General features: G+C 38.0%; 1 protein-coding gene and 1 long non-coding RNA gene across 6 annotated transcripts; one reads left to right on the top strand and one right to left on the bottom strand.

Annotated features, from left to right (window-relative positions):
- Positions 1-13,787: 13,787 nt before the first annotated feature.
- LOC111519201 lies at positions 13,788-16,455 on the bottom strand. 2 transcript variants are annotated; one of them, XR_002724282.2, is made up of 3 exons: positions 15,205-16,455; positions 14,900-15,145; positions 13,788-13,903 (listed from the first exon to the last, which is right to left on the bottom strand). It is a non-coding gene; the product is annotated as an uncharacterized LOC111519201 (long non-coding RNA). The 2 variants fall into 2 exon arrangements; XR_002724281.2 differs by lacking the exon at positions 13,788-13,903 and adding an exon at positions 14,037-14,368.
- Positions 16,456-19,180: 2,725 nt separating this feature from the next.
- LOC6647025 (DNA-binding protein D-ETS-4) lies at positions 19,181-33,593 on the top strand. Of its 4 annotated transcripts, none has more exons than XM_002069867.4 (5): positions 19,181-19,805; positions 29,266-30,055; positions 30,396-30,556; positions 31,858-32,014; positions 32,332-33,593. In XM_002069867.4, exons 1-5 carry the CDS (start codon positions 19,767-19,769, stop codon positions 32,742-32,744), a joined length of 1,560 nt encoding a protein of 519 aa, XP_002069903.1. In that variant the 5' UTR covers positions 19,181-19,766; the 3' UTR covers positions 32,745-33,593. The 4 variants fall into 4 exon arrangements, with proteins under 4 accessions (XP_002069903.1, XP_023034224.1, XP_023034223.1 ...); XM_023178456.2 differs by lacking the exon at positions 19,181-19,805 and adding an exon at positions 28,923-28,928; XM_023178455.2 differs by lacking the exon at positions 19,181-19,805 and adding an exon at positions 29,026-29,047.
- The last annotated feature ends 18,694 nt before the right edge of the window (positions 33,594-52,287 follow it).

Raw genomic sequence — 52,287 nt, 5'->3', positions numbered from 1 at the left:
TGCCTCACTAGGCAGCGACTACAAATACATATGTATGTACATATGAGCACCCACACTCACTCACACACATACACAGTGTGTATTAACTTGTCCATGTTGTAAAAGGCATTCCGAGTGTCGCTGTCCGAGTACATAGTAATAAGAGTAAGATGGCCAGCGGGAGCGGGGCGGCGCGGGGTAGGGTCGCTGCTCCGTGTGGTGTCGTGAGTTTATGACTCCTCCAAGTGCACATGTCAGCGGAAATACACACGTAGTGCTTTTATTTTGTACTTTGCCATGCAATTTATATACCCTTTGCACGAAAGTTAACACAACTATGACCAAATGATTGCAATGCCTTTTGAATATATGCGAAATATATGCGAAATTAGGTCGTCTTATTTGACATTTAGTGTCCAATTAGCAAGGATTCTTACAAATCCAATAAAAAAAAAGGAAACAAAATGTATTGAGTTAGAGGTTTGAGTTGGGTTATCTTTGAGGAAGCAAAGACTATAAAATTTTCTCCCACAAAGACAGAATAGTTTTTCTTTTATACTTCTAAAATCTGGATATCCAAGTCAGATTTCTCTTGTTTTGTTAGTTCTCTTATATAGTTTGTAATATATACGAAATTTGTTGACGTTCCTGAATCGGATATATATTGATCTTTTCTTAAGGATGCTTACTGCAGCGTACTCAATATATTCAATTTATGTTTGTTAACACATTTTAAATTCAAAACTGAATGAAAAATTATTATTTGCTTTGAGCAACTTGAATAAATAGCCATTGTAATAGAATTCTATCTTTAAAGATATAAAGTATTTAAAAATTAAACTGTTGGTTTCCATTTTATGTTGCTAAAGAGCTCTGTATTGTTCGATTAGAAGCTTATATGGCTAAATTGCTAAATCTTTACAAAATTAGTTGTTGAGGTCAAGCATCAAGCCTGAAGTTGGCTTTTATGGCTGAATGATTCGACCCATGAAATTAGCTGACTGCTTGACAAATAATTAGGACAAAAACTATCAAGTTGTCAATGGATGAGCTACACACACACACACTTGATGACTGATGGTCGACCATAAGAAGGCGTCCACTCATGGTTAACGATGATGGGAGTGGCACACACACGCACAAACACACACACACAGATAACATAGAGAGGACACAAATTGACATTGCTTAACATGCCAGTCAAGTGGGCGACAGACAAAGTTCAAGTAAAAAAAGCGCCAAAAGATTTGTCGCGGCTGGGCAACTAAAAAAAAAAAAAGTTAATTGCAGTTAATGACGACATTAATCACAAGAAAATGAAGCTGAAGCCAAGCCGGGCGCAATGACAATAAGCACAAAGCGACAAATGAAGACCGGCTGCTGCTGCTGCTGCTGCTGCTGCTGTTGGTTGCAGACCAGGACCAAAGCGTCTATTAACACGGATCCGGCGACTTTGTGCTCGACAAAAGGACAGCGAAAACAATGGGGAAAAAGTTGCGTCTGCGTCAGCGTCAGGCGAGAGCGCAACAAGCAACAGCAACAGCAGCAGCGGCAGCAGGAAGCGAACGCGTAGTAGGAAAAGCAATTTTACTGCGAGTTTCCTCAAGACAAATAAGTCTGCTGGATCAAAAAGGACTTTCCAGGCATGACACAATAGAAATGAATTATAAGCGACAAAGCGGGGAGTGAGTGAGTGAGTGGGGTGAGGGCTGGGGGGAGATGATAGTATAAAGCAATGGAGCCAGTGTCAGTGATAATAATGAAGTAGCATGACTGATGATGCTGCTATAGTGCAACAGCAAAAAACAAAGAAAGAGAGAGAGACAGGATTCTCTTTGTTAAGATTAAGCAACGACTTTGAGATAACCTATATAATGCTTAAGTTATTATTATAACAGAGCAGCAATCAAGAGTTAATATTCTATTAATATTAGGCATATAAATCGGTTCGTTCTTATATTAGACAAAGCTGGGTCTGAGGAAAGCTGCTCTCAGAGTGGGGACAACTCCCCATATTGATCTCTGGGGACCTGTTGACCTTTTTGTCTGTAGGGTATTTCGAAATGAAGAAAGAAGGAAGAATTTTTGGGAGCATGGACCTTTTAGGCGGCAATAAAAGAAAAACAGCAGCTGGAAAACATTTTCTTTCCTATTTTTGTTTTCTGTTTATGGAAATCAAACTAGTTAATGAAAAATTGAGTTAAAGAAATGTTGGCATTAATTAAACGAAAGGTTCTTAATGAACTTTTATTGATTGTCCTGACGATGGTCGACCGATGTAATGAGTTTCACGTTTCTTGCCAATTGACGCACGACCGCACATAGTGCCATGGCACAACATCAACCTAGAAAGAGAGAGAGATGGGGCAGAGAGAGATGGGGGAGAGAGGGCAATGGGTACACAGGTGCACCACCTGGCTTTCGGTTGTGTAGTGTCAAAACAAAGGCGTTTGTGGAATTTATGCAACATGAGCATCTATAACTTATCCAATTAAAACTCAATAAACGCGGCCCCTTCTAAGCCAGGCAAATAAATGAAGATGCCAGCCAGAATGCCAAAGGCAGGAAATGCCAAAGCCAATGGGTATAGTTGGGCCAGGGGCGGGACGAGGAGAGAGGATGGATGGAGGATGGCTGTGTTCAATAACAGCCAAGTTCATCCTGCTCTGCTTTTGCTGGCTTAACACAGCGATTACAAGTGCCTTCAGCTTGTAATCCACTTTTGGAAATGCAGTGAACGTTACCTCCGTTTTCCTTCCACATCGTCCGTCTCTCTCTCTCTCTCTCTTTCGCTCTGCCTTCAATTTCTCAGGGCATGACAGCCACAAATTGAAGATGACAAAATGTCTAAACAAGTAGATGGGGGAGGCTGCTATTGCCTTCTTGTATGTTGGTGTGCGTGTGTGTGTGTGGGGGGAGGGGAGGCGTGGCAGGCAGCATATCTAGCGGAATAATCAATAAATTACACACCTGTCTGGCCACAGTAAATTTCATATGTATGTATGAATGTTTGTATATGTATACTCTGGCAGAGTTATGGCTATGACTTGGAGCAATGATGACGCCCAGGACAACAACCAGCAGAACATAGAAATATTCTTCGTTTTGCACAAAGATTCCTGGGCAGCGCATTCCGCAGGTGCCAAAGTAATACAGCAGACTACTACCTGACTGCTGGCCCAGCCCTATGGCTTCCAAGTCATGGTCATTATGTGAGCCTTTAGCTTCCAAAACGCACACTGGGCGAAAAAAAAAGAAATAAGAAAACAAGCTAAAGAAATAATCATAGCAAATGAAACCATTAACTATTTGATGTTGATTTGTAAATTGAAATAATTTGATCTCTAGTATGTTCTTAGATATCCCTGGAAATATTAGTGACTAATTACTTTCAACCTCAGCAAATAAAATCCAATCAATCAGTTCTATATGCCTAATAGGACCAATCGAAATGATTTGAGGCTACTTTATACTTCGAAATAACATGAATGTACATATAACATGGATTTGGTTCATTTGTTAAGTTTAGTATCAAATTTTTAAAAGACCATTAACAAATTTGACTGAAATTAGCAGAAGAAATACAAATTGATTCTTAATTGAATCTAGCCAGTCCCTTTAGACTGGTTTGAGATTTAAAATTACTTCCTAGATCTAAAATAGTGGTTAGCTATATGTATTATTCTATATGTTTATATGTCTAGCACAAACTTGAAACAAAGTCTCGATTAGTTTATATAAAACATATGCACAACTTTAGTTCAAATTGTTTTTCATTATTTTTATCTGTGTAGAAAAAGTTTCGTCTGTCTGTCTGACTTTTTGCCTGCCTTCCTGCCTGCCTGTTTGTCTGTTTAGGTATGCGGCTACAGCTTTAATATTTCATGGTAGCTGAGTTTTCGATTGTATGCTCCTTGGACTTGTCTAATAATTGCACTACCAAGCGCTGGACTTGCACATTGTTAAGGAATTTTTACGCGCCCAAGTGTGAGAAGGACTACGAATTGAAGTTGATGTTGGATGGTGGAATGGTACGAGGGTCGATGGTGGAGTTGTGTGTGGGTGTGAGCAGGAGGTTATGCTAGCTGGATGGCTGGCTGGCTGACTGGCTGACTGGCTGGCACTGAGCGAGTATTTGTGCGTGCCATTCTGACAGGCCGAGGAGCAAAGGCAATGTTGGCGGCACTGAATTTTTGATTTATGTGCCTTACTTATGCTTTTAGTTAGTAGCTTGGTCCTCTCTCTTGGCACACCGGCTATACATGTATGGCATGGCTATGGCTCAGTCTTATATGGACGAGCCACCAAATTGATGCTAAGTGCTTGGGTGCGCGTGCAAAATGGGTTGGCGTTGGCAAGTACTAAGTATGTATGTAGTAGTAGTTCCCCTTTTGTCCCGCTGAGCCTTTCATACTTCAACACACACACACACATATACGCATATTAAATACCATCCTTGGAGACTCATCAGCATTCCTCGAGCGGTTTTTATTTCCGTTTTCATTAGTTGCTTTTACACAAGTGCCGCCCACACACACACACACATACATACTGGCACTCGCATAATAGCATTAATGTCTCGTTTACTTCTTCCCAGGACTCTCAGTACTCTTAGCTTTTGTATTTGTGTTTGGGTGTATGTGTGTGTCCTGCTTTCGAGTTTGTCAATGGCAGCCATTTCTATGTTTGCTCACGTATTCAGCTGTTGACATTCCAGTGCCTGGACGACCAACGGACCACCAACGGACCTCCAATGGGCGGTAAGTAAGAATATATAAAAATGAAAAATCTTTCATCTCTAATTTACACAGCAGCAGCGGCAGCACCAGAAGCATCAACAGGCGACATGCATTCTCTTTCTCGCTTTTCTCTTCTTAAAGTTTTCAATGAATTTTGCCCTGTGCAATGCTGCGTATGGTTTGATAAGTACCCAGCTTAAATAATAACAACAACAACAACAACAATAACAGCAACATGAGTGGGAAATAGAAGAAGCTTGGATTTTTAGGGAACGCTAATCAAATCACGTACTTAGCCAAGTAAAATACATGTATGCGCACAAGCCGAAAAAGAAGCAGCTGAAAAGTATGCTTCTTATACCATTTTCTACACGGGGACCGACATTCGACAGCAACGACAACAACAACGCTACAGGAGGCCCTATAGCCCAGGCACACAGAAGTGAGCCTTAATAGCTTACAAAACACACTCACACACTCACACACACACACATGCGTTCAGAGCACCACAAACTGTTGCTACACTGCGTGAAATAATATAAAATTCTATAAATAAATACGCCAACAAAAATGATCTTCACTATTTTGTTTAATACCAAAAATTGACAATAAAAAATGCCTAAGGACTTGAGATTTTGCTTTTGGCTTTCGTTTAAATGGAAACTGATTAAATTGCAGTCCTAAAAAAGGATAGATTGTCATATTTTTATCATAAAACTCTTTGGAAAACTAAGTTCCATATTGTTACTAGAAAAGGACTATTTAAGTATTGATGAGCTCTTAAAATTGGTAAATTTCTAGACCTAAATAATCTACAATCAATTATTTTTACTTTTCATCATAAGAAAAAAGGAAGTTTAATATTTCAGAACTTCATAAAAAAAGAAAAAGAAATAGTTACCAAATGTTTATATTTCTTTCGGCTTATTCCAAGAGCAATCATGTTGTGATAATGAAGGCAGGCAGATCCTGATCCAGATCATCGGAGCTCTATTGGCTAGATGTTTTCTTGGCAAGTAAAAGGGTAATTCATTTTAAATTAACAACCTACCGACACTTGACGATGTTCATAGTGTTTGTTTTTTTGCCGTGTATGTTTTATATGCCAAAGTGTGGATATGTGTGTACTTGTTGTATACATATATTTCTATGCCAGCCACAGAAACGGAAAACTTTGACGGCACAAAGGCAAATTACGAGCGCACATTTAAACTGGGGCGCGAGTGCTACTTAAATAACTCATTTAGGTTGGCTTGATCCCCACCAGAGAGACCTTAGAAAAGCGTGTGTGTCTCTGGCTGGCTCTGTGTGCATGTGTGTGTGTGTATGTATAAGTATACATAAAATCAACAATAAACTTTGTCATCTCAATTTGCTTATTACCAGCAGGCAGGCAGGCAGCTACCAAAAACTTTCTTATTAATGGCAGGCGATTGCAACGTGTTCACCTCCCACTTTCTCCCTATATCTTACTTTATGCGGGTAGAGGGGGGAAGAGGCACGTATGTAGTTGTAAAAGTTGACATCAGTCTCAATTTTTGGTCTCAAACCCCTCAAACCTGACCAACACGACTCCCTTCGAGAAACCGCAATGTGACAGTGAGTTGAGTAGGTAAGTGTCCTGTATCCTTGTGGCGTATATCCTTTGCAATGTCGCTGCCATGCCTTGCGGTTAGCAGTGGAGTCAAGTCACAAATTGCACAATCCATAATTAGTGTCTGTCACGGCGATATCCACCGCAAAGTCCCTTCCCACTGCACACAAAAAAAGAAAAGAAGGAGAAAACTAAACTGCACTTGAGTTGCTTGGAAGCTGTTGCTGTTGCTGCTGCTCCTAATTGCAAGTAAATATTTTATGCGCCAAGCTAGTTTTAATTGCCAGCTTAAATAAATACAAAATCATTAAAAAAAAAGAAGAAGGAAGAAAATTATAAATATGCGCAAAATATGTATACACAGTTCATATAGAAAATTATATGCCTGTTGAGTGGCAAGCAAAATGGTTTGGGGCAGCATCTCATGGCCCATATTTGTAGTGGCAGCAAGTTTTAATGATGCACCGACGCCATTTCCCAGCACATGCACCACTTGGGTCCGCCACTGCTCGCCTTTTTCCATACGGATAAAATGCAAAAATCACGCAAATTATCGAAACATGCGCAAGCACACTTAAACTCCTGGCGACTTTGCCGCATAAATCTTGCCAAAGTCAAAAAGCATCAAAAAAACGAAGAGAAACTCGGGTAGAAACTACATAAAGAAACGAAAAATTATAGAAATCTTCAGGTACACACACACACACACACATAGGTACCTCTACACACTGTCTAGAGTCAGGCATAAAGGCAAACTTTACCATGCCGCAAATTGCAAAACTTTAACGTTATCGTATGAAGTGCGAACATGGCCCAATCGATTGGAAATCGCAGCAGCAGCAGCAGCAACAGCAGCAGACGGTACATCCAGCCATCGAAAAGCTGGAGCGGAGAGTGGTAAATGGAGGATGTCTGCAACAGCCATAGAAAGTTTGGAAATAACTCTCCACAGTCCGAACATCTACCTTAACTGGCAAACAGATTACAAAAAACGAAATAAAATGAGAATAAAAAAAAATAAATCATTAACTTATGGTCAGAGAAATGCAGCGGACAAGGAAAATATCAACAAGGAGTAATCATATAATGGCTTTAAATTGTTGAAAATATTTGTAAATGCTACAAAATCATATAATTTTTATGTGTATTAAATTTATTTCAATTTCAATTTATGATCTCTCTCTCTCTCTCTACAGCCTTTTTCATATTTAAATTCCTATTAATTTGAGCTCAAAATGGTTATATAAATTCAATCATATATGTTTGCTTATCTTTCGATTTAGGCTCTCCAATCTATTAGTCATTTGATTTTGCAAGTTAAATGAACCATGACATTAGATGAAAACATTGGCTTTCATATTCGAATGTGAGTCATTGTGCTCTTCCATTATTTTGCCTGTGTGAGCAGAAACTATGGTAAAGTTTTTGCACAAACTGCCAAATGCAATTTAGTTGATAGGATCAAATTCTTAGAGCTATATCCATGATTTTTCTTGGGTATTTTTTTTTTTTTTGCGAAGTGGGGGGTGTTGGTGGTGACTCCAACAGCGCGCTGCACTTTGCGTTCTATCTGACTGGCTGGCTGTCTGAGTCTTGGTCTATGCAAAGTGCCTTGCTGGCTGCTGGCTGCAAGAATTTTACGATTTAAATGCGATTTACGGCGCTAATTCGTTGTGGCAATGGCAGACAGACAGAGCGAGCGAGTAAGCGAGCGGATAGGGAGGGGGTGGGAACGGGTTCAGTAGTGAATGGCAATTGAATGGCCGTTGCCATTGTCGGTTTGCCTTATAAACCATAGCATACTTTTCAGCTTCATTTGAGAGCAAAAGCATATATCAAAGAAAAAAAAAAGAAGGAAAAATGAAAATGTTGTCGCACAATGGGCAAGAGATCAATGAAATTTGTACTTTCAACATTTTAACAAAATGGAAAATTACGTAATTAATGAAACATAAAACATTTCATTAAACACTCGAGTACTTATTGTATGAAATCTTTTAATAATAGTAAAATGAGTAATGATACAAAAATGAGAGAGAGAAAAAGAAATTTAATTCTTTGCAGTTGTCTTTTGAAAAGGCTTTTGGCCATTGTGCATATTGAAAAGAGCCATTGTGCTGGGGCTTTACACCGTCTCTCTCACTCTCTCTTAGTCTCTCTTATGCTTACCTTCTCGCTTTCTTAACAAACCTTTTTGATTTCTCTCAACTATTTCTAATGCGATTGCTGCCGTGCATTATGCCCGGTTCTAACAATTGGTTTTGTCGTGCTTCTCCACTTTTGCTCCTTGTCATCAGCATCGTCATCATCATAATCATCTTCATCATGGTCTTTACTTTCACGTTGTCTGCCGACCCAAGAGTGCACTCATCGAGTGCCTCCTCCTTTTGAATTCAACCCCTCAACCACTCTTCGTCTTTCTCTTCATCTCCTTTGGATCCAATGCACTGCCTGCTTATAATGGTAAGCAAATTTTGTTATCAGCAAACGGCGGCTGCTATTAATGCGAGTGGCTGCACCACTGAATCCGCCTTGATGGCTGATGAGTGCCTATATCTATATCCAAATCTATATATATGTATATGTGTGTGTGTGTGTGTATGTGTCTATGTGTGTGCTTGTGTGCACGATTATTCGTCTCTAATGGCTTGATAAATGTGATTTCGAAAATGGAGTTGGCGCAGAGCATTTAATTGAATAAGCACGACAACAGTTATCAGCGTTATATATATATAAAATAACAGATCTAGAGCCAAACTAATTGCCAACTAATTGAGCGCGTGTTTAATATAAACTCTCGTACTTTCTCACTCTATATATATATATGTTTCTTTCTTTATTGGTATTTCTTTTTTGGTCCTGTTGCTGTATTAACTTGGCCGCAAATAATAAAAACACAAAAACAACAGCACAACAACAAAAAGTCATGGCTTGATTTATAGAAGCGACTTTTGTGGCTTATATTTTGTGGGGCTGACAGCAAACTAAGTGCGAATCATTTATGGACTGGTGGCCAGCACCAAAACGGCAGGAGGTACATAGAAGTGGTCGGCAACGGGAAGGGTAGTGGAAACAGGAAGAGCAACGAGACGATGCCAGTCGAGGCAAAAAGTTTTAATAATAATTTGCAAATAAATTACAACCAACTTGTGCGGCCATTAGAGTGTGCGGCAGCAATTTTTAATACACTTCAAATGCAAAGGCAACTGCAAAATCATAAACTAAATGAATATATTAAGTATCGACATGCATATTAAATACATATATATATGGACAGGAACAGGAATATGTCATGGAACATAATATAAAATTGTAATTTACTGGCTTAAAGCTTTGATTTCTTCTTTTTGATTAACTTCATTTCATTAAATGCCTCAATACTAAGTTTGGATTAGATTCCTTGGTTTGAAAAGAAGAAAATATAAGTGCAAACGCTTTAACTGCTTTAAAAATATAAAAAAATGTGTTGAAAGTTTGTGCATAGAATAAACTTTTTAAATTTTGAGACCCTCATCTAGCTGCATTCCTTTCAAGGGTATAAAATAGTCGTTATCATAGAACTCCCTTATGGTATTCTCTTTTTTTTGTATTTTTATTGTTCGCATTGTTGTTGGGCGTACATTAAGAACTCATTGGCATAAATTGCAATTTAATGTTGGCTGGCTGGATGGTTGGCGTAAACATCTTTTAAATTTTTGCCTTCTGCCAAATAGTTGAAGCATATTTATGGCTGCTCTGAATGTCTGACTGTCTGTCTGTCTATTTGGTTGTAGATCCTTTCCATTCTGTTGGGTGTGAGCCGTGGTGTGTGTGTGTGTGTGTGTGCATTGATGCTGTAGCTGTAGCTGTTGCTGAAACATGAAACTCGAAACTGGAACTGAAACTGAGGCCCAGCTCAATTTTATGGTCTTCTCACTTGTGTGTTTATGGATTCGCACCTTAATTTGCCCAGTGTTGTCTGATTTCCTGTGAATTAATGTGCTTATATATCACTGAAAATGTTTCGTTCGCTTTTCACTTTATCATTTTGGTCTTTCTCTGCCATTTTGCCATACTTCATTTGTTTTGTTTCCCATTTTTTTTTGCATGTTTTTTGCTTGTTTTTCGGTTGTTGCCAGTTTAAATTCCATTTGATTGTTCTGGTGCGCACTTTAATTAAGGAACCAAGAGAGTTAATTACACTCAGTGTAATATTTCTGGCCATTAATATGGTTGGCGAGGCCAAGTCCGAATGAAAGCGAGGAGAAAATTTGTTAAAGTCAATGGCGAAAAGTGCATAAAAATGGCAGCCAGCCAAGTGCAGCAAAAGTGCAGGCAAGCATCCAGGATCCACGAGATGGGACAGGGGCGGGGACCGGGCCACGGGCCAGTTGCTGTAGTGAAGGTAATGAGCGAGCAAGTGTCCTGCCATCTACCTCGCACTCTCTCTCTGGCTTGTTTTTTCTTTCTTTCTTTCTGTTCGCTCTCTGTCTGTCTCTTTTACACCATAATTGTGTATGTAATTGTAAACGCTGAATTAAACAAGCGTCATTAAAATGTAATTAATTGTAATTTACGTTTACGTTCCACTGCCCTCACGTTGCGAAAGGTGTTGGCGTCTCCTTTAGCTGCTTCTGCCTTCTTTTGCCTTAGTTGTTCGTTACGTTTTAAGATCAGCAACGAGAGCAGAGTGCGTGCAATAAAATTTGTTATATGACAGCAGGACCAGCATAATACATACTGCTACTCCATGCCCCCCTCTCCCTCTCTCTCTCCACCCTCACTCATTCACTTATCAGTCCAGTCAAGCTTAATGACTTTTTCATTGCGTGGATTTTGGTTTTGTGTGTGTGTATCTGTCTTTTTCTCTGTTTAAAAAGCATGTTTCCTGGGAAAATTAATTGAATTGCAATTGATATGGAAAGTTAATTTACATCTGTATTGGTTAATTTAATCAAGGTCATGACTTGTGGGCGGATCTGTGTCCGCAATTTGGCTTACCTATAAATGAAACAGTGTACAATACGCTGGCACACGCTGCGTATACGTAACCAATTGAGCAGAAAAATACTTTGCAGCCAAAACTCAATTAAATATTGTGGCCAACAGAAAAAAAAGAGAGAGAGAGAGAGGCACAGACATATTTTGCATTTTGGAAGAAAAACAAAATAATTAAATATGCCATACAAGACGACTACGACGACGACGACACTGACTGAATGACGACACCAAGAAAAATGGCGCGTTTACATGCAAATTATGGCCAACTTCGACTGCAATACAGCTTTGACTTCAACTTGCTCTCACTCCTCTCGCTCCTCCATTCCTCTTTTTGTGCAATAAAATGTGCTGTGTGGAGTCTAGCGGTTGCATAAATATTTACATGTGGCAACACTGCCACTGACATACCGGGCAACATTTGCATATTTTAATTATAAGTGCAGCAGCAGCAGCGGCAACGGCAACAGCAACAGAGCATTTGTCATTTTCATAACGGACAAGCGCGCCACAAGGAGCTATGAGGCAGGCAGCGAGGCCATCCAACTGCTCGCTTACTTACTGGCCCTCATACTCATACTTACTCAGTCTTACTCACACTCTTACATACTTAGCCATAGTTCAATGAGCAGTGCAATGTCCCTTTGCCTTTGCAAGGACCTTCGCTGCAGCCCAAGCCAAGCCAAGCAACCAACTAACCAAGCAGTCAGCCAGTCAGCCAGTCAGCCAGTCAGCCAGTGGGAGCCAGGAACACTAGCACATGCTTAACTATGCGCACACACACACATACACATAGGGATATATATATATATGTATCAAATTGTATATATATTCACATTTATCTATATACAAGTTTGATAGTCCTTAAGACAAATAGAGTATTTGGATTTTTTCACTTATCCAGATTATCAGTTAAGCAGATGGAAGGAAAAGTAATTTTTAACTAAATAATTAAATTATATTTTTGAAAATTCGAGTGGAACTGAAAACATTAATTAAATTGTTCCTAAGTTAATAGTACAAGCATCTCATTCTACCAAGTAGTTCCTGATTTCCTTTCGGTTAGAGTATTTAGTTGCCATTATTATGAAAATGGCTCCATTTTCTTTAGTTTTCTATTTAATTTTGTTATGTGCTTGCAGCTGCTGCTGCTGCTGTTGCTCCTCCAGCTTGTGGTGCTTCTGGTTCTTCTGATTCTTCTGTTCCTTTTGGCTTGAAGGATAACGCGTGCAATGACATGGAGCCGAGCGCTAAAGAATGAGGGGCAAATCTATCCTTTTTTCTCCCTATTCCTCTCTCTCTTTCTCTCTCTCTCTCTCTCTCTCTCTGCAGTAAAAGGCAATTCCCTTGCGTGCGTACACATCCTTTGTATTAGTTTCATTTTGAGCTGTTACTTTTGCTATTTATTTAGATTTCATTTTATTTGCTTGCGGGCGCAGTTTTTTCCCGCTTCAAGTTTAATTGACTGGAGCTAAGTTGAATGGCTAGAACTAAAAGAATTCACACGCTTACATACAAATTCTCAGAGTTTCCTGCTGCTATTCCCCTGCCTCTTCCCCTGTCTCCCCTGCCTGTTTAAGTTGAAAGAGCTATAAACTTTGTTCAACTTGTGTGCACAGTTGTTCATCAGTGGGAGGAGAGAATTGCTGTTCGTCTTTAAGGAATCAATGGCATAATCTCTTTAAATGGTTTTATTTTGCTGCCCACGTTGAAAAGATGCAATCATGCATTTTCATAATCGTATAAAGTATTGATGTGTATATACATACGTATGTCAAACATTATATTCCAACACAACCCAACTGACTCCAACCTTCTGCCTTCTGTGCAAATATCAAACAATTGAATTTCTGTGCGGAATAAGGGATTTAAAGTGGAGGCAGAGTTCGTTCAAGCATATGGGCATATCGTCGAATGCAAATACACTAGGACAGATAATAAGGAAACGCAGCAGCAGCAGCAGCAGCCGTACGTTATGAAAAGGGGACAAAACTAAGGAGCTTATACCGTATGACTGAAGATGGCGGCTCCACAGCAGACACACTATTACCCCCCATTCCCTTCTACGTTCATCGTATTACTTTTGAGAATTTCTACTTGGGCAAAGACAATCGACCAGCCAGTTAGCTAGCTGAGACAATCCTATTGGCATACCTTTTTGAAGCTACACAATTTGCTGCTCAATTGTCTTGTTCGAGGTCGCAGATACTCAACAGATACGTGCTCTCCTGCCGTCTCTCATAATTCAATAGACTCTTGTGCAACATTATACACAAATCGTTGCAAATCATCATCATCATTATTATCATCATCATCATCAGCTATATTATCATCATTTCAAGTCTGGCTCTCATCTTGTTAGCCATTTCTCAAGTTTCAAGCATTTGTAATTCGAGAGGACTCACACACCCACACACACACCCAGACACACACACACATACAATTGTATGTCATATTGATTGGGATTTGTTTAATTTTATAAGTATTAAGAAAATTCCAGCATTAAGATACTTTCAATAAGACAATTTTCTATTAATTGCCACCAGAAACTATCAATTGAGTATATATATTTAAGTGTTTATCCTTAAGTCTGTTTATATTGGTCCTTGAAGAGCTGTAAATAAGTTATATAAAGAAAGAAAACTTTATATTCCCATGCAATTTATAGTGTATTATTTATTTATGTTAAAATTTTTGTATTAAGATGACATTTTCAGGTCCGATTTTAGTTTAATTTTTCGAGGTGATGAGAAGTTTGACAGACGTAAATTTATTAATTAATTAAAAAATTTAAAGAAAAGGATACGAATTGACAGTAAATATGTATGTAGTTCATTCCCTTAATAACAACCTTGTTAGTCCTTTCTGGAAATTCCTTGACTTGCCATTATACTAATTAATATATTTTCCTTGTTTTCCCTTTTTTTGGGCATTGAAATTAATATGCAAAAAGTTGTGTTCAAACTTTTTCATTAGGCGAATGCAAATTTTGGAAAAATAAATACAAAATAGAATTGCAACAAATTAAATAGCTTTCTTTTAGTTGTCGGTCAAGGGTCCAGCCATATAAATTAAAAACCTACAGAGAAAAACTTTATTGGCTTAGAGAGATATTGGCGTAATGGGAAAAATCTTGATTTCTGTCAGTGTATTGTGTATCTAATAGCATTGATTTAAAAGGATTCATCCTTTTTAGATTTGTAATTTGCATATTGCATTATGGGTTTTGTTTACACAAAAATTCTTTTAAATTGTTTAACTTTAATAAACAAGAAATATGAAAACAAAAGGGTCTTTTGACCTTTGACTTTTTGGCATCGAAAACTAAGTCAAAAGTCTGTGTAAATATAATCCATGTAAAGTTTCCATCAAAGAATTATTATTATTTGCTTTATTTATTATGCATTGAAAATCTATGTCAAATGCATGCTTGTATGTGTGTGTGTGTGTGTGTGTGTGTGTGTGTGTGTGTGTGTGTGTGTGTGTGTGTACGTGTGCGTGTGTCAAAGGAAGTCATAATTGTTAGTTTCAAAATTTGACTTTGGGGTAAAAACACAAAACAGGAATTTGTTGTTGTGGATTTGCCAGGATGTGTAATTAAGAATCTTACCACGGAAATAACACTTTTGAGTGGACAGTTGTGGCTATAGCTTTGGCATTGGCATTCCCTTTGACTGCGTAAAAATAGCTGGGAATCGGCACGTGATTTGCCTACCAGAGCACTCTATACTAAACCCCCAAGTAGGTTTTGTTGTCGTCCTTTTTTTTTGCTTTGCTTTGCTTTGCTTTGCGTGTGATTTAAAAATAATTAAACACGTACAACGAATAACTGTAATTTTCAAGGGACATACACAAACTGATGGCAGAATTTTAAAATTAACATTTTTATTTATTTGAAATCAACGCTCGACTCACCATCACAATCACCATTCCCATCACCTGGAGCTGGTCTTGCTCCTGGTGCTTGGCTCATTGAGCCGACAGCCGTTGCGTGCGAGTCAACCATGGCTCGTTTCCGTCTCCTGTTTATATTTTTTTTTTCCAGATTTTTTTTTTGGGGCCGGGAGAATGAGGTTGGGGCTTGAAGGTTGACGATTTGCCGCTAGCATGGTCAGGTCGTTGCTTCTGGCTCTGGCATTCCAGATGATTACCATGGCTGGCACGAAATCGCTCAAAATATCCTTGTGGGTATTGAACAAATCGCTGACACTGACACACACACACACGCACACATTCATTGGAAAATCGGCTGAATGGCAATTATTGTGTATATATCACACTGTTGATCCCTACTGTGGCCAATGGCCACTCGGATTACATTTGTGAATGGGGGCTTTCTGCGGACTTTTATGTAAATGGGCTCGCTTGAATTGTCACCGCAATGCAATCCGCCGTTATATATCGTAAAATTAAGACTTAAGTTCCCTTTACTGAATCGGACAAATAGAAGTTTATTACTCATTGCATTGGCAATGGATGCAACAGTTTGCCTCACGCACAGTCTATTGACTGCGGTAGACAGACGGACGAACAGACAGACAGACAAACAGGAACTCAACCACGAATCAGAATTCAGATTCCAAGCTGGAGCCAAAGTCAAAATAAGCAATCGTTCTCGACGATTTGGTCATCGTTCTCAATGGAGCATTTCCGGAGTGAACTCTGGGAATTGAGAATCGGTTAAACGTAACTGCATTCATTTACATCAATACTGTGGTCTTCCTACACCGGAAGTCTCTCGTTGCTCTCGTTGGCCGGCAATCCGGTTGCATACGCTGTCACGCCTCATGCCTCATTCCTCATGCCTCATGCCTTTACCTTGTGCTCCACCTTCTCCGCCTTCGCATTCTCCTCGCTCGTTGTGGGACACATCCTTCTAAATAGTGTGTGGAGAATTGTGTGATGCATGTTTTTGCCGACATCCTGCATTGCGAGTGTAAATGTGTGTGTGTATTGGGTGTGCGTGTGCAGTCAGAGGAGTCTGGTATCGGTTCGACTAAAGCATTAATCCTTGCTTTGAATTAAGTTCAATTTGTGTGATGCCCGAGTGCCAATGAGTACATTGTGGTAAATTCACAGTGTCCTTAAAAATACTTTGTATGGAATTTTCTAATGAAACTCTAAATATTTTTGTTGTTTTTAACTTAAGTCAAATTTAACATAACTAGCAAAGCATAAAACTAAAGTTAACTAAGATTTAATCAAGTCATTGATTTTTAACCACTGTGCTTTGCTTGGGCTTATACACACTCTGGTTGCACCCCAAACTCTTGACCATGATTGATTCCTGATTTATCAGGCATCAGGCTGATTAAATGATCTTTAGTGGTTGCTGCCTCTGCCATCAAATAAGCAGTCCAATCACACTACATAGACATTTGAGGACCTCTTTCTTGCCTTTAACGTCTCCTTCGTTTCATTTACAATGTATTGGGAGTGTCAATGCGTTGTTCCTGATACCAAGACCAAAGCTAACCTGATATTTATACTCTGCCATTGTGTTTTGACCAACAGTTTTTGTATGCACCTGCTATGCACTATGAATAAGAACGAATGACACGAATGGAGGCAGCTTTAAAATGCTTAAAGACGAGTTATCGATTGTTTAATAACTTTATAGTAGATTCTTAATAGTAAATTGTTTGTTTTTCGAGCTAGCTTTTTCTTTCATTGGTCGAAAAAGAGAGTAGATTAGTTTGCTTGTACATTTCTATGGATCTTCTGATATAAGGTTTTCTCAAAAATGGTGATTAACGGTCAGCCATCAGGGGGTAGAGACCTCATCCTAGTTCAATACATGACAATCTTTGTCATTCAAGAGTCTTTTAGCGTTTTGGTGAATTGGCTGCTGAGCTGGAACACCGCTTGGTTAACATTATTTACTTCTCAATGTACTGCCCACCAATTTGTTTCAACAGTCTACCTCTGAATTTGACCGCCTGCCGGGTTGTGGCCCTGTGGCCCTGACTGGACCACTGGCTGGCTGCCTGCCTGCCCGCCTGAGCTGCTGCTGCTGCTGGGGGGGGAAAAACACGCCTGTCACAGCGGGACATCTTTGGCCATAGGGAAATACAGCTTTTCATTAATCACGGTTGGCCTGATCGGCTAGCACGGGGCTGTCTCTCAATGGGTTGGCATCTGCTGCTGTTGCTATTGGTTTCTATGGCCTCGTTGGCCAAATGTGGACAAGCTGCTTGCGTTGATGGCCAGGGCTAGTTGCCAGCAGCGATGAAAGTTTAGCGAGAATACTCTCAATGGCGCTATTTCCGAGATGTTCTGTATAATGGTGCCTATCGGCAGGAGACGCGGTAATTATCCAAAACACACACTCACAGAGAGAAGACCCACTCACATCTACACAAGAGCACGCTGAGTGCGATTCGCTGTTGACATGCCGTCCATTTTCGATTTCCCCATCCTCATTCCAATCCCAATCCGCTGGAGCCATTCATCGGTTGAATATCTTGGATGCAATTTGTCACTTACCATGAAAAGGCTCCCGGCAGGTGGACGAAATATTTCAAATTTCAAATGTACAAGTGCATTTTATTTGTAGCTGACATTTACATTAGATATTGCAGCCATAAACAAAAACCTTTCACTTTGATCGGCCTTCGGTTAACTTTGGCAACAGGCAAGAAGTTTACTAAGCAAAGTTAGAAGTAAATCTTTTCAAATATAATTGTAGTGAATACGATGAACCAAATTTATAATCCTTAAGAACATGATTTTCGCCGTGCTTTAGTTTACAGAATACATTAAATATGACGGACAATTCGTTTCCTGTTTTATAAACATTTTACCCATTCTATAAAAATCCAGAAAACTCGCCGCATTGTCTTCAGATTAGCATAAAGCAAGAATTGGCAAGTTGTTTTATTCAGATATGCATCCTGAAATATTACGTATACGCAAAAAAAAACTATAAGTTACGTATACGCATTAATGCTTAAGTCTACAGAGTATAAGCTTGGCTTACGATTCAAATGGTCAAGCAGATTTATATGCATTTGTTGGCACTTGTCCTGCAGAAGGGGGAGGGGGGAGGACGAATGCATACAGGAATAAAATTTCGAGTTGTCAGTTTCAGTTTCATTGTCATAAGCTTTTATGAGTTGTCAAACGGATTGCAACACAAAACAAAAACGAAACAAAATCAACAACAACAAAAAAAAAAAGAGACAAAAAGCCAAAACTGTCATTGTGCAATGAAATATAAATGTCAAAAGGACTTTTTGAAATCGTATTTTGTTGTTACCGTTGCAGCTACTGATTCTGCTGTTGGCATTGTCTTTGAGTTGGTCTTATACAGCGGAAACGGAAATGATAATGCAGTTGACGACACACACACATGAAAATATGTAACATAGTCTGCGGGGAGGAGATAAGTGGAAGGAGAGTGTGGTTAGACTATCCGCCATGTCGGTGCATGTCATCCCTGGGCGTGGTCTATGTGGGCAATTCAATCAAAGTTGCATGCAGCAATAAATTTTCAGCATGAAAAATTGATGGACTTTTATTGCCAGCGATAACTGTGGGGCAGCTCGGCTTCATGCTATGTATTATGGTTATTTATTTTTTTCTTTTTTAATTTTTTGTTGCTGTTGTTTTCCACTTGATTGTCTTGTTGTTTTTTGCTAGCTTGAAAGCTTTAAGCAAACCAGTTTGGCAGCTCAAAAGCTTTGCCGCCAAGCCGAAAGCATGAGGTAAGCCTAGTGATCGTAGTGGAGCCAGCTCACAGAATTGAGCGTGAAGACTTTGTGAACGGTTCATTGTGACGGACTACCACGACGACGACGACGACGCAGACGGCCAACCGACGAGAGAGCCATCGAGAGCATCGAGAAAGAGAGAGAGAATAACAGAAAGAAGAAAGAAAGAAAAAAAAAGAAAGAAAGAGAGCAGCTACAAGTTTGCAAGTGGAAATTTTAATAACGAAATGCAGTGAATTAAAAAGAAATACAAGCAAATGCAATAAACTCAAGGCAACAATTAAGTGTTAAAACAACAACAACCGAAATTATCGAAACATTATGAACACAAAAGCAATGTTAAACAACTAAATCAACAACAACAACGTGAATCTAGTTTAACATATTGAAAAGTCAAAAACAAGTGAAAGACACACACAGAGTGATAGAGTGAGTGAGAGCGAGAAAGAGCAAAAGCAAGAAAGAGTGCAAGAGAGAAAGAGAGAGAGAGCGAGAGAGAGGCGGGAAGTGGCCACAGAACGAGACAACGAGACAACCAATGACAGCAGCCACTTTTAGACTTTCGCAGCAGACATTGATTTTTGCATGACGAGAAGTTACCTCGATATACACAAGATATCATCCACATATATACATACATATAAAAAAGAAAGACATAGTGATAAAATCAAATCTTGCTAACAATAATAATACAATTGAATCTGAAAAAGGAATCCCCTTACCCCCTCGCCAAAAACCAACACACACACACACACAATCACCAAAATGGAGTATGAGAAAATGCTTTACATGGCAAACAGTGAGGTAAGTGAGATCTACAGAAATCTAAAACTACAAATTCGCAAATTTATATTTACATGACATCTTCATCATTTGCTTTGCACAAAATATTGTCACATTTTCTCTGTCTGTATGGGGCAAGTAAAGCAGCCGATTATAGCTGACAATTGATAACCTTTGACTGCCTTTGGCAAAACTTATCTCTCTCTCGGCGATTATATACATACCCACATACATACATACAAACACATGTGTACACAAACATACATACATATATATAAATATCTCCCCAATATAAATAGTATGCTGAAAATATTATGTCGCAATTCGCTCTTAATTAGTATTCATTTTTGGAATGGTCTTTTCTTTAGTTATAATATTATAAAGCGTAAACTTTGGTTTTTTATGGTCTACCACTTGACCTTGAGCAGCTTCAAAATGATTGTTAATGGTTAATAATTGAGTGTACAATCGATTAAAACTTGATAGGATACAATATTTGTTTGAAAAGTATTTAATTTTACTTACTTTACATGGTGAAAATTTATTACAAATTATTGGATATTCAATTGGATTCCTTTTACTGACAGAATTTAAGGAACTTAAATTGTTTTCTTGATTATTTTAAAATGGATAATATCTTAGACCTATTGATATTAAAAGAGATATTCGAAAAAATAAACAATGATGACAAAAACAAAAAGAAATTTTATATGTTAGAAAATTTTTCAATAGAGTTCAAAAGTTTTATAGTTTCATCATTAAAACTAACAACTCATAGCCAATAATATTTCATTTCTTATAATAAAGTACAATATATAAATAAAATTTAAACTCCATAAGTATTAATTCAGTATTTACATAAGTAAAAATGATTTGTGAGCTTCTAAGGTGAAAAGATACAAATTCCCACTTAAACCTTAAAGAAGCAAAGATTTTTTCTAGGGAATTTCTTTGATGGGAAGAAAATTAAATGAAATTTCAAGAAATAATAATTTAAGCTACTCAAATTGAAAAGTAATAAAGTCTAGAAATTGTTGATATCATTTGGGAAATTTAAAAGCCTAATAATATGAAATCCCTAAGAGTTTTCCAGTAAGATTTGTGTCTGTAGATATTTTCCAAAGATTCATATGTGTAAGTAGGTAACTGAGGGACGCCCCAAAGTACATACACGCAAAGATACATCTGTCGAGGCTGCAAATGAAATGTTTTTAATTAACGGCAGCAGCAGCAAAAGTGGCAATAGGCAGACAAGCAGGCGGGCAGGCAGGCAGGCAGGCAGGTAGATAGGTTGGTAAGAGAACATGTAGGAGTTTTTGGTCGTGAAGAGCAACGCGATGTGTGAATGTACAAAGATATATACATATGTATGTATCACACAAATGCGTGTCACTAGGTGAGAGTCTAAGATTGGAGTCTGTCTTTATGTGTGTGTGTGTGTGAGTTTTTTTTACACTTGCTAGTTACATTTTCCCCATTTTTGTCTTATGGCATTTCGCTTTAATTACAATAACAGCAGCAAACAGTGGCAAACGCGCAGCAACTTTCAAAAGATGCTTTCATTTTGCAAGAAGTGATTCTAAATGATTGTCAACTATGGCATGACGACAAAACAGACGACAAACAGAAATAGTAAGAGCGGCTATGTCTGTTAGTCTTTCTTGCCGTCTGTCTGTCTGTCTGTTTGCCTGCCATTTCACTCGGAAAGTGCATTCCAATCCTCTAGTAGCACAAACATCTCTAGATACTTTTTGTTGGACCTACTTAAGCTCTATATATATACCGCTCTTCGCAGACTTTTGACGTTTTGTCGCAATAAAAGAAAATGCAACAAAAACACAGCAAAACAAAAAAAAGAAAAAAAAACTTGTATTTACCATTTTTGATTGATTTGATGGAAATGTGTCTTGTTTCTTATGTCTTCTGTCTTCTCTCGACGGTTTGTCACATCTTCTAGAGCTGCTACTACCGCTTCTCGTACCATACCAAACCAAACCCCAGACACAGACCAACAACTGGCTAGCCAGTTAACTAGCTAGCACATTCATGCCTCATTATATTTATGGACATAATAAAATAAATACCATTACCAACAATTATAAATGCATGCGATTTTCCCGCCAGAAGCAAAAAAAAAAAGCAACAGCAAAAAGAAAACTTGCCATGACATAAATATTTCACATATTGTCGAGTTTTTTTTTTTTTTTTGTAATTTGTGCTAAAGAGAAAATCTATTTGAAATTTCAATTGAATTTGCGCTTAGCCCTTATGGTCATTTGAAATGAAATCAATCAAATCTATTGTTCAGTTATTTCTATGAATTATACAATACAATATGCATTATCATTTGGTTAGGCCATTTTTGTTTTCTTCTTCTACTTGTTTTTTGTTTTTTTTTTTTTGCCCCTTTTTTCTGGGTGTGGTAACCAAGACTCCAGGGCTCATTGTCTAGAGTTGTTGTTGCCTTTGCTTGTGGTATCAACTTTAGCGTGGCTTTTATGCAAATTGAAAATGAATTGAAGTTGGCTTCGCAACGTCTTTTATACAGAATAATTGTCACTGCGTGCAATGCATAATGAGGCTGAGATGGCAACCAACAGCAACAGCAACAGCAGCAGCAATTTCAATTGCAATTGCAATAGCAACATCATCAACAACAACGACAGGCGAAGCAGACGTAGACGAAAACCTGACAGAGTTCAGTGCCTAGATAGAATTGCATTCCTTTCAACCTGAGGATAGGTTTTAGGTTCTCAGGGAATGGGGACGGTGACGGGGACGGGGGGATGGGATGTGGGTTCTGTTCAAGTGAATTGCAAGTGGGTGTGTTTCTGTATTTGGTCTTGTCGTGTCTAAGATGGCACTTGTAGGTACTTTAGACAGGTTAATGCATGGCATATTGAAGAGATTTTATTGGTTAAGTGAGTGGAAATCATTAAAGCATTTCCAGAGGACGCTCATTGGGTTTGCTTATCCTAAATGTAAACCACTAAAAAGTACAGCATAGTTTGCAAGATTGCATTCACTAAATAACTAATATCAATCTATATTAATAATTTGTATACTTTTAATGAAAAGAACTTGTATAATTAACACATATTCCTTTAATATGTGGAAACACTCTAAGAACTCAAGTTCTCTTCATATGAAATGAATATACACTTACATAACATAGATTAAAAAAGAAAGTATATTGAAGAAAGTTTATTGAAAGGGCAAAAATGAGTTTCTGTGGCCTCAATTCTTCAAGTCTCTTTGAAACTTCTTATATAACTCTGATACAGAAATTCTATCACGAGATATAACTCACTTGTTTTACCTGTTACTCCAATATATGCTCGCACATATATCAAGTCCCGGAACATTTTGAAATGTCACATTGTTACAATTGCATATTTGCATTTGTCTTAATTAGAATACTTAAGAGCCAAGAGCTCAAGGTATAACATTATCGCTCTCGCTCTCTCCCTCTTCACGGAGAATGGCAAATTGCATGAATAGCATAATTGAGATTGCTTTTGGTGTACAAGCAAGATACTCTTAGTTCTACGAATGACATTCACTGCCCCGAGGAAAACATAGAATCAAGCCAATCCATGCCAAGCCATACGAAGCCAACAGCAAAAAATAGAAACAAAAAGTGTATACAGATAAAAATAAAGGCGAAACAAGCCATGTAAAAATAAGTAGAAATAAGTCTTGCCTCTTTGACAGCTCAGCCCACGCAAAAGTACGTGGATTCAGTCGGTCGGTTGGTTGGTTGGTTGGTTGTTTGGTGTGTGTGTGTGTGTGTGTGTGTCTGTGTGTGGAGCTTATGCTGTTGACAGGGCACTTCAGCATTGCCATAAACATATTCATACCCCACCTAAGCCCTTTCTCCATCACGAGAGACAGCATCACTCTGGTGATCACATTAATTAAACAAACAATTTGCGCTTGCGCGACTTGCAAAAGCAACTGAAAAACCAACCAAGTGAGGGTTTCGCTTACGGTTTGGGGTTACGGTCTATCCTCTATCTCTCTTTGTATATCTTTGTACATTGTCATAATGCGATTAGAGCAGATTAAACGACAATTGTTGCCGCCAGCAGCAGCAGCAGCAATGGCAACGGCAGCAATGGCAACGGCAGCAACAGCTGAATCTGACTATAGAACACCTGAGGTTGATGCTTTAAGTTTTGTGTCGACATTTGCATAGTTTGTTTTATTTAGTTCAAAGATACATATAAATTAATTTCTATCTCAGTTGGCCATAATTCAACATCACAACATGGTCAACATGTCAGTTCTCAAGGTTGTTGCAATTGCTGCAACTGCTGAGCTTTACCCTTCACTTCTGCCATACAGGTGATTTAATTTGTATGAGGTTGGTGGCGGGGGGTGAGCAGGAGAAGTTCTTGGCACACCTTTTGCAACCTTTTGTTGACCGACCGAACCAAGCACTGGCAATTCTTGGGCACCCGGGCGCACCCTGTTCTATGTTTTTGTGTGTGTGTAATAAAGAGCATGCTTAATTTATTTATATAGATCGCCCTGAGTCTCTGTGGCCTGTTGCCTGTTGCCTTAGGCGTTGGCCATTTCATTTATTATTGTATCTTGGCCAGAATAAATGACAACAAGCAGGCAACAACAACAACAACAGGCAGCAAACAGCAGGCAGTTGGCCTGTTGTTTTTTTTTTTTATTATTTTATTATTATTTATTTTTATTTTTTTTTTTTTTTTGTTCTGTTCTGGCTACTTATCTGATCGGTTGCTTTAAATGAAGCTTTTGTCGTGGCTAAAAGAAACGTTCTTAAAACGTAAACTGGATTTTATTATTAGGCAAAGCAATACAATACCCATACATGCACACAAAATACACTCAAACACGCACACACACTCATAAATATGCCACATTCTTGTCTATTCGATTTGACTTTGAGTTGTTCTAATGAATTTCATTAGACTGCCATAGCCACAAAAATCATAAAACTTGTTTTTGTAGTGCTAGTTGTTCTTTTTTAAGATACCCTGTAGATGAAACTTCAATTGGGATACTTACATTACGACCAATGAAATGTATTTAGGTTTTTAATAATCATTCAAACAACTTCTAATCTCAATTCAATGAAGGAGAATCATTATTTTGTAGAAAAGTTTAACAAGTTTTAGTTATACATTCAAAATGATGAAAATTCCAAGTTATTTGTGCTTCTTTCCGCTACAAGGTATTTTCATGTCTAAACTTTCAATTTTGGCTTATGGAATTTTGTATGTGTGTGTGTTTTTTTTTGTTTGAGCTGGCTTTTGTTTTTACTGCTCAACTGATTCTCATATATTTTCAATTTATTACTTTGCTTAAAAGTTATTGTTGCTAATTTTTATAAGAGTTTTTCAATTTGTTGACGTCAAAAGGAAATCAAAAATATTTGCCACTGTCTTTACTTAGAATTTGCCATGGATTTCGCCCTTTGACTTTCAATATCTACTTCAGTTGCCAAGTGTTTTGTTTTGTCTTGCCTTGTCAGATTTGATATTCATATTTTGGTGAATTTTAATAAATTTTAATACATTTTATTTCGGTTTTTTTTTTGTTTCTCTTCTTTGGTTTTTTGTTTTGGTTTCATTTGAAATGAGTCAAGAATGAATTAAATTGTTATTTCTTCATTTATTAGAAATTGATATTCTTGTTCGTGTTGATGCGTACCAGGCAATTTTTCAAATTTCTTGATAAATATTTTATGGACATAAGTATATGTATGTCAAAACATTTGAAAAGAATTAGTTTCTCTTTCATTCATTAGAGAAACGGTCACATGATGACTTCGGCTATATTATTATTTAACATAAGATTATAAACTTAACTGGAATGGCCAAAGAGTTTTATAGAATTTGACGAGAATCAAGCAAAGCCTAACTAGAATATAGAATCTTTGGAATAAGTATTTACTGAACATTCTTCTTTTTGTGAAGAGGGAAATGATACTATTAAAGAAAACAAAATACCAAAATACCTGATACCTTAACAAAATCAACTCCATATACATATGTATCTACATATGTTTGTAGACTCAATTTGCCCCTAAAATTACTTTTGCCTTTATTTCTCTATCTGGAATGATATCTCAAAGTTCCATCTAATCCATCCATATAATCTTGTAGATTAAACTCAAATAAACATATTCATAGGATTTTGGTGTGAATCATAGCATATAAAAAGTGAATGAATTTTTATTCTCCTTAACGTTTAGCGTTCATATTCATAGATGGAAAATTTCCAAAAACCTGTCATACAAGACTTTGTGGAATTCACATGTGAAATTTGTTTAAATAAAGCCGCTTGGGTGTAACAACAATTTATAAAGACATATACTTGTCATTTGATTAGTTAAAATCTTTAATAAAATTAGGCCAAAAAGAAGTGCAAAAAACACACAGTTTCGCTTAGAGATTTTTAGACAATTTGACTAAGTAATGGTACTCAGTATTTAGGCAAATATTTCAGAGATGTAAGATCTTGTAGTTCTTCTTAAGAACACCCGAACTACTGTCTCTTATGTTTCCAAAGTGTGCTTGAATGTTGGAGGCATTGTATTCATTACAAGGGGTACTTGGACATTCCCGACATTTCTAGCCATTCATCCGTTTACCAACATTCTATCCAACGACTTGAAATGGGCAACTTTCTGTTTGTTTTGCATTGTGTGTTTGAATTCATGGAGTAGGTAGTTGTTTTTTTTTATATAAATTGTTTTAAAAATAGAACTGTCAGTTAAAATGTTGCTATTATAAAGTTGTGGTTTTTCTAAAAATACCAACGAAAGCAATCGAAATCCTAATTGTTGCTGCGGTTTGGTTATTGTTGCCGTTGTGTTGTGCCAACTTTGACACCCAAGCCGCTGGCTGTAATGATACCAACAGCAATACCAAAGGCAACATCAACATCAACAGCACATAACAAAAAGACCGAAAATAAAAACCAATTTGTGACGTTTATTGTGGGTGCTATTTATATGGCCAGATATCAATTGTGTGTAGCTGTATGTGTGTGTGTGTACATACATATGAAATTCTGTTGGGTTATTTGATTCTAAAATGACCAATCTAACCGACCGACTGACCGCTCCAGTTAACAATGCCTTCCATTGACAGCCGCCTCATGTCGGACACGCCAATCGAATGAAATATTATCGAACTACCAGCAAAAACCAAACAACATTTTGGCCAAAAAAAAAAAAACAGAAAAAAAAGCGACATTCAGTCAGTATTTTTAAAGCCTTTTGTCTGTATTCTGCTTTGCATTGTGTATCGATTCGAATTACCCCTCTTTAGCTCTCTCTCTCACTCTGTCTTGTGTGTGTGTGTGTGTGTGTGTTCTGTGTACCACATTGGAAAGTCCCAATGTGTCAGAAATTTGGTGCTTGTTTTGAGAATTTTTTTGTATAACAAGATTTAATTAAAAGTTTTACGAGTACTTTTATACGCGGTTCGGTTCAGTTGACTATTACTGGCCAACCAGCCAGCCAGCCAACCAGCCAGCCAGCAAGGCCTTTTGTTTGGCTCATATAGGTAGAAACAGCAGGAAATCGGAATAACCCAAGTGATCTAATTGCCCCAGCTGTGAGGATGTGGGCAATGATATAAATCAATATTTCGAGACAGAGAGTGAGAGAGGGAGAGCAAGAGAAAGAAAAAAAAATGCAAATATATTGTATTTTAATTTTTTTTTTTTTTTGTACATTTTATTACATTATTATTTTTTATTTTTGCCTGCCCTGCCAGCATTATATTACATTTTAGCATAATGTCTTGACCCAAAACTAAATTGAATTTCGATATGGTTGTTAAATTTATGATAAGGATAGTTAATGATGAGAATGAAAAGAGAGAAAGAGAAGTAGCAGTATAAGAATGGAGTGAGAAAGCAAAAGGTAATAACTAGTGGCGAGACAGGCCCCCACATCTTTTGTGGTAATATCGTTATTATGTTTTTTGCCTTTGCTTTTAAATTGCCACTTACTTATGCCGCCTATGTAAATATAGGTACTCATAAATTATAGCCTATCTCTGACTGAGTCATTTAGGGAGCTGCTGAATCATGAACAGTTTATACAGTTCTTCAGTTTTTCTCGACCCCAATAGAGGGTGAAGTACCCTCTGAAAAAGAAGCAACAACAACAACAACGAAAAAAAAAAGTACACACGGCCAAATCTTAGAAATCGCTTTAATTTTATGCATATTACGCAATATCTAAACTGGATAATCAAACACAATTTCAGCACAATTAACAGCTTGGCGAGAAAAGCTAACAAAAACACACACACACACACAGAAGTCACACAGGCAGACAAACAGAACAGCGAAATATAAAAAAATCACTCATACGCCCCTTAGTACGCTTTTGATTAAAACATACGAGGAGAATTGTAATACAATCGTGACTAGTTGAAATTATTTAGAATAAAATCGTAGTCAGGGCAAACAATTTTAGAGTCCACGGTTTAGTCTCTCCCTCCTCTCTCCCACCCCCCTCAACAACTCCTGCTCTAGTGGCTGCAAAATGCATTTCGGAAAATCCAGAATGAGCTGTATGCATTAATAATAGCCATTGCCTGCCTACCCTATCTCACTCACTCACTCACTCGCTCACTAGTAGCTGGCTCGTTCTCCAGTTTCTGAGATAATGAAAAACGAGTTTTTCAAAAGGTACAGATCAGTAGCCCACCCCCACGCCCCCCACGCTTCCCATTCGCTCGTACTTTGCCTTGCAGTTTCTATGACGTTGTGCGAATTAATAAAGAAAATCAATGACTTTAGCAAGGCATGGCAAACAAAAGCCTCTGTGTGTGACAAGAGAACGCTTTAAATTTCATCGAGTCATTGTTTGTTGCTTGCTAGTGAAGCAAAAAGAAAAAAAAAAAAAAGCACATAATCCATACACAGAGATCGGCCATGCCTCTAGCTTTTGGGCTTTGGGTTTTTTTTTTATTATTGTTGCTGTTGTTGTTGTTGTTCGCCGTGTTTGCAGTTAGTTTTCATGGCGTCACAGTCATTGAGATCGATCGGGCCTCAAGTTGATAAATGAGAAAACCTTTGCGAGTTGAAGCTTAGTATGTATCTTGCTCTCGTCTTGGACTCTTCTAAACGACTCTAAGTTCTAAGGTTAACACTTTTGTTAAGAGAAACGAAATCGCAACGAAAATCGAAAATTTGTATTTGGCAAACGCAAAAAGAAAAAAAAACAAAACACAAAAATTTCCATTAAATCCATTACTGAGCAGGTAGGAATTGGAAAGGTACCGATCAACCTCTTATATGGGCGTGTTAATTAAGACAATTTGGATCTTGATAATTGGTGGAAAAGAACACACACACACAGAAAACAAAAACGAAAGAAAGATGGCGCCAAAGTCAGATGGATTTTCGATTTAGCAAATTAGCACTCTGATTGAATCTCCGCTTGGCCTTAATTAAACTCAATTCTCTTGTCTCTCCGCAGATGCCGCACAGTCCACATTTAAAACACACCGGCCCAGAGCAACAGTTTGTTAGCCAAAGCCAACCAGATCCCTATTCGGCCTATGCTGATAATTTTGATTTATCACTGCTGCCACAGGATTCGGGAATACCAACAACTGTTTACCAGTATAACGCTCCGCAAATTAAGATCGAATGTGTTTGGGATCAAGAACAGCAGCAGCAGCAGCAATCACAAGGGCAACAACAATTGACCACAAGATATAGCACCAGCTCCAGTCATCAGTTGATACCACCTCCACCTGCTTATCCACACAGTGTCTATCCCTCACCCCAGTCCAGTCCTCTGCAATCGGAATTCCTGAAATTCAACACTAGCTACGACTGCACGAGCCTAAGTAGTCCATGTCCTTCATTGGATGCCGCAAGCATTAAACAGGAGCTTCACATTTTGCCACCTTCGCCACCGGAATCGAATTGTGAGACACCATCGCCACGTTCAGTCAAAGCTGAGCCACTCGATGCGGAAATTGAGGGCTTTGTTGACTTGAATTCACTGCTCCAGCAACAACAACAGCAGCAGCATCAGCTGCCAGATACCACAGACATCAAGCCCGATCATCAACTCTTGCGTGAGTGTCTCGAGGATACAACATTCCAGAAGAAACATAATCTCAAGCCATTGGCTCTGGAATCATTTATTGGCGGTTTGGCTGAGGTGCGTGGAGATTTTGAGCCTGTCATCTCATTGGCACTGGAGCATGCCAAGCGTGAGGCGGACGCCATCTGCGCGGAGCTGCAAATATCACCAGGTGAGAAGACCCCGAAAAGTTATAGGAATTTTTAATGGGGAAACTGTTTTTGGGGATCATGATTATATTAGAAAAGAAAATTAATAATCCAACGCTTGACGCTACTCATTCTATATTGATTTCATTTCAAAGTTGTTTGTTTTTATTGTTAGAAAGACTTTCTGGAACAACTTTATTCAACTAAAATCTGATTTTTTATTCATCTCTTGTTTTTTGAGTTGATGGATTATAGAATGAAATTGAGTGACAATTACATTTTGATTTGTTTTTCTTTTCTGTTGTCGATGTAACAATTACAATTACTTGGCTCAAATTAACATGACTTCATTTTTGTCACCAGATCCAAATGCTTGGACGTCCGCCCAGGTACATGCATGGCTACGATCCACCTTGGCGCAATTTAAATTGCCGCCCGTCAACAACTTGGAGCTGCAATTCTCTGAAGACGGCACCGCATTGGCATTACTCAGCGAAGAGGAATTCATGCGTCGCATGCCCGAGGTGAGTTCAAAACGTTTTGGTATTTAGCCTTGCTTGCAACTGTGTGACATTAACTTAAGTATTACAAAATTTCAAATGACAAATGGCAAAAAAAAAAAAAAAGAGGCGAAACAAAAAAAAAAAAAAAACAAATGAGCAAAACAAAAAATGCGCAAAAGAGCTAAGAAAACACAAAAATCAATTCCAAATCGAATTGAATTTCGCGTATGAACGTAAAGAAAACTAAAACTAAAACAACAAAAGCAACAAAACTAAAACGAAACAAGTTTCGTAACTGACGTTGACGTCATGGCTCTGGCCACAAAGAGGCAGGGTGGTGGGTGAGTGGGAGGGAGGGAGGGTGTAGAGCGGTAGCAGAGGGACCACCAAATCAGAAAGCCAGCACAAACCTGTTGCCAACAATTAGGCAAAAAAAAAAAACATATATATAAAAGAGCTTGCGGCATCTTGAAAATCACAAAATCTACTCCACATGCGCTCTCCAGGTCGCTCTCGCCGCGCCGATACAAGACAAGAAATTGTTTTTGCCAAAAAGAAAAGAAACAAAAAAAAAAACACAACAGATATGTGTATATATATATCAATGATTACATTTGCCTAGGCCAGTTTGTTGTTGTTGTTGTTGCCGCTGCCCGTTGTGAGTGCAACAAAACGAAAACAAAAGACTTAAGCAACGAACGCAAGCGAACGAGTGTGTGAGTGTGTGTGTGTTTATGGAATGAGTAGCTAAAAAGTGAGTGAATGACAAACGAATGAAATCAGAGAGCAGTCGAAAAATTAGTAACCGTGGTCATGGCTGGTAAAGGTGAAAGAATGTGTGAAGGTTGTTTGGTGAAACTGCAGCACTTGGATGATTACGAGCCAACAACATGGCCAGGCCCCAGCTCAGATGACAGTAAGCCAGTGGGCGAGGGTGAGGTGAGATCAAGAGGGCAGCACAGAGAGAGAGAGAGAGAGAGAGAGAGAGAGATAGAGAAGCAGTCGGAGGGAGATAGAGAGAAAAACACTCGAACTGAGCCAACGACCAGCAACGACATTGCAAGGTGAAAGTAAGTTGTTGTCTTCGTTGTTGTTGGTTTATTTGTTGGCTAGCTGGCTGGCTGGCTGGCTAACTGACTGACCCCCTGGGCTGGCAGACAAATGGCAAAATGCATCGCGCTTGTCTGCTTCACGAAGGAGACGCGGCACATGGATAATTCATGACGTTTAGATAGCATAAGAATTTAATTGAGATTTATGCAAGATTAACATTTTGTGTCTACATTTTTGGCTCTCTCTTTTTTCCTTTCTTTCGCTAACAGAGTGGCAGCACATTGCATGCCCAATTGGAGATATGGAAGATGGCCTATGCTGATCAACCGACACAGCAGCAGCAGCCCCAGTTAGAGCCCATTCAACAACAGTGGCCAACAGATTATCAGTTGCAGAATCTGGATGAATACAATGAGGATAGTGAGGGTAAGTCTAATGGATAAGAAATCTATTAAAAATTGGAAACATGGTTAGAGATTTCGAAAACTAATGCTTTTCATTGTCCATTCTATCATAAATTTTGAAAAGTCGCTTATTGCAAATTTTTCATTGGGTTCTATACCTTGTTTTCAATACTATTATATTAGATTGTATAATAGTTCAAACTAACTTAATATTCTTCATCTCAATCTATCAATTTTTGGATTAGTTGATCTTATATGAATGGGCTTTTAGATTAGTAATGAGAGTAAAAAGAACTTTAATATAAAATAATTGTTTACTTACAAATTGTTTTCTTTCAGATGATGAGGAAATGGAGGTCACAACCACACCAGATGTTTCCACAAACACCACCACCACCACCAGCACCACAACCACCTCCAACAATACGACTGCTTCAGGAGTTAAGCGTACAACTGGTGGACGGACTGGTGGCGGCTCTCACATTCATTTGTGGCAGTTTCTCAAGGAATTGCTAAGTACACCGCAGGTGAATGGAACAGCCATTAGATGGATTGATCGGAATAAGGGGATCTTCAAAATCGAGGATTCGGTGCGTGTGGCAAAGTTATGGGGTCGTCGCAAGAATCGACCTGCCATGAACTATGACAAATTATCCCGCTCCATACGTCAGTACTATAAGAAGGGTATCATGAAGAAAACAGAACGATCACAGCGTTTGGTCTATCAGTTCTGTCATCCCTATCATCAATAGATGATGAAGTTGGACGTTGGATTTTGTCGTTTAGTTTAGTAGGTTTATTTATTTTTGCTAGTTGTAAGTTGTAATACCTGCCCACCTGCATCTGCACCCGTGACTATGCTCGACTATCCTTTAAGGTTTAGCGAGTTTTAGTTTCTGTATATATACACACACACACACACACACACAACCAAACACTTCTAATCCTCCTCCTCCTCCTCCCTCAAATCCTCCTACGCCTCATCCTCTAGGCACGAAGGTAAGTTCGTGCATTAGCTTGGCTAAGTTCTTGGCTCTTCTAGACTCTAGGCTAAAACTTTTAACTCATGGCGAAGGTAAGTTCGTCTGGGAAAAGTTTTAAGTTTACACAATTATTATTTTCTGCATAATCAATTCTAATCTAATCTTGTATCGCGCAATGGGGGCGTGGCCGAAAATTGCAAACGCCCCCAGCAACAATTGCATATGCTTGACTTACCTGCAATATCTTTATTCAATTGCTGAGGCAAAGCGATATGCAGCACTCTGTCTCGAGTTTAGGAACTTTTTGGGGTCCCCTAATCCCCTTTTTTTCGACTCTCGGTTAAGTGACTGGCCATTAGTAGTCTGTGGCGAAATTGGTCAAATCGGTCTCTATCCAAGAATTGAGATGTCAAAAAGATGGGATAGCCAAAAAGAGCCAGAGACAGAGTGCTCATTCAATCGTTGACAGCATGAAGGTGTTGCGGTAATTTTAGGAACCATATATCTATGATATATCAAAAGTAAGTTCTATGAACAAACAACATAACGAATAAACAATTTAAAACCAATAGATTTTAAGAACGACAAACAATTTAATCAAAAAAAAAAAACACAAAAAAAAAGAACAAATACAATTTTGTATAATTTTTTATAGTTATGTTTTAAGTTTTCCTTGAAAATTTTTTCTCTTCTTTGCAAAAGTTAAAAAATTTTCGACAAATCTTTTATGTTTTTAATTAGTTTTTATGCGCAACATTTAATCGATGCATAAGTTAAATTAAATTAAATTTTTGTTCAATTTTTCTGGTGTTGGTATTGAAAAAAAAAAAAATAATAATTAGTTAGAATTAAATTCATTGATAAATTTGTTTAATATTGTTCTACTGTATACTTGTCGGGTAGATCTATTAAGTTAATTTTATTATTTATTGTATGGTTTTTTTTATTTACGCGTTTTTTTGTTGGCCCACCAAGTCGGGCATATACATATATGTATGTACATATATAGTTGCAATTATTAATATTATTGTTGCATTATGCGTGAAAGTCAATTAAATATTGAGTTGGCGTTAATATTAATAATATTCCATCGCAGACATTTTTAATTGAATTATGCAACTTGCAGCTCGACTTGCCACGGCTTATTTGTTTTAAATAATATTCAAATATTGTTGTAACTGAAAATACATGCTTATATGCAAATATTTATGCGCATTTTATATAGATAATTAGGATATTGTCTGTAACAAGAGATACACACACACACACTCACACTCACACACACACACACACTCAAACTCACACACACACACACATGCATAATTATCTTTTATATTTCCACAAAAAATGCAAATTATTTATTTATTTATTTAACTAACATATTGTCATCTGATTCAAATACAATATATACGATACACGATAATAAAAAAAAAAAATCACAGCGAATAAAATAACAAAAAAAAAAAACAGAAATGGTTTAACACAAAAAAAGGGCAACAAAAAAAATGCATACACAGCTATTAGCAGTGATTTGCTTTAAATCTGGAAAGAGATTTCATCGGAGAGTGAAAAAAATTTGAAATTAAATAGATTTTCATTTGATTTTTTTTTAATAGTCACACGTTTGGCTATCCACGACGAAGTCTCTACACACTTAAAGGATTAATCATAGATCAAAACATCTACAATTAAAGGAAAAAAAAGGTTTTTTTCTATTAATGAGTAAAACATAAATGTCTTTATATAATTTTCGTATTTAGACATTGAAAAATTTGTTATACTAGTGAAAATTCATGGAATTAAAGAATAAAGAGTACCAAAACTAATAAAAATGTATAATCATATCCATTTTTGCCTAAAGCAATTGTCCATATACTGGATGAGATTCACATTTGCCTTCTAAAGGTGGAATGAAATTTATCTCGTTTGGGGTCTAAATTAATTCCCTAAATTAATTTGAACAAACATTTCTGTTTAGCTTTAAATAATTGTTAAAGTCTGCCATAAATTTAATTTCTTTTAATTTGTTGTTCGTTTTTGCTAGATAGGCAAGCAATTGCAGTGAAAGGATTGCAGGATTCAAGTTTTAGGCCATTCACAAATCAACCTTAACCAACTATAAATCCGCAATGAAGCATACTACATACATATATAGATAGATATGTATGTGTGTGTTCGTATATAAATCTGTGCAAGTGGCAAACATTCTAGTAAAATTATAGTATCGCCTGCAAGGGTATAAAGTGTTATACGAGAGAGAAAGCTTCTCAAAGGATTGCGCTGAACACAAAAATTTCGTTCTCATTCACGTGCAGTGACAAAAAATTACAAAAAAGAAGAAATAAAATATCACCAATAAGCACAAATTCAAGTGAACTTCAGTATACCCTGCATCGAATAGGAATACAATTATCACGAGTCAATCATATATTTTTAAATCTTTATCTTAGTGAATTATTAAAGAAAGAAAAAACTAGAGATCGAACCAAATAGAGACTGTCTTCTATTACAATTTGAACTTCCTTAACGTTTAAGGATATAATATAGGAGTTTACTTAAAGAGTGAGAATAGACTAAATACTAAAAGGCTTAGACAAATGAATATAAAGAAACTATCGATTATTGACTGAAATTTGACCGATCATGGGATATAAGTTTAAGTTTGCTTCTGTGCTTTACATGCTTACAACCCTTTTGACTTTATGTATACAGGGTATACAAAAAATGGAAGGACATACAAAAATTGAAAAAAGAGACACACATTTTAGATTGGCTTGTCAGTCAGTGAACGAGTGGATTTTTGTCGAGTGGGTGAGTGGGTGGTTGGTTGGTTGGGGTGGGCTGGTTGAATGAGTGAGTTAGCAAGTCAGGGCTATTGCAGTCATGTGTAACCGTGTCTAGTTGCGATTTTCAGGCTACCAGCGCATTTTCAATCAACGAAAACTATTTGAGCTAACAAAAAAGCAAACGCTTGGCCAGTCACATCAAGTCGAGCCAAAATAGTATTCACTTTATATCTCACACTCCAAAGATTGAATATGAAACGGATTTCTTGCACAAGAAATTAATACATCTTTTAGTACATGTAGAACTGAACTGAACTAAAATATGATGTGGTATTTTTCCTTTTATGTAACTAGATATATTTTTGTACATATCTCTCTATATTTATATATTAAGATGTATGTCGTATTTTGTGGACATTGCCTGCCTTGGCTAAGATTATTTTAATGCGCTTCAATGAGTTTATCGTCTTTGTTGTCCTCATTGTCGTTGTCGTTGTCATTGGTTGTCCCTGTGCCTTTTTTCCTGAGCTGTGTGGCGTTGCTTCATTTAAATACTAAATCGCATTAAATGCCATCAAGTGGAAAATTCTCAAAAGCAATAAATTCGTTTGCTGGCTGCAAAAATGGAAACCTTACCCACTCACTTTACTGAGTGAAAGCTAAAAAACCTTCACATTGCTTTTATTCGTACAATATTTGCATTCTAGTAGCTATATAGCCAGACTGGAGCCCAGTGTTTATCTTCTTGGCTTGAAGGTTTCCCATACCCTGTAATCTATGTATATCGACATCTGTGGCATATTTTTAATTGGAAAATGTAGCTAAATGCATTAAATCTGGTTAGAGATTGCGACCTATTGAAATTTAAATTGAATTTAAACCGGCTCGAGGTCAATCTTACAAAAGAAGATTATTTCAAAGGTAACACACAAAAAGGTGAGCAGGTTGTCTGTATAGCTATTTCAAGAACTACCAAGTTCTATCATCAGCAGACTTTGCTAAAGAACTCCAGAATTGCAATAGCCATACCATGTCTTCAACGCTAAAACTAGTTGGGAATTACATTGCCAACTAAATGAAGCGAAAAAAGCTGGCGAAGCCTACAATACCGAAGACCATTTTCCAATTTTAGATATATTCATGGGGTCAAGCCAGAAATTAGTGACTAAAATAGAAAAGTATTGATCACCAGGACTAATCAAATTGCCACTTTTAAGCCCTCAATCCATTAGGCAGATGTGTGTTTTAGGAATATCTATTATTTTAACATATTTTTCAATGTTTTCTACCTCTTTTAAGGGAAATTACTCAAAGTATTGATTACAGGAAACTTTAAGTGAGAACATAATGTATTTTTGAATTACTCAAATCAAGTAATAGTAGTCAAGAGATAGTATTGTATATAGATCAAGCCAATCTATTATCAAAGAAACTAAGGATATCATTAAGAACAAACACAATACTTTAATAGTTTTTCTTATAACGATGAACTCCAAAATCAGACGACCCATAGTGCAAAGGAATATTAGGATATACATCTACTAGTTACAGGATATCATAAAAGTTGTCACCTGCGTGAAGACTTTAAGATATTTTGGATTCCTTTTTCTTTTTATTTCGTCTCTTGTGTTGTTTCTCTCTCTTTAGCTTCCTTTTGTTCCATGCCGTCAACTACAAAGACAAATATTTAATTGAATTAGTGCAGGAACCGTTAAGCAGACAACAGAGACCGCTGCAGAGCCATGCCATACCATACCATACCATGCCATGCCATGCCATGCCCTGCCACGCCTTCTTTTGTCTGTCGAAAAATTTGAATATTGTGTTTGATTCATCAACAGGTTCGTTAAGATGGCATTACGATGATGGCCCCGCCCTCAGTTCACATCTATGTAGTATGTGTGGGTAGACATCCATCTTTGTTTCTTGTATGAACAGCTGGATGAATGGTTTCTATGTTAATTTGTCAATTGCAGGTCAAGCGTTTTTCACCATCCTTCCATCGATTCCATAAATATTTTTTTTGATAATTACGCCTCAGATGGCAATTTTAGCTGGCAACCCTTTGGATCCACCTTCCTTCCTTCCTTTCTTCAGCCAGCCAATTTGGTTGCTTAAAAATAGCCTAGCATTTTGCTCGCATTGTTAAGCTCCTCCATCATCCAGCCACCCACCCAGCCAGGTCCAACCACCTGTCTTTAATTAGCATAATTGGTGACATTGAAGCGCGACCTAACCAAGTCATCAAAGCGTGATGAATGCGTTCCAACTCGAAAAAAGAGCAAAATATTCTGCTGCTAATTAAATGCTGAGCCTAATCAATTAAGATTTCCACGCCCTCAGAAAGAGGAGAGAGAAAACGAGAGTTTTCGGTTTCCATTTAAATGGCCGCCTCTGCCTTTTGGCGCAAAAAGTGGGCAAGTTGAAAAAAATTTGTACATTAGACTAATTCAGGGTGGTTATAAATTACCAAGAAATTGAGCAACCAGCTGCATACCAACCAACCAACCAACTAACCAACCAAAATAAGCAGGAAGACAGTCAGCGTCAGCGTCAGCGTCAGCTTCAGGAACGTAGGCAGCCCGTAGACTCGTAACCAAGCTGACTTTGGCTGCGGTCAGGTAAGTGAAAATTCAATTTAAATTGATGTCGACTGACCGTAGCCAAAATGGGGAAGAGTACATGCCATTTAAGTTAAGTACCTTGGCCGCACACACACACACACACACATTCTCTGGCATAGACACGCCAAGAAGGGAGTCGTTTGGTGGCCACGTAAAATAGCTAACAAGTGGCCGGTTGGTTGCTTTACTCTGGGCACATTGGTTGGCGTTGGCCATGACTGGAAAATCAGCGCCACCAGCCGCTAAAACAGCAACAATTTTAAAAATTCATAAAAAAAAGGTACAAGCAACCGTAGAGACCAGCAGTCGGATGAACAGCAACAGCAGCAGCAGCAGCAGAAGCGAGGGAGAGTAAAAGAGAATGGGCATTACATTTAGGTATTCGTTGCGGTTGTTTTCCTGGCACCTTCATTTTTCAACTGTGTTTCAATTTTTGCACTTTTGCCTTGCTTCCCCCTTGACCATGTCTCTCTCTCTCTCTCTCTTTCTGTTTCTCTCTCCTCCTCGTTGGTGTCTGTCTGTTGGTGGTAATGAAATTACAATTTTTATAGGCCAGAAAGTCATGAAAAATAAATGAGACTTAAGCACATTGGCCCAAAAGACAAGATGGAGTTTCTTGGGCCATGGCAATCTCAACTAAATAAAACTGTACACATGCTTCTACACTTGTCCATTCAACAAGTATTGCACTCCCCCATTTCCACCACCCTTCCTCACCTTACGCACACACATAAATACCTTTTGGAAAAAAAAGAAGAAAATACAAGATATACAAAATAAAAGATGAACACAGAATGGCTAAGAAAAAAGGTTCAACTTAAGTCTCAACTAAGATGCCATTTATTTTGATTACCTTAAATTGTGAGAAAGCATTTTAGTTTCAAGTTTCATTTGGAATTCCAAAATTGGCAAAATATATAACTACTTTTTTTTGTACAGTCAATCCCATCAATTTGAAGTACCTTTGAGAGCTTGTAAAGTCAATAAATTGTTGATCAAGTAAAAGAATTAGATTTGATATATGCTTGATACACAGGGTATTTTAATAGTCTACACTTTCTGATAATACATTTTTGAATTTTTCTAGATTTGGAAGCACTTTTCAATTAAGTTAAAAAAGTTTTTGGCTCTCTCAGCTGGCCAAAATCGTTTTGGCATCTATCAATGCAAACATTGGCCTCCATTTTTTTTTTTTTGCCTTTATCGAAACGTTTAAATGAAATTTATGCATTGAGCATTCTCAATGTTGCCTACTTTTCAGCGCAACGGCATTTCGCATTTAGTTAAGTGCATTTGATTTTCCATTTAAATTCTCTTTTAGAATGTTGATTAGAATTTATTGCATACCTTTTGGCTAGACTTACACTTACACACAGTGATATGTGTGTCTGTGTGTTTTTGTGTTTGTGTGTGTGTGTGTATGGGTGTACTTTATGTATGTATGCACATATGTCAGAGACAATAATCGCATTATGGCAACTGGTGGAAGTTTATTAGACATACGCAACATATTTTGGAGTTCAATTGGTCATTGGCCTCGACTCGATTGAATTCTATTGAATTTTTTCGTTTTTGGGTGTGGCAGGAGGTGGGAGGTGGAGGGGTGGACTACCGAAATTCCTTTTCACGTTCCCAGTCACGTCGCATTGTTGGGCGTTTTTAATTAGTTCTGTCGCATGGCCTGGCATGCCATTTAATTTAATCACGCGTACTAAGCGTCAAATATTTGAGCATTGAAAATTGCGTATGCGCCATGTGGGCCTTGAATAGGCCTCAGCTTTAGCTACAGCTACAGCTACAGCCTCAGATTCACAGGACCTCTCAGACGAACAGACGACCCTGGGCCGTTTGGGAACATCATCGACGTTGATGTTATTGTTGTTGTTGCTGCTGCTGTTGCTGTTGCTTCTTGTCGTTGGCTGGCAAAATGTGTTGACGCATTTTACAATACACAATGGGCCCGACACAGACACACATACGCACTCGCACTCTTACACTGTACACACATGTGTGTATGTAATTATGAATTCCATAATCATTTCGTTAATATGCGCAACACCACGCACCAAGGTTCGCCGGTCGCTTAGAATAAATTGCAGCCGCCGCCGCTTCCTGCCGTCTCTTCCTACCCGCCTCCTGACGCAGCAGCGACAGTGGCAGCCTCTGGAGCCTCTGCTCATTTCGTGCGCGCTTATCCTGCGGGGAATTAAAAATAATTTGGGTCGTTTTGGTGTATGTTTGTTGCTGCCGCCGCCGCCGCCGCTGCCGCCTGCTTGTGCTGGCAGGTGTTTGCCTGGCCCTTTGTGTATCCGCATGTAAATGTGTGTGTGTGTGTGTGTGTTGATTATGGCTTAATTTTTGTAATTATATTAACATAATTAAATTCGTTTTGATTTCACAACCTTTAATGCCGAGTCAAAGATACATATGGAGGATTAGATAATAAGAACGGGAAAAGCAGTTACAAATCCAGTTAAAAACCAAATAACTTTGTCAGCCAACTCTTTAAATTTTATTTAATCTGAATAATTCTTAAATATCTTGCTTGGTCACTGCGATTTTCATAATTATTTCGATAAAGTTGATATGCTTCTTTAACATGTATAATGAATGCCACATGAGATCAACGAAATTAAATAATTATTTTTAATGCAATTCAAAAATATAAGTGTTTTGCTTCAATAAAAGTAGAGGAAATAAATGCAAACAAACAATCAGCCTTGCATTTTTGAATTACATACTATAATTCCCTTTTCTTGTCTATATATTTTAATTTAAATGCTATTTCAATTTAAAATGCTATTATACCAGTCTGTAATAATTTTTAGCTTTGATCGACGTTTGCTAGAAATTTTAAATTTAAATGTAGCGAATTTTGTCCAGATATGCCAATTTAGCGGTTTTTTTAGCCTTGCCAAGTCCTGCTGATTTGTCCAACACGATCAGTTTTGATTTTTGACATCTGGCAGCCCTGACATCTTCGTTTTGTCGTCGCGTTATTTTGGTTACGAATTGCGCTTTAAATTAATTTGCTTCTGTGGTAAAGTAAAAGAAAAGTAGAATGTACAAAGAAAGAGAAGTGTTAATGTTTATATAACTGTGTTTGCCTTTGTCGTTTTCTCAATTGCGGTAATTTTTTTATGCTTTTGGCAAAAGCTTAGAAAATCAAAATGAGACACCTCCGGCGCTGACGGCGACGCAAGCGCTGGCTACTTAAGACACCTGAGAGAGAAAAGAATGGGAAAACATGTGTATGCAATTTGTTTTGCTTTTTTAATTTGTTGATTTGTGAAAATTATTATTATAAAATCAATTTGTTAAAGCGGCTGCTTAGCTGTCCTAAGTGAAAGAAGAAGCGACTTTAGTTTTGCGTTTGTTTTGTATTGAGTATAAAAGAAGTGTGCAGCCCTGAACAAAAACAAATGGAAAAGAAACGCAAAAATAAAACAAAATAGCAAAACAAATACTAAGGTAAGTAAAATTTAAGTTGCTTTTTTAAGATCCCAATATAAGAAAAAATTGGATTGCAATTTGTTTCCCATATAAGAAACAGAAGGAGAGTTGAAAAAAAAAAACCGAAACTGAACAGGTTAAGTTTTTGAATTGAAATTTTAAACCTTATTGAAGTTTTCTAAAACAGGTCAAAGACATTTAATCCTGTTGATTCATTTGTGTTCATATGACAAGTGTCTAGCAAGTGCAATAGCCGATTGTTTTTAAAACAAATTAATTTATAGTTTTCTTGCTGTTCTACTAGAGCATAATAAAGTTTACCGATTATGGAATACACTAAACACATTATCATTATGCCATTTTTGTGTGCTAAGGAAGCCTCCGATGTGGCCAATTGGTTGGGCTTTGGCATTAATTAAAAACGCACATGTGGAACTCATTAAATGTTAGCAATTTAGAAAATTATGCTTTATTTTTATTGACTTGGTCGTGACCCGTTATTATTATTGTTGTTGCTAGTTGCGAACGTTTTGTTCTATACCATTAAGGTGCACAAACAACGACAACAGCAACAACAAAAGCAGTTAAATTAAATATAAATCTGAATTTATGCAATTAAATTTGCGCGTCCTGAGGGCAACACGAGCAAGGGGAATAAGTACCTGAACAGAGAGAGAAATATAGAGAGAGGGAGAGAGGATTCGGAAAATGGCTTTAAAAAAAGGATTCAATGGGTACCTACCTACATGTATAAACACCCACACACATATACATGTACATATACATATGTATGTATATATGTATATTAATTTTAGTGAAACGCAACTTTGCGTGTCCGCAGTGCAGCGCAGTCAAAGCAGCAACAGCAGCGGGGGCGGGTCCAAACGGAAGGTGCAAAATAGAGTGGAGGAAATCCATGGCCCACGAAAAAGTTGTTAAACTGCACTACGGACTGACATGTGTACGTCGACAGGATACGTGGGCGTGGCTCAGTTGTCATGACAGCTACTACGATATAGCTTCCTTTTTTTAATACACTTATGGCGAAAGTTTCTTTTTTGTTTTTAATATTATCATGATCTTGGTAACACACGAAAAAACATTTTTTTTAAGGCAAATTCTGAAGTAGTGAAGAATAGTCCTCCAATGATTGAACACAATCGTGTATTGCGAGTTTTAGTCAGTTCGAAACAAAGAAAGGATCCTGATTTCGCTTTAGTATCCATTAGTGAGTAAGCAAGCTGTTTTTAACAAGATAAAGAACTTTCCTTTACATAACTTCTCTATTTAATAAGTATCTACAATATACAGACTTTCATGAAAATCGCTTTCAGTTTGATATTATTCTCAAGTTTCCAATGAACATGTTTTTTTTTTTTTTTTTTTGGATATGTTTGTATTTGTAAAGAGCAGGACTTTCTGTGAATTGTCGATGACGTCGTTGTCATTGTTGTATACAAGAATTGCTTTCAGTTGCTGTTGCCTTTGTCCTGTGCCCCGTGCAGTTCGTTATAACATACGCAAGTCATAAATAAGAAGACGGTTGGGGGTTGTCCCAAGCCAAGCCACGTTCTTGCACTTTTGCCACTTTTCTACTTACTTGCCAATGTGTGTGTGTGTGTGTGTGTGTATGTGTCGGTAGATATATGTATGTATATGAATCTACACTCTTGTCCACAAATTGAGAAAACTTAAGTTCAGGCGGTTGTGTCTTGTGAGTCAGCAGAAATCCAAAAAAAAACATATATGTATTTGGATTAAGAAGAAAATCTTCGTTAAGAAAGAAGAAGAGAGAGATTGCTTGCCTTATTGCTGCATATTTTAGTTAGTTATTCATTGCCGTTATTGGTGTGGTCTGCTCCTGGTTCTCCATTACGTTTTATTAACTTTTGCTTAGTTCTCCGAGCTAGAAATGATATCCAATTGGTAGAAAAGTTCATTTCAACTCACCATTAGAAATTGGAAGACGATCCGCAGTTCACGAAAATCTCCAGTCGACTGATCGTGGCGGCTGTCAGCAGCACTGCTTATATAGGCACTGGGGATAACAGAAAATGTTAAGTTTACAGAGGCTGTTATTAAAATGTTATGTTAACAGAAAATGTTAACTAACATAAAATGTTAAGTTTAAAGAGGCTGTTAATAAAAATGTTAAGTTAACAGAAAATGTTTACTAACATAAAATGTTAACTTTACAGAGTCTATTGTTTAAAATGTTATGTTAACAGAAAATGTTCAGTTTACAGAGTCTGTCATAAAAAAATGTTATGTTAACAGAAAATGTTAACTAACATAAAATGTAAAGTTTACAGAGTCTGTTATTAAAACTGTTATATTCATGGAAAATGTTAAGTTTACAGAGTCTGTTATTAAAAATTTTACGTTGACAGAGTGTTAACAGAAATGTAACTTACTTTAGATCGCACGAATAGAAATCCGTAAAGGCATGGCATTCTAAATATGTGGCCACAACTGTTTGTGGGTGAGTGTTTGTGTATCTGTGTGAGTGGCACTTCAACTCCAATATAAAGTTTGCACTCGAAATGTGCTGCCAGCACTTTTTGGTATTACGCAAAGTTTTTATTCCCCTTTCTCTCACACGGCCACCGCTCCTGCTCCTTGGCCCCTAGGGCGGCGCGACTGCAGCTGCTTGTGAGGTAAGGTGAAATGAGGGCCGCTGGTTGCTAGTTGCTGCTGCTAGCTGATTTTTAAGAAAAATGGTGGGGGGAGATGTGGGAAAAAACGTAGATACGAAAGAAAAAATTAAATTGCTCGCAATTTGCACAGTTCAATGCGCTTTAGCTAAGAGAATTCTCGCACAGATTTTCATAACTTAGACGATGGTGCAGCAGTCAATGTCTTTTTGAGGCGGCGGTGCCCTGGAAAGTATGCTATGCCATGCCATGCCTTGCCGCAACTGCATATATATATGTTATATATGTATGCATTGTGTGCGTGTGTACATATATGTGGATGTATAGAGGATTGTACACCTGTGTGGCAGTGTGTCGAGTTGTAAACTAACGCAATGACAAACGCAATCACAATAAGAAATTTTACAGTTAGTTAAGTTTGTCTTGTTGGGGCTTTTGTTGTAAGTTTTACTTTTGTTTCGCACCTCCAACAACAACAACAACAACAGCAGAAGCAGCTGACAAGGAGTTCTCCCTCACATACATCCACCCGCTTACACACACACACACATTCTATTGTTCATTTAACAAAAATATGCATAAATAAACCAAAAATTGTAAATGGTTCTCTTGGCATTTACAATTACATAAAAAAAAAAAAAATAAAACATTTCTGCATCTGCATACAAACCAAAAAAATAAAACAAATATTATCACAGCAAGTGAAGCCATTCCCATAACAGTAAAAGGTGTCTTAAATGGAATAATAATTAAAGAAAGATTTATTTCCTAAATAATTATTTTTTTAAAATTAATTTAAATTTTTATAAAGATTTTTTTAGATGAGTATGTTCACATTTTCTGTAAACATTTTTAATAATAGACTCTGTAAAGTTAACATTTTATGTTATTTAACATTTTCTGTTAACAATCCATTTTTAATAACAGACTCTTTAAACTTTACATTTTATGTTAGTTATCATTTTCTGTTAAAATAACATTTTAACAACAGAACTTAACATTTTCTGTTATCCCCATTGCCTATATAAGCAGTGCTGCCGACAGCCGCCACGATCAGTCGACTGGAGATTTTCGTGAACTGAGGATCGTCTTCCAATTTCTAATGGTGAGTTGAAATGAACTATTCTACTAATTGGATATCATTTCTAGCTCGGAGAACTAAGCTAAAGTTAATAAAATGTAATGGAGAACCAGACGAAGACCACACCTACATATAACGGCAATGAATAACTAAATATAATATGCAGCGATAAGGCAAGCAATCTCTCTCTTGTTTTTTCTTAACGAAGATTTTCATAATGTACATGTATACATAAATGTGTACATATATGCAGTTTGGGCTACAGGTTGACTAAGTAAGTCCGATTAGCCAGTTTTCACTGTACATTCCCTCACATAATGTATGAAAATATTTTTGGAGGCCATAAATTTCGTCTGATGAGAAAGTTAATAAAAAAAACGAAGGAAAGTTCAATAAAATCGAAAAGGGTGATGATTTTGATGCCCAATAGGGAACATCTTCTGTCTGGACACGAGAAAAACAAAAAAAAAAAAAAAAACAGAAAGAAAGATGTGAAAGAGAACCCTCATCATAGTTCATTAAATGCGTAAAGAAATAAAAAACAAAAAAAAAAAAAGACCGAAAGAAAATCCCATACCCGACAAAAAAAAAAATGAGAATATACTACCCGAAGGTAAAGCATAAAACCCATGCCCTTCTCCCCCTTTCAAAAATGAGATGGCTGAGGACAACCTTTGGGCACATAAAAGCATTTATTTTGTCTTATTTGAGCGAAAGGCAAGTGAAGGATGGGGGAAAGCATAAATAAATTTTGTTTTATGCGTCAATAATGATGAAGTTATTACGACTCTATTAGAATGGCCAGGCAGAGGCAGAATTTCCACCGATTTCGAACCAAAGCTAACACTGAACTCTCAGGCAAAGAGGAACATCATAAAAAAAATGCTGCTGATTCAGGGGGAAAGGCATTAAAAAAGTTTACGAAACGAAACAAAAAAAAATGTATATGGAGTACCTACCTATGTATATAGATTGTATATATGTATATATTTAACCGCAACCTCAATGCCCATTCGCTTCATTCCCCAGTGTCTCCTTAGTCCTTCTTCAGCCTTTTCCAGCCCACTTAAGCGATGCTGAAACTTTTTTATTAAACTGTGCACAAGCTTGGCTAATACGCGCTATAGATACGTGTATATATATATATCTCTGTATATATATTACACGATATTGGCAGCGGACTTTTCACTGTATGTGTGTGTGTGGAGGGTCAATTTTCAAAAATGGCCGCCTGGTTTGCTCTTAATAAAATTTATGATTTCAATGCACGGCTTTGACAGTTCAAATTAAAATGGGTGCCATATCTTTCGGGCCTAGCAGGTGGACATACGCTCTCGAGAAAAACTTGCCAAAAAGAAAGTAAAGTAAGGGCAATAAAATAAGTGGAAAGTCGAAAGTTAAATACAAAGTTGAGAGCAAGAGCAAATTGATAACATTGTGAAGTCATAATGCTAAAAAAAAGGAGGAGAAAAAAACTGAAATATGAAAGATTATATGGCCATAGCCATGGCATGGCAAACAGTGCGCAACCGAGACCCAAAAACCGAGACCGAGACGGAGACGGAGGCGACTTGAAGCGGATATGCCGCCGCCATCAAATCATTTTGCCAGCGGAAAAAGCGCTTGACAGAACCCGGTCCCGCGTACCCACCCATTGCACCTCCCACCATTGCAAATGCAAAGCAAACAACAAAAAAGACGAACGACAAAATCGGAATAATGCACAGTAAATCCAAGATACTGCAAAAAAAATATAAAAAAGAGAAAAGCAAAACTGTCGTTATGCTTCTTGTTGTGGCTAATGAAAAACATAATCAGCAAGGACATGGGAATGGGCTTGGATATGAACTCGGACATGGGGCATGGCCATTGCACGCGGCGGCGGCGGCTGACCAACGACGACGACCACCAACTGCCATCAGTCCACGTTTCGTTGCGCTTAGTTATTCTTATAAAAAAATGTTCTCTTCTTTAGGTTTTTGGTTTCTACTCACCCAGGAGCAGCAGCAGCACGTTCTTCTGTTTGACTTTCATAAACTTTTAACGACTTTTGCTTTTTCTTGCAGCTTTTTTTTTTTCCTACTTGTCCATTGCCTTTGCCTGTGTCTTACAAGCGCCGTGAGCGCAAACAGCAAAATTTGTTGTGAAACTTTCTATGTATACCCTTCGCAAAGGCAGGGTATTTAAATTACATCACAAAAGTAAGTTCAATTAAATTTGGCAGCATTTAATAAACAATTTTAAACCCAAAAAAAAGGTCAAGAGTTTTCATTTAATTTCATATGTTTACATATATGCCATAAATCTTCAAGTTTTAATTCTCTAAATGAAAGTTTCATTTTGATGTACATATGGCTAATTTCACATTTAAATGAACTCGTTTAATATGAAGATTAGTCAATTTGTCATTTGGTCTAGTCATTAGGACTTTAGATTAGTAGTTCATAAGTATATTGTAATTGTCGGTGAACTGAAAATTGGTCGTTTTGGGTTGAAATCACTTACTGAAGCTGCTGTCTTTTCCCTTCAGTTCGCTTCATTTCTTACTCAAATGTCGCTCGATTGAAGCTTAAACTGCAATCTCATCTCATCTCATCTCGTCTCTATTTATCTCTCTCTCTCTCCTCTTTCGTTCAGCCCTAAGGCTAATAAATGCAATCCTTGAACAAAACGTTCCTTCTGTAATTTACGTACATAATTTGTGCACAAATTTCTGAAATTAAATTCAACACAAATTCCAACCAATTCTCAAACCTTTGGGCTAAATGGTGTGCCAACACATGTAAATGTCCAAGTCGGAAATGTATCCATTGGAAATGTTGGACCGCTTGCACATTCATCATCTGTTTGCCCCACCTCCTCGTGTGGGTAGAGGTTTTGTTTTCTTCATTCTTGCTGGATAGCCAAACGAAATTTCAATATGCAGGTTAAATGAATTCTATCTTGAACACCTTCCCCCTTTTTCGTTCGTTTGAATTGTTTAGGCTGATGGGTTTTTGGGGTTGACTAGTTGATCTCTGTTATTTGGTAACCTACTAACCTTTATTTTTAATCGTTTGTTGTCTTTTGCAATTAGGTTTTGGCTTGCGGCATTGTTTTTACCCGCTTTCGCTGCATATTGGGCCACAAATGAAATGCACAATTATTTATTGTCAGACAAAAAGAGAAAGAGGCGGATAGAGTGAGAGACAGAGAGAGAGAGAGAGAGAAAGAGAAAGAGATGTCAATAAATTAACAGGAAGCCAGATGTAAGTGAGGGAACAGTTGCGGTAAGGGCTAGAGGAGGTGTGGGGAGAGGGCGGTTTAGCTTCGACAAAAAAATAAATGTAAATTAAAATGTATAATTTATGTGTGCTTTTTGCAATTATTTACAAACCGACACATTAAAACGCCAAAAGATAATGCCAAAGGACGAGCTCGGGCGCGAGCAGAGGATGCCTGGTCCCCACTCTTGGGAGCGATGAGGGCGTCAATTGTGGGTGTGGCAAAGGGCCAATGGCTGGTTGGAGTCAATTGCTCATTTGGTTTTGGCAGCACGCAGATGTTGCCCGCAACAATGGAGTCCCTGCTGACCAATGAATGCGTAATGGCCATCGAGTGTGTGTGTGTGTGTGTGTGTGTGTGTGTGAGAGTGTGTGAGTGTGTGTGCCCCCTGGTTGCGTGTGTGTGTGTGTGTGTGTGTGTGTGTGTGTGTGTGTGTGTGTGTGCTAATTGTATGATTGTGGGCCGCCTTATCGGTCCTGTCCGTTTCCTAGCCAGCGTCAGGTTTCCGCTTATCGTTCCGAGTGCTGACCCCTTTGGCGCGACGCGACATAACGCGCTCTCTAGTCGCTCGGGCGTTGATGATAATTATATAAATTAAATGACTGTCAGAGGGAGGGGGGTGAGGCATGCAGGCATACGTTGTTGGGTAACTCAATCGAAATGTCAAAGTCTTGTGAAACGAAAAATTGTGGTAAATGCATAAATAAATAAAAGTTTCTTTACCTTTAATAGCTCAGGCAATCTGTGACAAACACTCGACCAAGTTAACTGTGAGAGGGGACGGACGAATGGGATTGGGGTGTTGTTGCCGTAACTTGAGCTTAGCAGCTCATGAATATTGTTGTGCTCATGCAAACGGGTAACGAGCTGTCAGAGATTAAGTTGCAAGCGTTATTTTTTATTATATTTAGCCAAGACCCAAGCGAGGGTGCAGATAAGCAGCAAGGCAAGCAAGCAGCAGGCAGGACGAGGACGAGGACGAGCAGGAGGAGAAGCGGGAAAAATGTATAACATTTTGCATATGGTTAAAGGCAAAGTCACGAGGGAGGTGGGGCGGGAGGTAAAATCGTTTTGACCAGCTTACGAAACGAAACAAACAAACAAGCCAGCAAAACTGAAACTGAAACGCAGGCGAAATGGCAGATGAGAAAAAGGCAAGAAGGAGAATGAATGATCAGGGGGAGTCGTTGGGGTAGGGGGAGGTGCGAGCAGGTCAGTGTGCGGCGCCCCCCAGGACACAGTTGCAAGCGAATTTATGCGCTTTGTTAAACAGCAACAGCAGCAAAAGAAAAAATATATGGCGCAAAAAAAGGAAAAACAAGAAAAACAGAGCAACAAGCAATTCGCGTCAGAACCCCCCTTGCCCCGCTATGCGCTGAAGGGGGACGACCACTTGGTTCTCTGCATAAATAAAACGGGCCATCCCTCTCGCTATGCAATACAAATGAAAATCGTGTTTGCTTTTGGGTGTAAAGTGGCAGTGGCATGTGCCAGAAAGAGAAGGAGCGAGCGAGCGAGAGAGAGGTATGTGGTGCAACGAGGATGATGACGACGACGGCGACGGCGACGAACTGGCAAACGTAACCGAATCCGAGGCAAACTGGCCAACATTTTCGTTGTTGCTCCTTGTGATTTACAACAAAACAAATATGCTGCAGGAGCCCCAACGGGTGGAGGAGGTGGGTGGGTTGCTCGGGTTGATGGGTTGTAGAACTGCGGCTTACCCTCACCTTAGCGTACGGAGGACTGACTGATTTACAAGCCCAGCCAGTTGAGATTGCATGGCGCTGGGTAAATAAAATAAACACCGGCTCCCAAAAACCTCCAACCCACCATCACTACGGTTTGTTGCCCAAAGGGGTCGCTGCCTGCCTCTTTGGATTCGCAGGTTTCGCATTTCGCAGGGAAAGGCAGTGGGAGCAAGCAATGCATTTTTCGTGTGCATTTCGCAAAATAATTAAAAGTTAAAAAAGGAATGACCTTCTGCCCGATGCCGTCTAGAGATCTAGAGCTAGACCATCTCCCTAATAGGCATTGATGCAGTTAACTGCAGCATTTGTCGTTTCCGACAGTTTGCAACGTACCATGTAGTTGTTCTTGTTGCATGATGTTGCATGTTTTTCGATAAGATTTAAAATATATATGATATTTCGTATATTTTTTTAATTACACACGCAGAGCGAAAGCGGAGAAGAAAGGAAGGTGGGGCTCGGCTTTCGTACCCATTTATCAACGGAAATCATAAATAAAAGGACGCTGCATATTTCATGTGGCACACACAAACCCCCTCCATACGCCCTCAATCCTTCAGCCCACACAGATGTGGCATATTTTTATCTCCTTTAATTTACAATCACGCTCATTGCGAATTTTAATTGTTGCATAAACGAAGCAGACATCAGGCTGGGAGAGAAAGAAAACAAGTGATAAGAAGCAGAGTGCGACAACAGAGAGAAGAGAAAGAAGAGCCCTTCAAGCCGTTTTCCCACCTTCTCTGCCTGTTTCCTCTTCTTTGATTATCAACTGCAATCAGAAGATGTCAGAGACAGATGGTAGATAAGGCGTCGGAGCGAGCACTGAAAGAGGTATGAAATAAATAATCTACATAAATATTTTTAAAGAATTTTCGACTTGAACGTTATAAAGGCTAAGAATAAAGTGTGATAAAGTTAACACAAGCACAAGGACATAACTCAACTAGTAAAATCGAAAATATTTCTTTGAATGCTATTTCAAGATATAGTAAAATTGAATCCAAAAATCACTAAATACTACAAGTGATAGTATATAGTAGGTGCACACTCTCTTTTACTGCTTTAAACCATCTCTTTAGATCAATTGCAATAGCAATTGATCAGAGTAGTAAGAAAAGTGTATAATATAATCCTCTCTTACAGTTATTGAGGGTCCTTGCCCTATTGTGTGACCCCCACACAAGAATGAAGAGGAGTCAGTACAAAATTAAGTTGAAAGGGAAATGCAATGCACTGACATTGGCTGGCGGCAGCAAACGACTATGGAAGAGGGGTAGGTGAACTGAGAATAGCTTGCCATTTCTCATAGCGGTGGGGACAGCATTTGGTGGGTAAACGAATGGTTATCAAATGGTCGCCTGCCATTCGTTACTCCTCTTTACGCTTGGGATATGCCATGACCATGCCACGAGCACTTGGACGCGAGAGAGCTTCTTGCCACAAAATTTATGTCTTCCTGCCACAAGTGGCGTGGCAAGGATGTGGGCAATGTGCTTGACAAATTGCTTATTGTTATGGTTTTTGGCCAGCCAGCCCAATTGGTAAAAGGGATATAAAGATATGGCCATAATCCTGCCCGCTAAATATGTCCTCTCATTATTTTTAGGCTACGTGAACGTGAACAGAAAAAGGGAAAAGCCGGAAAGAAAAAAAAAGTGTCGCACAAATGCGGCCTCGTTAATTGTTTTGATTAATG

This window comes from Drosophila willistoni, chromosome 3R (genome assembly GCF_018902025.1).
Source record: "Drosophila willistoni isolate 14030-0811.24 chromosome 3R, UCI_dwil_1.1, whole genome shotgun sequence".
NCBI lineage: Eukaryota > Metazoa > Arthropoda > Insecta > Diptera > Drosophilidae > Drosophila > Drosophila willistoni.
The sequence above is the reverse complement of the archived record's forward strand: the minus strand, read 5'-3'. Positions and strand labels throughout refer to the sequence as shown.

Bases quoted from the DNA above. Each gene is read 5' to 3' on its own strand.
- LOC6647025 (XM_002069867.4), top strand. From the start codon at position 19,767: ATGGAGTATGAGAAAATGCTTTACATGGCAAACAGTGAG. The intron at 19,806-29,265 runs GTAAGTGAGATC...GTCTCTCCGCAG, and splicing joins TTTACATGGCAAACAGTGAG to ATGCCGCACAGTCCACATTT. The intron at 30,557-31,857 runs GTGAGTTCAAAA...TTTCGCTAACAG, and splicing joins TCATGCGTCGCATGCCCGAG to AGTGGCAGCACATTGCATGC.